Source organism: Leucopleurus acutus (assembly GCF_964270905.1).
Source record: "Leucopleurus acutus genome assembly, chromosome: 16".
In the NCBI taxonomy this organism is placed as follows: domain Eukaryota; kingdom Metazoa; phylum Chordata; class Mammalia; order Artiodactyla; family Delphinidae; genus Leucopleurus; species Leucopleurus acutus.
Window position 1 is genome coordinate 71,881,516 of NC_139158.1, and position 60,948 is coordinate 71,942,463.

Sequence of the window (60,948 nt, forward strand, 5' to 3'; positions counted from 1 at the left end):
ATGTGATGGATGGGTGAGTGGGTATGGTGGATGATGGATGGATGGGATGGATGGAGAGATATGTGAATGGATGTGGCAAGCGGATGAATAAATAACTGGAAAGATGCATGGATGGATGGATGGATGGATGGATGGATGGACGGACGGACAGACGGACAAGATGGGCTGGTCTTGGACATCAGTACATGCAAGTGAAGAGACAAGGGGTGACTTGGCCACTGGTCAACAATCCTCCTTCAGGACAGTATATCTAAGTGTCAGATGAGCTGGATTTTTCCTGAGGACATAGAACTAGTTCCTTTGACTAGGTCAGATCAGAAGTGGTCGTCAGAGGTGGTTTAGTTAAGTGGTTCTCCCACTTAAAGCTGTGAGAGGCTGGACACTTTGCCTAGCTCTCTGATCATCAATTTCTTCATCTACCAAATGAACCTTGGTTGTTGTGAAGATCCATGAGCTCATGAAGGCGAAAAGGTATCATAAACTATAAAGTGCTTTGTCTCCCTGAATGGTTGGTTGATGAGCCCAAAATTGGGCCCCAGATACTGGCCAGCGACGGGACTATGTCAGATAACAGGCATGGCTGTTCCCACCGTTCATTCTCAAAATACAGTCTCCTTCACCCTTCCTGCCTTTCTCCCCTGTCCTTATTATCTTCCTATCCCACCTCAATTTGATTTCAGCCTCTATGGTTCAATGGTTTACGAATCTTGCTGCATATGGGGAACTTTCTTAAGATGACATCTTTTGGGGGCTCCACTCCAGACCTGAATCAGAATCTTCTGGGATGAGTTCCAAGAATCTTTAAATTTTTATTAAGTTCCTTAAGTGATTTGGGGTGTTGGGTCAGCTGGAGTTTGGAAACCATTGCCTTATTTTGTCCCATTTTATAAAGGGAGGATGTGGATACCCAGAGTGCATCCTGTCCTCATCCGGAAAACTCCTGCATTCGTTAATTCATTGTTCACTCATTCATTTCTTCAACAAATGACCACTGGGGGCTTATGGTATGCAAAGCATTCTGCTAGGCTCTGGGGGAATGTAGGAGAATATAAAGTATGGCTTTAGATCTTGGAGAACGTCCAATCTGGTGGGGTAAACAGATGAACCAGCAGTAATCAAGACAGAGTGCCATAACAGGGGTGAACAGGACACAGTGGGAGGACAAAGGGGCTTAGGAAGAGGGGAAGGGGTCAGGGACCTCTTGACCCTGGAGGAGTGAACTGATATCTAAGCTGAAACCTGAAGGTTTAGCAGGAGTCAGCCAGGAGGAGAGAGGGAGGGGGACCAGCAGATGCAAAGGCACTGATTTTATTTAACATTTGACTGCAGTGAATTCCATCCTTAATTGAAAGTATCTTGGGACTTTTCTGATTGTTCCATAAAGGATTTATCTTGTCCCTAAAAAGATTATGAGATGCTTAAAGGCAGGAACTACGCCTTCCATTTTTTTTCTGACTCACATGCCTCTAGCATAAGGGTGGACCTCTGCAGAGGAAAGAAATTTATTTCCATATAAGCCCCTTCTATGTAATGGGCAGGATGCCGGCTACTTTATAGGTTTTTCTCCCTTTTAATCTTTGCAATACCTGTCAAGGTGGGAAATATTATTCCCACTTCATAAACAGGGAAACTGAGATTCAGTGTTGTTAAGTAAGTTTCCCTGTATCACCCAGTGACGGATTGAGATCTAGTCTGCCTGGTGCCAAACCTTCATTCTTTTGGCTGTGCTGTTTCCTCTTATAATAGCATCTGAGAGGCTGCATAACACCTTGGTTAGCGGCTCAGACTCTGGAGTCAGACTGCCTGGGTTCATATTGCCACCTACTAGCCATATGGCTTTGGGTAAACTACTTAATTTTCTGTGTCTCAGTTTCTTGATCTGTCAAATGGTGTGATAATAACAGCATCAACTTTGTAGGGTTGTGAGAATTAAATGAGGTTGATGCCTGTAAAGCGTTGAGTGTCTGGCAAGTAGAAAGTGCTACGTAAATTTTATGCATTGTTGTTGTTATTATTATACCTGCTATGTGAGAGGGACTGAATGCTTCTTACGTGCGAGACATCTTTTAGCTGCTGTGGAACAAACAGAGATGAATGAGGGCTATGTAACTGGTTCCGGGCTGCAGTTCCTTGGCTGGACAAAGCTTGGTCCTGAGCCTTCAGATGCCCTCTGAGGCCTGAGGTTGGCTCTCGGGGGCTTGGCTTGTGAGTATGGGCCTGTGTAGAGCAAATTGAAGGCATGGAAATGGGGGGAACAGACCTGGCCTGGCCACAGCCCTGAGAAATGGCTCTGGGCCCAGGCAGCTGTTTGTGACCTCACTCAAGTCCTTTTCCTACTGGTGCCCTGCCTCCTCTTCTGAGAAATGGAGCCCTGTGCCTGGCTCAGTGGTCATCACACAATATTCACTGGAGCCCTAGGAGTCAAGAAAGATGCCTCAGAGTTCACTTTGAGGCCAGTGGGGGCCTGGGGGTGGTGTTCAAACAGACCAGGCTCTTAGGTTCCCGCACGCCACAACCTCTGGTTTAACCAGAGACGCTGCATTTTGACTTTTGATGGAAGTGTTTAATGAAAGGATTCCATGGTTAAAAAATGCGTGGACCAGACCAGCGTGTTTCAAACCGCAATCTTGACCCATTAATGGGTCATGCAATGTATCGGGTGGTATTAGTTACGGCAATGCTCCCTGTTGGAACAAAAAAACAAACCTAAAATGTGAGTTAGAAGTTTACTTACTTCTGTCACATAGTCATTCACGGACCCCAGAAGTGACCCTGGCTCAGAGCGACATTTATCACTTCTATTCACATTCTATTGGTCAGAAATAGTCACCTGGCTTTGGCCAAATGCAAAGGAGTCTGGGATATGTGGTCCCTAGATGGGCAGCTTTTTTCCAGGAATAGCTCTAAACTACAGAAGGAGGAGTGAATTTGTTGGTACACAGCTGACCACCTCTGCCATGACCACCTCTGCCATGGGACCATGGTCACATTCACAAATACACACACAAACACACACAGTCAAATATGTATAACATATATGAATACACAATTTTTTACATTAAACATTCTAATAAAATAAGAGCATAGAGAGATATATAGATAGTGATAAAGCAAATGTGACAGTATGCTACCAATTGATGAATCTAGGTAAAGGATACATTAGTGCCCACTGTATTATTCTTTGAATCTTTTGTAGGTTTGAAATTGTTCAAAGTAAAGTGTTGGGGGACATGTAATTGTTAAAATTTGCTATACTTATGAACAGAATAAAATATAATACAAATAGCATAAGATTTAATTTAGGCTTAAAGGTTTTGAATTATAACTTTAATACAGGAGTTGGCAAACTTTTTCTGTAAAAGGCCAGAGAGTAAATATTTTAGACTTTGCAGGCCAGATGGGATCTGTAGCAACTACTCAGCTCTGCTCTTGTAGCACAAAAGCAGCCATCAACGATAAATACATGAATGAGTGTGGCATGTTCCAATAAAACTTTATTTATAAATATAGGCACTGGGCCAGATTTGGCTCAGAGGTTGTAATTTGCTGACTCTTGCAAACTGAAAAATATACTGAATATATTTTTTTAAAGCCTTTAAAGCACATATGTGATTCCTAGAGTACAATTCAACAGTTTTCATTAGAAATTACGGATCAGCAGTCTCCAAGCTGTTAGGGACCCCGAATCTGTTCATGTACCCTCACTGTGCTGGACAAAATAATAACAGCACACTGCTGTTCACATAACCAACTGATTTCTTTCATTTTCATTTCTTGTGTTTTCTTTGAATAAAAATGTACTGTTTTAAAAATACATTTATTGAGGTATGTTGTTCACACAGAAAAGAGTATGAATCATAACTCACAAATAGATTAATGAAATTTTATAAGGACGACCATTTTTTGAAACGGAAGTAAAATAGAACAGAAAACATCCTAGTGCATCTCATGTCGTCACGGTAAATTTCGTGTGTGAGAATTTTGTTCATTTCTATATGGTTATGGATGTGTGTGTGGGGTTGTGATAATACCAACAATTTATAGATCACATACTAGGGCTTTACAAATAGTAACTCCTTACCTTCACAATGACCCTGTGAGGTAGGGGCTATAATTGGCTTTACCCTTTTATAGATGAGGAAATGGAGCCACAGAGAAGTTGAGTCACTTAGTGAAAGTGACAGATGCCTTAAGAGGTGATGCTAAGATTCCAACCCAGGCAGTCAGGCTCCAGAGTCTGTGTTTTGACTGCCACCTTTATTGCCACTGTATATAAAGCATGGGATGTAAATGTGTTACTTACTGAGGGTCATAGTCAAAAGAGTTTAAACGTCACTGGACAGAATGTTCCCAAAGGTTCCTTATAGATCTAAAAATAGCATACTTTTCCTTAAGTGTACCCACAGGGAACAGGGGCTGATTTTCGGTAGTACATCGACAAACGCTTTTAAATCTTACTGAATTTATTTTACTCTGTGTTAGAAAAATTTATAACTAGCATATTGAAGCACTAATATAAAATATCCTTTAAAAGATTAATGTATGTCCTCAAAAGAAAGAAAATTATCAAGTAAATAATTACAGCTAAACAAAATACAGGTGCTGGGCAAATATGGTAAAAATCATTAAGAGGGATGCAAATGTCTGGGGCTTTGGGGTCAAATACTGAACTTGGCATCAGAAGGCCCACATCTGGGTCCTGGCCTATTCATTCTCTAGCTCTGGTTTATTTTATCTCTCTTTAAAAAATTTTTTATTTTATATTGGAATATAGTTGATTTATTTATTTTTTAATATTTTTGTTTATTTTTTTATATCTTTATTGGAGTATAATTGCTTCACAATGTTGTGTTAGTTTCTCCTGTACAACAAAGTGAATCAGCTACATGTATATAGTTGATTTACAATGTTGTGTTAGTTTCAGGTATACAGCAAAGTGATTCAGTTATACATATACATATATCTATTCTTTTTCAGATTCTTTTCCATTTTAGGTTATCACAGAGTATTGAGTAGAGTTCCCTGTGCTATACAGTAGGTCCTTGTTGATTATTTTATCTCTTTTTAAAAAAATAAAGTTATTTATTTATTTATTTTGTTTTTGGCTGCATTGGGTCTTCGTTGCTGCATGCGGGCTTTCTCTAGTTGTGGTGAGCGGGGGCTACTCTTCGTTGCAGTGCGCAGGCTTCTCATTGCAGTGGCTTCTCTTGTTGCAGAGCACAGGCTCTAGGCACGTGGGCTTCAGCAGTTGTGGTGCACAGGCTCAGTAGTTGTGGTTCATTGGTTCTAGAGCACAGGCTCAGTAGTTGTGGCACATGGGCTTAGTTGCTCCGTGGCATGTGTGATCTTCCTGGACCAGGGCTCAAACCCACGTCCCCTGCATTGGCAGGCAGTTTCTTAACCACTGTGCCACGAGGGAAGCCTATGTTATCTCTTATATAGTACTTACAATGGGCCAGGCACTGTTCTAAACACTTCATAAAAATTACCTCCTTTTAAAGTAACCTAAATGTCCATCAACAGATGAATGGATAAAGAAGATGTGGTATATATATATATACAATGAAATACTACTCAGCCATAAAAAAGAATGAAATAATGCTATTTGCAGCAACACGGATGGACCTAGAGATAACCATACTAAGTGAAGTCAGACAAATGCAAATATCATAATGATATCACTTATATGTGGAATCTAAACTATGATACAAATGAACATACAAAACAGAAGCAGTCTCAAAGACACAGAAAACAAACTTATGGTTACCAAATGGGAAAAGGGAGGAGGGATAAATTAGGCGTTTGGGATTAGTGGACATAAACTACTATATATAAAATAGATGAATGACAAGGTCCTACTGCATAGCACAGGGAACTGTATTCAATATCTTGTAATACCCTATAATGAAAAAGAATATATATATGTATATATTTCCGAACCACTTTGCTGCACACCAGAAACTAACACATTGTAAGTCAACTATACTTCAATTAAAAGAAATTACTTCTTTTAATCCTTACAACTGCCCATTGAGTAGGTACTGTCACCATACCCATTTCTCAGTAGAGGTAACAAGGCTCAGAGAGGTTAAATAACCTACCCACACAGACTACAAGAGGCAGAGCTAGGATTCAAACCCAGGCATTGTATTAGTAAGGACAAAGATGTTAACAAAAACAAAACAAAACAACAGACAGTAGAGTGGTGGTTGACAGGGCTAGGGGTGGGGGAAATGGGGAAATGTTGGTTAAAAGATACAAACTTTCAGTTATAAGATTAAATAAGTTCTGAGTATATAATGGACAGCATGGTGACTATGGTTCATAACACTTGTCTACTTCAAAGTCGTTAAGAGTAGATCGTAGGCATTCTCACCAAAAAAAAAAAAAGTAACTATGTGAGGCAATGGATGTGTTAATTAACTTGGTTGCAGGAATCATTTATATATATATATATATATATATATATATATATATATATATACACATATATACCTAATCACCACTTTAAGTGCATTACAATTTTATTTGTCCATTATACCACAATAAGGATGGTGGAAAAAAATAAAAGGACAATACTAGCTGGTATTGTAATGTACCACCAAAAAATATACCACCAAAAAATAAATTAATTTTAAAAAAAAAGAAAGAGTGGGTGGGCAACTACTGCAATTTATTTATTTATTTATTTAATTTATTTTGTATTTGTTTATTTTATTTATTTATTTTTGGCTGCGTTGGGTCTTCATTGCTGCGCACGGGCTTTCTCTAGTTGTGGCGAGCGGGGGCTACACTTCGTTGCGGTGCTCGGGCTTCTCGTGGTGGCTTCTCTTGCTGTGGAGCATGGGCTCTAGGCACGCAGGCTTCAGTAGTTGCAGCACGTGGGCTCAGTAGTTATGGCTCATGGGTTCTAGAGCACAGACTCAGTAGTCGTGGCACACCGGCTTAGTTGCTCCCCGGCATGTGGGATCTTCCCGGACCAGGGCTCGAACCAGTGTCTCATGCATTGGCAGGTGGATTCTCAACCACTGCGCCACCAGGCAAGCCCTACTGCAATTTATTATCAGCTTTGTAGAAGTATTTGATTTTTTCAAATTGTGTACCTATAGAGCTTTCATAAAATTTTTGAAACAATTTTTAAATTAAAAAGGAAAAGGGAATAAACACTACTTCAGACACCCTCAACAGTACTTAGAGTCCTGGGACAGAAAGCCACGAAGGGAAAGGGCAGAGTTAAAGTTAGAAATTTAAGATACAATTGCATTTAAAATCCCTGCTGAATACCTTCTAATTGCTTTGTGTCACACTGAAAAGAAAAGCTAAGCTCTTTTCCCTGACCTAAAAGGACCCCTGGGGTCTGATTCTTGTCTGCCCTTCTGTTGGCCTCTCCTGCCTTTCTCCCTTTTGCTCACTCCACTTCAGCCACTTGGGCCTTTCTACTGTCCTTCAATCACGCCAAGCACATTCCTGCCCTAGGGCCTTTGTACTTGGGGTTCCTTTTGCCAGGACCACCCTTTACCCAGATCTTCCCATAACGGATTTCTTCTCCTAGTTTGGTTCTTAGCTCAAATGTCCCCACTCAGAGCAGCCTTCCTTGACCACCCCATCTAAGACTGTCTCTCCTCCAGCCATCACTATCAATCCCTTTATCCTCTACAGCTCTGGAATTGTGAATTCGCTGATCTGTTTATCATCTGTTTCCTCCACTACAATGTCAGTTCCATGCGAGTGGGGAATCTGGCCGTCTTGCTATATCCTCAGCATGTAGAACAGCGCTTGGCACACAGTAGGCGCTCCACAAATATTTGTGGAATGAGCAAATGCCGAAGGGAACAGCTGAGTCAGTATGCTGAATGGCTGGATGGGCCGGTGACGTGAGGAGGAAGCTGCAGCCTCTGCCTGGGCCCTGCCCTGGGTAAATAGTCCTCCCTCTGCCCAGACAGCCACTATTTAACAACTGTCTGCCACGGGACTGGCCAAGCCTGGGCCGTCACACAGCCAAGGCCCCAGGATTCCCTGGGACAAGCAACGGAGGCAGCCACACCTCAGGGAGAGCTTGTGAAGGAACAGGTCAAAAAGTTATCCAAACAGGCATGAGGAAAGGTAGAGGAGGTGCTGAGACACAGAGAGAGCAGTTGGCCCTTCCCTGGGCAGAGCCCGGAGGAGCACACCCAGTGGGCAGCTTCCCGGACAGGGCCTGGCCTCCAGCGCCCAGTTCTGGTCCTGGCTCTGGTCCCGACTTGCAGAGGGACCTCAGACACTTGCCGCCTCTGGGCCTCAGTTTCCTCTTCTGTAAATCAAGAGACCGTGGGCTGATCAGTGGTTTCAAACTTAAAAAAAAAAAAAAATGGCAGTGGCATTCTTTCTTCAAACAAAATCTTACCGGAAACCAGTTTGCGGGAATGATACAAAAGAGGCACCTGGGTTAAAGGAAGTGTCGGGGTGCAGGATGCTGCCCACCCTGTAGCCCCTGGCCCTTCAAAGTAGCCCCAGGGTGAAAACCACCAGGCTCCTTGGTCTCCGAGGTTCTTCACCAAGAGTCCTGTAATTAAACCTAGACCCAGGTTCAAGCCTCACAGTGGGATCTTAGGTAATCGACTCCACCTTTCTGAGCCTTGGTTTCCCTCTCTAAATCTGGCATTGTAAACAGTACCTCCTTCACGGTGTCAAATGTTCAGCCCAGAACCTGGGACCTAGGAAATTCTCAATAAGAATCGTGAAAAATCAATGTTGGTTATTAGCGGAAGCAGCAGAAGTGACCCGAAGGGCCAGTTCTTTGCCTTTACTGGGAGTGGGGAAAATATTTAACCACTCTGAACCTCAGTTTCCTCCTCTGTAAAATATGGCCAAGGGTTCAAAGGAGATGAGAGGTTGAGATCCAGGCCATCCAGTTTTGTTTTTAAATAAAACTTCAATTGACTTCTAACCTTTCAAAACCCCAACTTCCAGCCTCTTTCAAAAAACTGGAAGCTCTAGCAACACTGATTCCCCATAACCATGAGACAAAAGCCCACTAGAGCTTATTTAGGCTGGGCGTGCTTTCTCTAATTTGCCACAGTCCCCACCATTCCTTAGTGTCTCTACACTAAAGTTATATTAATAAACATAAACCATTATATTTGCTGTGTTTTCTTATAGGAAAGTGTGAAACCTGCTTATACTCTATCTGCTCCATATATCTCTATTTGGGCACCGAGGGCACTTGAGTGTCGGATCCCTGATTGCTAAGACCAAGGGGAAGCTCATTATTTGTGAGCGCAATTTCCTATTTCATAGACTTACTATTTTTTTGATGTGACTACTAGAACGTTGTAAATTATATATGTGGTCCATGTTATATTTCTGTCGGACACAGCTGCTCTAGCACCTAGGATTCTATAGCAGCTAACTCATCCTGTCTCCATTTCCCATTCTGAATAGACCAGCTCTAGCCAAACGTCTTGGGCAGGTATCCCTGGCTGGGTCTTCTCCCCAGCCCACAGTTCTCTCTGGTGTCCTCACCCTTGTTGCTTGCCTGGTTTGGGGGGGTGGGGCAGGGTGACGACCCAGGCTCTAGAACTCAAGGCTTGTCTTCTAGAATTCTACACTTGGGAAATCTCACCTCCCAGCCCCCACGGCAGCCATTGTTTTCTCTTTATCAGACATTCACATAGAACAATAGTCAATCTGAATCTTAATTACACACCCATTCTTCTGTCTCCAGCCTGTGAATTTACCCCCAAATCCTGTGATTTGGGGGGTGGAGTTGGGGAGGGGAGAGGATTATTTTTTTTCCCCTTCTCCAGGGCAAGTCATAGTTTTTCTAGAGATAAGGTGGACGGAGTATGGGGGAGGGACACGGATCCTCCCACAGTGAAGGTGCTGACTTTGTTTTCGGAGGAGGTAGTAGTATCCACCCACAGCTCCTCTGAGATGAGAGAATCCTGAAGGACTTAGGGTGCTGGGAGGAAAAGGAATCTCACAGTGATGAAGACCCCCTTCAGATGGGGAGGCCTTATATGGTAGTGGCTGAGAATTTGTGGTGCAGAGTTAGGCAGACTTGGGTTAGAGCCTTGCAAGCTGTATAACCTTGGACAGGTGACTTTACCTCTCTGACCCTCAGTCTCCTCATCTATAAAATGAGGATAAAAATAGTTCTATTCTAGCACAGTGCTTGGGACATAAGTATTCTATAAATGCTAGCAATCATCATACCTTTCGAAAAAGGCATACACTGGCATGTGGAGTCAATTTAATTCTTTTTTATTTCACTTCTGTGCATTTTTGTAATTCTTTTACCATGAACCTGTTTCAGTTAAATCATAAAAAGTTAGTTGCGTGAAGAGGAATAAAATTGAGTGGAAATGGCATCCTAAGGCTGGGCTCCAACATGGGGTTTTAGAGCTGGAAACAGGTAAGAGAATCTTAGAGTCTAAACTTCACACACCCATTTAATATCTTAATAAGCTGAGGCCCCAAGAAGAAAGATGATTTGGCCAAAGTCATACAGCACGTTAGTGGCAGAGCCAAAACTAGAACGCTGATGGTGAGGATTGGAAGGAAACTTGGACGTGACTAGGTCAGCCTTTCCCAAGGCGAGACCGCTCAGACAAGGAGGATTCTATCCTGAGATGTCTGAAAAATGTTGGATTAAAGAAAGCTGTACAAATTTCATTATCAGAGAACTTCTCAGAGACCTTAACACAGGACAATGAATGCCTCGGGCACTCCAAGAGAAGCCTCCGGTGTGTTCACATTAGCTCATCACAGAGCCCCTTGAAAACATCAACACCCGTGAAAGCTCTCCCTGCTTCCCAACAGAAATTCTCTAGCTTAATACATTCCTAGATTTAAGAAAAAAAAATTGTAGAGATATTTTAAATAGTATGATTTAACAGTTACATTACAGATTGTTGCTGGTATGTAGAAAGACAGTTAATTTTTTTCACTATCTTTCACCTTTCTAAAAAATTTGTAATTATTCCCTAATATTGCAGAAAAGTAGAGAGAATAATATTGTGAACACTGATGTACCCATCACTCAGTTTTGTCGAGCCCTACATGCATGACCATATTTTCATTTGATTCATGTTTTGTTTGTTTTAATGACAAATGAAACATTCCACTTAGACTCGAAGCCCCACCTTGTACTCCTCCTCAATCCCTTGCTTTGCCACCCTTCTCAGAGGTGACCCCTGTCAATATTTGCTGTTCATCATTGCTAGACATGTTTTTATACTTTCACTCTACATGGCTACAGAAACTATATATAACATTGTTTTTCATATCTGGAAAACTTTTTCAAATGTTGTATGTATCCTTCAGCAACTTCCTTTTATTTTTGGAGCTTCCCATGCAGCTACAAGTAGCACTAGGGCACTCATTGAAAATGCTGTGGATGAACAGCCCAAAGTATATTTATTCCAGTTTTTGACAATGCAGTTGTTTCCAGCTTTTCACTATTTAAAACAACGCTACAAAGAACATTCTTATACCTGTGGGTGAGAGTTTCTCGAGGATAATGTGGAGGAGTGGAATTTCTGGATTTCAGGCAGTGGGCATCTTCACTTTGATGAGATGTTGGCAAGTTGATCAATCTTGTCCACCAACTGTCACTTTGGTCAGTAGCATCTAGGAGCTCTGGTTGCTGCACACCTTCCTCCACACTTGACTCTGAAGGATGATGAATGTAAAATGAGAATTTGCATTTCCCATATTTCTAGGGAGGGAAAGGTTCCTTTTGCCATTTGAATTTCCTCTGTGAGTGTGTGTGTTCATAACCTTTGCCCATTTTTCTATTGCCTTATTTATCTTTTCTTAACAATTTGAAGGAATTATTTATTCTCAGTACAGATCCTTTTTTCAGTTGTATTAGTGGAAAATACCTTTAATCAGTCTGTAGCTCGTCTTTTCGCTCTCTTTAGAGTATCTTCTGTTGTACAGAAGTTTACAATTGTAATGTAGTTAAGTTTTGGTTAAATTATAAATAAGATCATTAAATTTAATAATCTTTTCCTTTATAGTGTGTGCTTTTTGCTTTTTGCAGTGCCCTGAAATCATTAAGATATTATGCTAAACGTTTCCTAGATTTTAAAGTTTTATTTCTCATACATAGGTCTTTATTCCATAGGAACTGATTTTTGTGTGTGATGTGAAATAGAGATGCCATTATATTTTTCTTCATATGGATAACCAATTGACCCAGACAATTATTGACTAGGATGTCCTTTCTTGACTGATATTCAATGCCATTGCTTTTGTCCCTCATTTTCAGACATGTGTAGATCTGTTTCTAGGCTCTCTATACTGTTCCACTTATCTCTAGTAGCCACATTTAAACAATGAAATAAAAAAAAACCCAGGTAAGTGAATCCATTGATACAATTATACAAAAATAAAACATTTAATTTTTTTAAGTTCAAAAAAGAAATAGTTAAAATTATTTAATATTTTATTCAACCCAAAATAGCTAAAATATTATTTCAACATTTAATCAATCAAAAATAATTAATGAGATATTTTTCTTCTTTTATATACTAGGGCTTCAAAATACAACGTGTATTTTACACTTACAGCACATCTCAGTTCGAACTAGCCACATTTCAAATGCTCAATGGCCACATGTGGCTAGTGGTTACCATATTGGACAGTGAAACTATAGCTTTATGTATCATAGAGCATGTCCTCCTCATATTACAGTTGTTTTTTTTTTTTTTTTTTTTTTGCGGTACGCGGGCCTCTCACTGTTGTGGTCTCTCCCGTTGCGGAGCACAGGCTCCGGACGCGCAGGCTCGGCGGCCATGGCTCACGGGCCCAGCCGCTCCGCGGCATGTGGGATCTTCCCAGACTGGGACACGAACCCGTGTCCCCTGCATCGGCAGGCGGACTCTCAACCACTGCGCCACCAGGGAGGCCCCTACAGTTGTTTTTGTAAAAATTATCTTTATTCTCTTTGCTCATTCACGTAAATTTTAAGATGAGACTAAACAGGACAGAACAAAGTTTGGAGACCAACAGCCTATTTGTCTCCACTGGATTTCAATAAAGGCAACTAACATATTTTGAGTGCTTGCAATTTGGCAACTACCGTGCTAAGTAGCTCTGTCCTGTTGGGCTTCTAATTGAAATTACATTGAATTTATTGACTAATTTGGGAAGAATTGACATCTTTGCATAATGAAGCTGTTAACCTAAGACAATAAAAGAGCCAGCTATTTTACCAGCAAAATGGGTTTATTTGGGAGCAGCAAAGAAATGCAATTTGGGACGTGCAACTATGGTGAACTATATGCAAGTTTGGTAAACTAAGGGAGAGGAAACTCTTCTACAGAGGAAAAGACGAAGCTGGGATGGGCTGGTATAAACAAACAGTCCATTAGAGGAAACTGGGAGTTGGAAGTATAGTGGCTTTTCATTGGCTGAGTTGTGACAGTCTCTCATTGACTGAGCTGTTGCCAGGCCAAGAGAAAATCTTTCTTCCTCCTGCTGCCAGTAGTAAAGTAGTGTCACTTTCTTCCAGAGATGTAAGGTACATCTCTTCCTGTTGGGATCTGTATTGAGATTAAGTAGTATGTGCATGAGAGCTCCCCCTTCTGGCCTTCTGACTTCGTTTTAATGAGGTTTCCCTTTATAATTTTCAAAAATCCTTCTGACCATGATACATTTATATAGGTTTGCTTTTATGTTTTTTAAATAAAGTTCAATAATTTTAATACATAAAGGGCTTCTGTTATATTAATCCTAGCAATAATCGCTATTGCTATCATAAATAATCTTTTAAATTGAATCTTCTCATTTGTTGATATTAGTGTATAGAAACCAACTGCTTTTGACATACTGAAAATGTACCCAGCAATTTTGTTAAATTCTCTTACTAGATCTGTTTTTAATTTCCTATCTTATTGTATCGCTTGGGTCTCTAGTAAAATATCAAAGAGAAGCAGTAATAATGGGTATTTCAAATAGGGCTTTGTTTGTCTATGAGTAGCTGAGACACAAAATAGCAGTAGTTTATACAAAATAGAAGATAAGTCCTCAGAGTATAGAAGTCCAGAGGGAGGCAATCTAAGGTTAGTATGGTGGTTCTTCCCCATAACAGTCCTCAGGAACCCAGGTTCCTTTCATTCCCATGAGGTCTTCAACCTCATGGTCCAAGATGGCTGCCAGAGCTCCAACCATACAGCCATGTTACAGGCAGAAAGAAGGAGCAAGAGACAAAGAAGAAAAAGGAGTAAAAGTCATGTTCCAGCTGTCTTTTTTAAAAAGTTGCTGGAAGCTGCCACATTACATTTCTGATTATACTTCATTGGCCAGAACATATTCACATGGTCTCCCCTAGCTTTAAGGAATGCTTGAGATAAGTTTTTTGAGGGGGCATTCATGTGTTCAAATGAAAACTGGAGGTTCTATTACAAAGGAAGACAAGGAGACTATATAATACAGAACAGACAACTTGCAGCCTCTGCCACAGTGGGCAACCTTGTTTTATTCTTGACTTTAAAGGGACTTTGGCCTTTTTAAGTAAGATATCTGCTTTAGGTTTTTGGTAGGTAACTTTTACTGGGTTTTAAAAAGTTTCTTCTAAGGAAGCCAGAAGTTTTGCTTGTTTGCTTTTTAATCACAGTGTTGAATTGTCTTAATTGCTTTTTGTGCATCTACTAAGATAATCACATTTTTTTCTCTTTTAGTCTGCTAATTTAGTAATATTCTAATGTTAAACCAGCCTTGCATTCTTGGAATTAAACCTAAATTTGTCAGGATGAAATACATATATTTTATACATGGATGAAATTTTTTAAAATTGTGGTAAAATATACATAAAATTTACCATTTTAGCCATTTTAAAATGTATTATTCAGAGGCATCAAGTACATTCGCATTGTTATACAACCTCCACCACCTCCCAACTCCTGAAATTTTTTATCTGTTTCCATTAGAAAATAACTCTCCAAGCTTCTCTGCCCCCAGCCCCCAGCAACCGCCATTCTATTCTACGAATTTGACTACTCAAAGTACCACTATAAATGGGATTATACAGCATTTGTCCTTTTGTGATTGGCTTACTTCACTTAGCAAAGAGTGCTCGGGGTTCATTCACGTTGCAGCATGTATCAGAATTTCCTTCATCTTTAAGGCTGTTGTATGTATACATAACATTTTGTTTTTCGGTTCATCTCTTAATTGACACTTGCTTCTGCCTTTGGGCTATCGTGAATAATGTTGCTGTGAAATGGTGTAAAAATATCTCTTCCAGACTGCTTTCAATTATTTTGGGTATATACCCAGAAGTTGTATCGCTGCATCATATGGTAATTCTATTTTTAATTTTTTAAGGAAGTGTTATACTGCTTTCCATAGTGGCTGCATTATTTTACATTCTCACCAGCATTGAGAAAGTGTTCCAATTTCTCCACATCCTTACCGACGCTTATTATCTTTTTTTTTTAATTATCCATCCTAATACGGTGAAGTGGTTATCTCATTCTGGTCTTAACTTGCATTTCACTACTGATTACTGACGTTGAGCATATTTTCATGTGTTTCTCGGTTATTTCTATATCTTCTCTGGAGTAACGTCTATTCAAATCCATCGCCCATTTTAAAATCAGGTTTTTGTTGTTGCTTTGTAGGAATTCTTTATATATTCTGAATATTAACCCCATATCAGACATGATTTGCAAATATTTTCTCCCATTCCATGGGTTGCCTTTTCACTCTGTTAATAATGTCCTTTGGTGCACAAAATTTTTCATTTCAATGTAGTCCAATTTATCTATTTTTTCTTTTGTTACCTGTGCTTTGGGTGTCATCTCCAAGAAATCATTGCTAAATCCAGCATCATGAATATTTCCCTCATGTTTTCTTCTAAAAGTTTTATAGTTTTAACTCTTACACTTAGGTCTTTAACCCATTTTGTGCTAATTCTTTTCTATATGTCAGCTAAGAGTCCAGCTTCACTCTTTCACATGTGAATATCCAGTTTTTCCAACGTGAATTTGGTTTGGATCACATTTTATTTAAGACTTTTACAGCTGAGAAATGCTACTTTGATTCAATCTTTGATCCATTGCTAGAAACCTCTCACCGTCCTCCCTGACAGGTGGTCATTTAGCTTGAGTTTGATACTTCTAGTGACAGGACACTCACTACTTAATAAAGCAGCTGTTTCCCTGGTAGTATCATTGTATCCAGTAGAAAAATCTTCTTCATTTTCAGCACAAATCTTCCTCCCTATACGATCCATCTGTTGGTCCTAATTTGTCCTCTGGGGCTCTGAGAATAGGTGAACACCCTTTTCCAAAGGAAAGTACTTCGAATTCAGTAAATGACACAACTGCATGGTGGGCAACTATGTGCTGGGTTTATAAGGTTTATCACATTTATTCCACAAAGCAATCTGTGAAGAGGTCCTATTATTGATTCCTGTTTCTCAGATGAAACAAATAAGGCTTGAGGAACTTATCATTTTCACGAGGTTGAACAATTATGTAAATGGTACCACTGATATTTCAAAGGCAGTGGCCTTGACCGCTCTGCTACACTGTCCCTCTCCCCTTCCCCAACAGTCAGCCCAGAACCCTTTTGGATCTTCAATTATTCTCTAAAGGGTATGGTTTTCTCACCCTGTCCCATCCTAGGAAAATTTTAAGTGTTTCTATTAAAATTGAAGTCAAACACAGTTTTTTGTGTATGGTCCATGTATACAGAGGGCTCCTTAGCTCCTTTGACCTGAGCACTACATCTTTTTTGAAAAATAGATACATCTATTTATTTAGGTTGCACTGGGTCTTAGTTGTGGCATGCCTGCAGGATCTAGTTCCCTGACCAGGGATCGACTCCGGGCCCCCTGCACTGGGAGCGCCGAGCCTTACCGGCTGGACCACCAGGGAAGTGCCCGAGCACTACATCTTCACTAATGACACATGAGACCGGGGTTAGAGGTTTGGGTAGCCGCTGCCCAGTAAAACCTCTAGAACTTGTCACGTCGCCTGCTGCTAAGGCAGCTTCCCCCCCCTGCCCCCCATCCACAGTGTCCAGGTGATTTATTTTTGGCCAGTGTGGAGGATTTTTCTTTCCTCTTCCTTGAGTTCAAACATTTCTCCAAACCCACCTGACCTTGCTCCTGCCGTTATTTTATTGCTAACACCTGTGTAAGTACTGCGTGCCAGGCACAGTTCTAAGCCTTTTCTCTACATTAACACAAATAATCCCCACAGCAACCCAATGACACACACATCATTATCCCCCCTGTTTTGCAAATGAGAAAACAGTCACAGAACAGTTAAGGAGCTCAGTGAAGATCACACAGCTAGTCCCGGGCAGAACCAGAATTCAAGCCCAGAAAGTCAGGCTACAGAATTTGTGCTCTCAGCCTCCATACTGGGCTTCCTCCAAACATCTGACAATCTCAGCCAGTTGTTTTTTTTTTTTTAATTTTTTAATTTTATTCATTTTTGGCTGCGTTCAGTCCCCATTGCTGGGCGCGGGCCCTCTCTAGTTGCAGAGAGCCGGGGCCACTCCTCGTTGCTGTGCGCGGGCCCCTCACTGCGGTGGCCTCCCTTGCTGCAGAGCACAGGCTCAGTAGCTGTGGCACACGGGTTCAATTGCTCCGCGGCATGTGGGATCTTCCCAGACCAGGGCTCGAACCTGCGTCCCCTGCACCGGCAGGCGGATTCCCAACCACTGCGCCACCAGGGAAGTCCCTCTCAGCCAGCTTTTTAAGGCCAAAAGATTGACACACAGTGACTGTCCTTTTTTTTTTTTTTTTAACAAAGAGAGAACAGACCCAGGGCCCAGAGGCTTTGAAAGGCAACAGTATTAATTCAGGACGTAATATAATGGTTTATTTTATTCTGCTTATTTTCCCATTGCTTTCTACTTACGATATTGGTGTTTGATTTGGAAGTAACAACGTTTCCTTCTAAAATAAATCTAAGTAAAAATAAGTGAGTTGATGTAAGCCAAATGTTAAGTAATAGCATAGGTGGTTTTCAGATATGATAAACATCATAATGGTCATAGGAAAATCAGTGAAGCTTTGAAAAGACCGCACTCAGTTACGTTAGATGAGGTTACGCTGCGATAATGAAAGAAAGAAAGCCTCAGGTCTCACTGGCTTAACTCTACGGATAGTTACCGCTCGCTTACTGCACTGTCTGCCATGAGTCGGCGGATCGCTCTCCTCGTCCTGGTGACTCCATATGTACCCTCGCTTCTGAACAACCACAGCACTGACTCCTTAAAGCTCCCGCCCAGGTGTGATGAAGCTTGTTTCTGCTCACATTTCATTGGCTAAGACCAGTCACGTGGGCACGTCTAACTTTAAAGGCAGCAAGAAAGTGTGATTTTGCCACGTGCCTCAGAAGAGGGACATGCAATAGTCAACCCACAGGTAGGCTATGAGTAAAGGAGCCTCAAAGATGGCTCTGGAAAGGCAGACTGAGTTATGACCAGTCTTAGACCACTAAGACCAGCCCCACCAAGTGGTCTTCAACACCTGTTCTCAGAGAAGGGACAGTGGTCCACCAGGGAGAAGACAGTCTGACAGTACCATTCTGTTACACTGATACTTCTCCCAAGCAGCGACCCACGATTCCTTTGGTTGGGGGTGCCTTCATTTCGTAAGCGGTTTTCGCTGAACCCTGTGGTCAGCTTTTGTTTATTCTCTGAAGTTAGATGTGGCAGTTTGGGCTTTGCCTGAGCTAGGATTTGGTTCTGTCACTACTTCGAAAATATATCCAGGGAAGTGTAATCAGAAAGGAAAGGAATTCAAGGACAGGGTCCAAGTGGATAGGGAGCCTCACACAGTGTTTGGTTATCAGGTTATCAGGGAGGCTTCCTGGAGGAGTTTTCCTGCAGGGTCCCTGAATCAGAAGCACCTGGAAACTCATTAAGCATGTGATGCCTGGGCCAGCTGTTGACCCTGGAACCTGGAGGTGGGACCTGAGTCATCTGAATTTTTGTTAATGACCCCAGATGATTCTTATGGACACTGAGATTTGAGAAACACTGAATTATAGGGAGAAAATTTCCTATAAGTCTAGAGGCCTAACACAGTGGTTCTCAATTGGGGGTGATTTGAGACCCCCAAAGGGGCATTTGGCAATGTCTGGAGATATTTTTCACTGTCATAGGTTGGGAGGGGGGCATGTGCTACTGGTATCTGGTGGGTAGAGGTCAGAGTTGCTGTCAAGCATCCTACAGTACATAGAACAGCCACCCATTACAATTATCCAGCCCAAAATGTCAGCAGCGCTGAGGTCAAGAAATTCTGGTAAACAAGAGTTTAAACCCTTCCAAACATAGGAGCACATATGATTTTTCATCTCTTTTTAAAATTTTACTTCCCTGAAAACATGGAATCCTTTTCATTGAATACATACTAAGTACTAAGCACTTCATGTACATTGTATCAGTTTCTCCCCCCCAAGTCTTTTCAGTCATTTATCCAACAAATATCTATTAAGTGCTTATTATGTGTTTAATTTTAAACTGTACAAGATGTGGGGTGTACCCTGGGGAACACATCAGACAAGGTTCATCTCCTTCATGGGGGTGGAAGAGATACAAATAGATATACAAGTAACACAACATATGTGTAATTCCAAATTGTGATAGGCGGTATGAAGAAAAATCAGGTACAGGGACAGAGAATAAAGGGTGAAGGATGGGAAGAACCTACATAAATATGTAGGAGAGCCCTCGCAGACAAGGCGACAATTAAATCAGGATCTGAAAGACCTTTTTTTTTTTTCAGGCCGGTGTGGCTGCAGCCACTGGGATGGGATTGAATGGCATATAAATGCAGGGCTTTAGAAGCAAGGTCATGCAGGCCTCACAGTTCATGGGAGTTTTGAATTCTATGAGTTTTAGTATAAATGCATAAAAAGTTTTAACTGTTTAAGGGAGGGACCTGTTCCAATCAGCTTGTAGAAAATCATCCCTGGCCCCTGGGTATAGAGTGGGTGGTAGAAGACCCAGAGCGGATAAACAAGAGACGCGAAAAGAGCTTTTGCAGACCTGGAGAGATGGCGGGGGATGGGGACACGGTTGGCTGTGGTGGAGATGAAAAGATGATGAAAATTTGAGATACTGTTGGCGGTAGCAAGAACTAGATTATATGAAGAGCTGGCAGGGGTGGGAGGAAGGACACAAAGATGACTCCCAGGATTTTGGCCTGAATAACTGAGTTGGGGGTGGGGTGATGGACTGTGACAATTAACGTTATTGTTATTGTTCTTTTTTAAAACTGAGGAAGGGGAAGTGAATTGTCCTACTTCACAAAGTTAGTAAATGGACTCCAATTCAGCTGTGTTTAACTCCAAAGGTCATGCTTTACCCACTCTCCTGGACCCACACATTAACTTTTATAATGAGGGAGGATATTTAATGATATATCATTAAATATTGATATATGAATGCCCCTGAATGCAACCATGGGCGTCCACATAGAACCCGCACAAAACCTGGGACCCTCATTAAAGGCGATTGTACATTGGGACCGAAAGTTCGGAATATAAATTCCCTAGATGGTGTAATGGCAGCGCGGCGCCCCCCCTTAGGAAACCAGTTTTAAAACATTGCGTTCTGATTGGTGCAGTGACCACGTGGTGATGTGTGATAGGAGGAAAGTTAGCATGCCCCGTAACTAAACCCAGAAGACATTTCGAGCTGTCTTCTGCTGAGTTTGGAGAGTTGTAGTCCGTCTGGGCCTGTGATTGGTGGGATTGTAATACGACCTCCGCTGTGATTGGTGAAGCCCGCTCGGTTGTTTAAAGGTTTCTGTACGCCAGTTCCTGCTTTGGCCACTAGGCGGAGCCCAGGACACGCAAAACACGTCGCTGGGGCGCATCTGGGCCGCTTCCACCCCCTGCGTCCTAAGGCCACCGAGGGACGGTTGGGCGTGGGGGGGACGGCGTCAGAGCTCACAGCTCCGGCCCAGGTGGCCACGCTTCTCTGCACAGCCCTTTTGGCCCCTTCCTCTGGCTCTCAGCCCCCGCAGAGGGCATTGGCTGACCGACGGCTGCGGGTTCGCGAAGGTTTGTGAAGGCCCAGATCCAAATTGCAAAATTGTGGAGTCTGTCAGGTGAGACTCAGCAGCGACCCCCGGCTGCGCCCTCTGCTCGCCTCGTAGCCCTCCTCTCAACTAACAGCCGCCAGTGTTTACAGCCTACACTCCCTTTAAGATCTTCAAAGAACTCTTACCAAGCAGCATCTCACTGGAGCTTAGAATTGTCTCATGAAGGTCAAGATCACTAGCTCGGAGTGATATCACCATATCCACAGTTACCCCCTACCATCCCAAGGCGCTATCACGTTGTACTGGTTCATTGTCTTCCCTGCACTTAACCACTATTTGAAATTCTCTTCTTTTTTATTTATTTACTTCCTCCTGTCTGTTACCACCGCACCTCTCCACCAGGATGTAAGCTCTGTGAGGGAGAGAAGAGTGTGGCCAGATCCAATACAGAATGCCCAGTTACATTTGAATTTGAGATAAACAACAGAAGTTCTAAAAGATATAAGTGATGTCCCATGTGTTATTTGGTACATACTTGTACTAAAAGAATTATTCATTGTTTATCTGAAATTCAGATGTAATTGGGCATCCTGTGTTTTTATTTGCTAAAACAGCAACCCTGTTGGGGAGGGATCTTACCTATTCACTGCTTCATCTCCAGCACCCAGAGTAGTGCGCATGGCATGTGCTGAATAAATGTCGAATGACTGGCTGGGCAAATTCCTTCATTCCTTCGCTCATTTATTCATCCAACCCATTATATTACCTGCCAGCCTGGGTCGTGGGGCTATAAGGGTAAAATGAGACATAGTCCAATGGAAGAGGCAGACAACCAGTAACCACCATGTGATTAAACTTTGATGATATAAAGTATTAGGGGCTGTGGGAGCATTGAGGGGGAGCCCTGACCTGTCCAAGCCAGCAGGACTGCCTGGAGGAAGATGAAGATGAGACTTGGAGGATGAGGAGGCAAAGAGAGAGGTGTGACAGCTGCTCTGGGCAGAAGGTATGGCATGTGCAAAGGCCAGAGACAAGGCAGGGGCTACGGGATCCTGAAAGCTGCAAGGGGTTGGGGTGGAAGGCAGATGTACAGTGTGGATGGGGCAGTCAGAAAGAGGTGAGAAGGAGACTCCATCGCTGAGCATCAGTACCCACCAGTCAGGTGCCATAGTGATTGTGCCCATTGTATAGATGAGGAAACTGAGGCTGGGAGAAGTGAAATGCCTGGCCTGGGTTGACAGTCTGAGTGGAAAAGGCCTAGCTGAAGCAGATTCTGAACGTGAACTCTTCTGAAAAGGCTCTGGGTTAAGGATTATAACCCCCAACTGGAGAATGAAGAAACTGAGGCCCAGAAAGGTGACAGGGCTCTCCCTGTGAAGGAGGCTCCGTCCAGTTTAACAGGAGAACACTGAGGCAGTACGTGGGGTATGGGTTGTCTCGGGCCCTCCAGAGAGACAGCAGGAGGCCTGGAGCAGGACACAGGAGTTCAGGCTGTTGTGTCTCCTGTTCCTGTTTGGGTTGGGTCTCTAGGAGTCCCTTACTGAGCCCTGAGGCTAATTCCTTGCATGGGTCTTGGGCTGGTCTGCAGTTTCCATGGAGACCGCCTCCCTCCATCCCTGAAATCTCATTGTGACTAGTATTAAGAGATTAACTCTGCCCGGCAGCCCTCGCAGGGTCTTGGGTGCCAGAGTGGCTGTGGGAGCTCCCTTAAGGATGAAGAGGTTGCCCACTGTGTGAGACCCCATAACACCAGGAGGAGGATGTCAGACTGGGGCCAGGGCTTCCCCCGGGACACCCCAGGTATGATCCTGACTCCACATCTACCTGGAAAGGAGGACGAGGTGGTGGGAGAGAGACACAGGACCTAGGGGAGGAGTCCAGATTTTGGATCAGTATAGAGATGTTGTCACCCCAGCCCCCAACCCAGGAAGGCCCAGGGTCTTGATGGCGGGACCCCATTCTGATCAAGGCAAGATTCAGATTCTGTCAACAAGGCGAGGGGAGCCTCACAGAGTCTTTTAGGGGTGTTTCAAAGCTACCTAAAGACCAGCTTCCTAATCTGCTTCATTTTGCTTTGGGGAAACTGAGGCACAGAACAGGAAAGTGACTTGTCCCCAGTCAGTGAGTCAGTGAACTGAAGCAGGTCAGGAATCCAGAGGGAGCCCTGGGGTTGCCTGAGCAGAAAATGTTTGGTTAAAATGTCATTGCCCCCTCTGCCATGAATCCCACATCCTCCTTCCTGACCTCCAAGAATGGGGTCCCCTCAGCCTTCTCTCCCCTGGGCCTGTCCCATCAGCCATGCTTCCCTTCCCTCCCCGCCTCTCCCCCTCCTCCTGCCCTCCCCTGCTACCTGCATAGTCTGAGCCTGCCAGAATGTCCCTGGCAGGCTCCAGTCCACTGGAGGGCATGGCCACCGGGCCCTAACTGTCCCATCCAGGGGACATCCCCTCACTGGGTCACTATCAGGATGACTTTGGACATTTTTTGTTCCACGCTTCAGCCCCTCTGTGACTTCAGGGCCTGGATATGGTGGGGGCCCTGAGAACCCATCCCCACCCCACCTCTTCCTGCCAGGCCTGCATTGGAGAGATTTAGGCCCAGTTCCAAAGCACTCCTGGGTCAGGCTTCCTGGAAGGCCACACTGGGGCAGGGGAGCAAACACTGGCTCTGGAGCCAAGTAGCGATAGTTCAAATGCTCTTGACTCAGCAGTGTGAGCCTCAGTTTCCTCACCTGTGAAGGGGGGCAATAACCCTTCCTTCCTCAAAGCTTGTTCTCATTTTCTATGGAAAAATCTCCAGGTTAGGCTATTAAATGAACAAAGTGAGATGCAGAACAGTTTAAGAGATGGGGGATGATATCGTACAATCTCATACGCTGCCTGGTCTGTACAGGGAAAGTTAAGGGAGGTGATTAGCTACAGTGAAGAGGGCAGTGGACGGGTGGACAGGAATTGGGGGTGGAAGCCAGACTTCTCAAAGTGCACCTTTTATATTGTTTTGACTTTTGAATCATGTGCACGTAGTACCGATTCCAAAGGAAATTTAAGTGTTTTAATAGATTGGGTAAGATATCAAACCATCAGAATAATCACTCAGACCTCAATATGTGACAGGTGAGCAGCCTAGATGGAGACCCACGTACTAGGACTTGACTCAGGAACCGAGAAAGCCTGACCCCGAGTCTCTGCATCCTTGACCTGGAAGGGCCCTTTATTTTAAGCCGATTTCATTTTGCCAATAGCAAAATGATAGTCATCGGTACCAAGAATCAGGAGCTCCCTACATGCCCACCACAGTGCCCAGCACTGTCTGAGTAGCATCCCGTTGAATTAGCATTCTGACTTTATGAGGAAGCTATTATGTTCCCATTCTACAGATGGGGAAATGGAGCCTCATTGAAGTTGCAACTAGGAAGTTGGAGAACTTGGATGCACATCTAGGCCTTTCCAGCTCCAAAATTTTAAGCCCTCCTGTGGTCGGTCTCAATCTTAGTTGCATATCAGGATCACCAGAGAACTTTAAAAAATACTCACAGCCAGCACCCACTCACCCCCACCCCAAGATTTGATCATTGTACTGTGGTGGGGCCTGGGCATCGGTAGTTTTTAAAGGTCCCAGGTGATTCTAATTCACCATCAGGGTTGAATTTCTGCTTTATGCTAGACAACTTTTCAGATGGGAAACCAAGGCCCAGGAGGGAAATGACCTTGCCCAAGGTCACACAGTGGCTGGAAGCAGAGCTGGAACAGGGCTCACATGGAGCCTTTGTGAAAATAAGTGAGTGGTGCCCCCCTCTGAGTGGGCAAATCTCCATGGACAGTTGGCTTGGTAAGTGGAACAAGGGCTGGATTTCCACCTCCACTTGCCCCCTTAGCCAGAGAACCTTTGTGCAGTGAGCAACCTGTACAACTGTACGAGGTGGCCGTGGCCTGAGTCTCGGGATCCCAAACACTTCATCTCAGTGACCTCCAGGCAGATCCCTAGAACCCTTCAGAACAAGGATGTGGGGAGCCCCAGGGTGGTTCCTGGGTTGTGGGTTCATTCCTCACCTGAAGACCAGGGCCTGCACTCTTCAGACCCGAGAGGGTCTGGGCAAGGACCCATCTAACTCCCAAAGTCACATCCAGCAGATAAAGTCAGGAACATACCAGGAGGGAGGAACATACACACAGGAGGACAGCAACAGCCTCAGCCCAGAAGTCACAAGCCACCTGGCAGAAGGCAGCCTATGGGGAGGCCCCGCCCACACAGACCCAAGTCCTCCTGGCTTCCTTCCTGATCATTCTTTCGACCACACTCTCTACACTACCTATTGAGCCTTGCAGTCAGCATATCCCATAATACCCTGCTTTCCAGCCAGAGTAGCTTCCATGCCCTTTCACCCTCACCCACCATGTTCTCCACTTCTGGATGTTCCCTCTGCCCAGGATGCCACCTCCTCCAGTAAACCCTCCCTGACCACTCCAGCCCAGAGATATGTCTTCTTTCTGCCACCTTCCAGCCCTCACAGTCCATACACACAGCCCAATTGTGCCTTGGGGTAGAGCTTATTTTATCATCATACTGGCCACTTTTCATTGACTACTTACTATGTGCCAGCCCTGGAAGGGCAGGGTGGCCTGGAGGTTAGGAGCACAGACTCTGGAGCACAGATTCTGCTCAGGTTGGAATCCCAGCTTCTTATATGCTGTGTGAGCTGCAGCATATGATTCAACCTCTCTGTGCTCCAGGTTTATAAGATAGTGATAAAAACATTGCCTTACTTCACAGAGTGGTTGTGAGGATTAATGAGTTAACACATGGAAAACCCTCAAAAGAGCCTTATTAACATTGGCCATGGTTGTCACTGCATATATCCCACTCCATTAACATTGGCCATGGTTGTCACTGCATATATCCCACTCCATCAACATTGCCATGGTTGTCACTGCATATATCCCACTCCATTAACATTGGCCATGGTTGTCACTGCATATATCCCACTCCATTAACATTGGCCATGGTTGTCACTGCATATATCCCACTCCATTAACATTGGCCATGGTTGTCACTGCATATATCCCACTCCATTAACATTGGCCATGGTTGTCATCGCATATATCCCACTCCATTAACATTGGCCATGGTTGTCACTGCATATATCCCACTCCATCAACATTGGCCATGGTTGTCACTGCATATATCCCACTCCATTAACATTGGCCATGGTTGTCATCGCATATATCCCACTCCATTAACATTGGCCATGGTTGTCACTGCATATATCCCACTCCATTAACATTGGCCATGGTTGTCACTGCATATATCCCACTCCATTAACATTGGCCATGGTTGTCACTGCATATATCCCACTCCCTTTCATCCTCGCAGCAACCCTATGAGTTAGGTATTATTATTCCCAATTTACAGGTGAGAAAACTGAGACTCAGAGAGGTCTTGAGAGTCAGGGCAGGGCTCTGCATCCTTTTCTGTGGCCTGATGCCTCCAGAGAGAGGACGTGGCTGGGATGGGTTATAACTTTGAGCCTCTGATTTGCAGCTCATGGCTGCTTCTCAGAGGGCTCGCAGGACACAGGGCCAGGTGAGATCCCCCTGACTTGGGCCTTCCGGTGGCTCTCAGGCACCACTCTGCTTCCAGCCAGCCCCAGGAGGGAGGGTAAAAAGCAAAGAAGGGCCTTTCAGTGCCGTCTTGTTCACTACCATCCAGAATACATCACTGAGTACCAGAGAGAGCTCCTGTCTGCCCCAGCCTAGCTGGAGACTCAGGACACCCGGGTGACCTTCTGGCCCTGGACGAGTCACTTCCCCCCCTCTGGCCTCCGTCTCCCCATCTGTACGATGAGTGAGGGGATGAGGCTGGACCAGTAGTTTTCTGGTTCTCATTAACAACAGCTGGCTCCACTCTCAAATGAAATATTGAGGGACAGTGTCCCTAAGAGGCAGGCACTGGGTGAAGTGGGGCCTCTGCCTACTCTCCCTTGGCTCCTGGGACCTGAGAACCCAGTTTGAAAGGCCTTAGGCCGCATCCTCCTAAGGGTTCCCTTGGCTCTGACACCGCAGGATTCTAGAATCCCCAGCTCAAAGCGGCCGCTTCGCATCCCTGTTTGGAAAGCTCTCCCCGCCCCCCCACCCCCCAGCTGCTTTTATCTCTCTTTGGTAACACAGCAAATTTGCTCAGGACCCAGAGCAGGGGAAACAAGCAGACTGTTGACTCTTGAGCAAAACCTACCCTTTGGAGAGCAGCAGAGGAGGCGCTCGCTGTGCGTGGGGTGGCTGAAGGCCTCTTGCATAACCCGGCGGCCTCCTGCCCACCCAGGCCTTTGCTTTGCAGGGTTAGGGGTGAGGCAAACCGCAAACTCATGCCCAGTTAATTTTTTAAGGCAAAATCAACAGGCTCAGCAATGATTAGCAGGCAGGTAAGTTCGTCTTAATCATGCTGCGGAGAGGGAGGAAGGAGGCTTCCAGGGGCCCAAGGATGGGGCTGAGTTATCAGTTAACCACATAAATGTTTCCTACCAAACCCACTGGCCTTCAGCCCTGAGCTTCCTCCTCTTCCTCTCGGAAGTACTTCCGTGGCACCCCAGCGAATGGCCATCAGTCACTGAGTGAACAGACACTCCACCCTCTGGGGTCTGTCTGTAGGAGGCACTGCCAGGGCCCTCGAGGGCTGGGATGAAGCAAAGGGGGCCTCACCAAGCTCCTGGTCTTCTTGTTAAGGCCAAACTCCCCCTGCTGCCTCTGCATGGCCTGGAGCATGTGTCCTCTCTCCTCAGGGCTCCGTGAGGGGCCCTGGGTCTATGTCCCAGGTTCAGCCTACAGCCGGCTGCCACTCTCCTGGGGGCCTCGGTGTCTCCATCTGCCAAATGGGTGGATTGGCTGGGACACCCTGTCCAGTCTTGAAGTTCTATGATTGGATTAAGCCAACAGGGCCTGTACCCAGGACGAGGAGGGTGGGATGAGCCATGTTTTAGGAGTGCTAGGAGGGAGAAGAGATGCCCGGAGGAGGGAGGGGGCCTACCTGGTACGTGCTGTCGGCACCAGCCAGTGTCAGATCCCAGCTCCAGGAAGAGGGCTGTCCTCTCTGGTGGAAGGCAGGGGTCCCTGTGGGGTGGGCTGTGGCTGCAGGGATGACCTGACAGACCCCAGCTGGTCCAGGACCCCTCCCCCTAGACCTCGAGAGCTGCCAAAGGAAGCAGCAAGGCCACACCAGCCCTAGGCCTGCCGGCTGCCTGGACTGGAGTTTGGTCAGTTGTTGGGGACCTATATTGTGAGAAAGTTAGGACTTTGTCCACAAACTGGAATTTGAAATTTCAAAGGGGCAAAACTGAAGGGCCCTACCCAGGAGTGGAGATGGCTCTTGGCTTCTTTCCCCCACGACTTTTGTTCTCTGTCTTGATAAGTCCCGGGTTCCCTGCACCACTCCCTGGGTTGTGGGCGGGGGAGGGGAGACAGGAGATAGTGGGGACTTGAGCGCCCAGGGGACATGAAGACGCCAGGCGGCCCATGGTGGCTGGTGTCTGGAGGATGCCTCTGCACTTGCACGTGCCCCGGGACAAGCTCCTTCACTTCTCAGATCCCCGAGCTCCCTGGCAGTAACGTGACAATGGAACCACTAGCCACCAGCGCTCCAGAATTCCAGGGCTCTTTCCAGGAATCCAGGAGGGAGGCAGCGTGGAGGGGGTAAAGCCCTCAAGCTCTGGAGTCAGACTCGGGTTCCAATCACAGCCCCTCCTGTTACATCATTATGGCCTTAGGCAAGTGACTTCCCCTCTTTGAGCCTCAGTTTTGTCACCTACAAAGTGGGACAGATAAACAGAGAAGAGTGGAAGGTTCTTAGCACTGGGCCTAGCACAGATTCTCTCCAGAAACATTAGCCATTATTGTCATTTAAAAGAAAAATATTGTGGTCCAGAGCGGCGGCTCCCTTAACCACTATCCGCGCCAGAGGCCTCAGCACCCTGCCCACTGCCGCCCCTCCCCGACCCCCGGCTGCCCAGGACAGTGGTCTCAAAACACCCCTCCTTCCCTTCCTGAGGCCCCTGTTTCTCCATCTACAACGAAAAGGAGTGGGACCTCCAGCTGAGCTCTGAGACCTCTCTGTTGTCCCCTGGGAACTGGGGCATGTTGAGCTGGGGTCTGACTGCCCCAGGGGCCGGACCAGAGATGAAGAAGGACTGCTGAGTTGATGGCGTAGAGGCCAGGGTTTGTTCAGGCCTGGGCAAGCCGTCCCTGGAGTTCTCCTGTGCGGGGGGTCCCGATTCCAACTGATTATGTGGCCAAGGTCAAGGAGTCAGCCACTGATGACAGTAATCACTGCTGTTGCACTCTGTGCTTACGCTCGGTCATTTAATGCTCGTACTGTCCCCGCGGAAAAGGTATCAAGCTGTCTGATGCCAAAATGAGGGCTGAGAAAGCTGGAACCTGAGGTCACAGCGTTTGGGAAGTTGGCAGTGCCTGACTTTTGACCCAGGTCTTTCTGATTTCAAGGTCCATGGTTTATCCTTTAAGGGTGGGGTGGGGGTAGGTGTGGGGGCAGATGTGTGTCATCTTCACAACAAACTTCAAGTTAGGCCCATTTTACAGAAGGGGAAACTGAGGCTTTGAAATAATAACGTGCCTGAGACCACAGAGCCAGTAGGTCTTAGAGGTGGCCAGTCATTTATATGAGGGACGTGTATCTAGAAGGTATTGTTTGGGGTCAGCTAACGGTGGGGTGATTTGTGTATGTAACAGATTATGCAAGTCCTAGTTCATGGGTGGGTAGATTTACTTATGGGGTGGGTTGTGATTGGTGGGACATGGGATATGAAATAGGTTTCTGGAATGTGCCTCACGGGCAGTGGGTCACCCGTGTTGTGCGTTTGGTAAAGCACGTATGCCACTGTTTGTGTACAGAGTAGCTTGTCGTGTGCAGGCTGCCCACCTGATAGTTCTTGCATGTAACAGGCATGTGTGTGGCATGGTTGACCTTAGTTGATCATAGACCTTATTCAATTCAATCTAAGATGCCATCTGTAGAGGTTGAAAATTGTTATTTTTGTTACCGTTACACTTCGACATGCCAGCGATCCCAGCCCACTTTTAGAAATAGGGAACTGCGCCTCTTAGACTCGATGAGATGCCATACGTTTAGGCTTGTGAGAGGACTAGCGGTGTGTGGCCTGTCACAGGTGCCAGACAGGTGGCAGGACCCGGAGTCAGCCCTTGAAAGCCCCTCCCAGAGCTGCCCCTCCTTCTCCTCTGTGTTTATGCCTCAGTTGGGTCTCCTGCCCCGCTCAGCCTTGGCCCCAAGGCTGTTGGAGCCAGACTCAGATGTTCCTGGCAGAGCACGGGAGGAACCCACCAGGAGTTGAAGTCTTCTCCATCAGCCCTTATGGAATTTCTCTTCCTCCCTCCCTCCCTTGCTGTCTTGTCCTGATCAATAAACAACTGGGCCAGTATCTTCACCCCATTTTACAGATGGGAAAGTGAGGTCCTTAGAGAGATGTGATTTAAGGAAAGTTATCCAAATAGTGACAGAGCTAGTTCCTAAACCCAGGTCTCCTGACACCAAATCCAGCTTCTCTTCTCCTCCAGAACAATTGCCCGCCCCTCCAACTCCCACCCCAGTTATCTCAGCTCCAGGGGGAAGATGGAGGGAGGAGAACACAGCTACACGGGGCAGAGAAAGGGCTTCTAATGGTTGGAAGAATATGAGCAGGGTGCCTCCACACACCCCTCAGGCACCTGCTGCTTCTCCCACTGATTCACCCACTCATTCATTCACCCATTCACTCACTTATTCATTCACTCTTTCAGTAATTCACCCACTCACATTAATTCACGCTGTCTCTAATTCACCCACTGTCTAATTCACTCATTCATTAATTCACCCACCCACTCACTCATTCATGCACTCTCTCACTAGTTCACCCACTCTCGCTCTTGTTACCAAATCCCTGTGCTCGGCCCTTCCCGCCAGCAAAGGAGGACAGGTTCCCATGCCTCCAGAGTCCCAGATCTTTCTACGTCGGCCTGCACTTTCCAGCTCCACCACCCCAGGTAGTCTGGGAGCTCATGAAAGTGTCTGCGCGATGGGCAATGAGGGCTGGAGGGTGCAGAAGAAAAGAGTAAGCCATGAGTTGAAGGCAGGCGGGCCCAGTCCCAAACGAAAATGGGGGGCCCCTTGTTCAGAACAGCCGAGCATTAAACCAAACACGGGAGCCTGAGAGTGGAGCTCTGTGCACGGCTCAGGTGGCTCACCCGTGAAGCCCACTCTAGAGGGAGGAGGTGGGTGGAGAGAAACAAAGGAGATACGAAAGGGAGGCCAAGGGGGGCAGGAGGAGAGGGGATGGACGCTTGCTGGGCACCACTTGGTGTTTTCCTAATGCCATCTCTTTTAATACTCAGACCACCCTTTGAAGTTGATTGTGTATTTTCTAGAAGAGGAAACTGAGGCTCAGAGAGGAGAATCATTTACCCAAAGTCACGATTAGGAGGTGGTAGGCGCCTGAATGTTAATCCAGGTCTGTGGGGCTGTAAGCCTTGTCTCCGCCTGTTCCCCAAGGGGAGGGGGAGGCACGGGGGAGGGCGACAGGACGAGGTGACGGGGACCTGGGAGATGGAGTCTGTCTGGGCCTGAGCAGCTGTGACAGACTGAGCAGCCCCCTATGAGGACTGGTGGTGGCCAGGGCGGGGTCCTGGGGAGCAGGGCGGGGGACCCAGACAGCAGTGTGGGCCTCTCAGTCCTTCCTGCTCCCAGGAGAGGCAGGAACCTGGAAGGGTGCTCCCAGAACGAGGATCTAGAAGATTGGTATCTGGGGCCTGGGATTTATGTTTCTGATTCGTGAGCCATTGAGGCGGCTTTATCTCTGCGAGAGCATTGAGGGTCGAAGTCAATGACTGGGGAAGTTACTGCATTAGGGCATCTTGGAGGTGGGCTGTCAGTGTCCCAGGGTATATGTGAGCGTATCAGCCTGACTCGGGGTGACAGTGACTTGGAGGGTGGCTGAGTCAGGGTCAGATGGAGGCTGGTGAATTAGTGTGCCCATCTTACAGAATTGCTAACACAATACTGGGGAGTTGGGGCCCCATCCGTTGTAACAGCACTCCGGGGGGTCAGCCAGAAACCAGCAAACAGCCAAATCCCTGTGGCCCCGCCCAGCCGGTCCACCAGTGGGGGAGCCGATTAACCATTAACCCCCAGCCCTCCCTGGCAGAGCCTCCACCCCTTCGCAGGGGCTAGGCCAAGACTCCCGGCAGATCCTACCAGAGGACGGTTTGAAACGCAGGAAGGCAGAGAGGGCACCTGGGAGGAGGCGGTGGGAGGGCGGAGGGCGGGGGCTGGGGCTCGGCCCAGAGCCTTCGGGGTGGGCATCCTGGGCAGGGCAGGTGGCCGAGGTGTGAAGAGGGGAGGATGCGCCTCTCCAAAACCCTTGTCGACATGGACATGGCCGACTACAGTGCTGCGCTGGACCCAGCCTACACCACCCTGGAGTTTGAGAATGTGCAGGTGTTGACGATGGGCAATGGTAGGTGGGGGCAGGTGTGCCCAGGTGTGCCAGTTGGGGGCAGGTGTGCCCAGGTACGGGAGCGAGTCTTCAGCACTCAGTTTGGGACTGGGAGAATGATAGATTAGCACGTTGGTCCCATAGGTGAGAGCACAGATGTTACCAGGTGAAGCAGATGTGCCCAGGTACAGTGACCAGAGGTATTCTGGGTTGGGGGGGTGCTGCAAGGGCAAATCTTCAGCAAAAGGAGGTCCCAGGTATTCCTGCCAGGCCCCTGTGGTCCCCGTTACCAAAGCTGTCCCCGCTCAGCGTGTCACTGGGAGCGGGGACTTCATGGGAGCTTCCTCTTGGTGTCCAGCTCCAGTAACTGGTCCACGTGGTCCCTTCTAGGTCCAGAGAGAGGGAAAGGTACGTCCTGTCCCTGGGGATGGTGGATGGAGGTACAGCTGTGTTTCAGGGCATCTTTGGGACTTTCCTGGGGTGAACACCCCACTCAGAGAAAATGGAGTTCTCAGGGAGGTTTTGCTAAATGAGACGCGGATCAGTAGTGCGTGTGCCGTGTGCGTGCGCGCTGGTGTGCGATCGTGACCTCCTCTTGGCGTGCATGCATGAGTTTCCGTGTACGCGTGTGGGCAGGTGGCAGTGTGTTGCAAACGTGTTTCCGGGAATCCACTTGCATGTTTGTGTTCGCCTGTCTGTGTGTGCGTGTTCTGTGTCTTATTTCTAGTTGCATTTGTTCACTGAGTGGGTCTGTGTTTGTTGGTGTCCCTAGGGAATGCCTGCGTTTGTCTTGCTTATGTCCGTGAGCGGTGATGAGTGTGTGTACGTGTGTCTGTGGATGTTTGCACACGTGGTCTGTGGATGTGGATTGGTTTGTGTGCCCCGAGCTTCCTGGGTGTATGTCCCGTTTGGGCATCCTGTTTATACCTGCTTGTGTGTGTGCGTGCATCCCTGCCCTCGGGGGTCCAGAGCACATGTGATTGTGTACACGTGATGTGATTGTGTACACGTGATGTGCAGGGTTGCCATTCAACAAATGCGATTCACATCAGCAACAGGTCCGTTTGTCTTAGAGCAGATCGTGTTGCCTGTGTGTCTCTCCCCGGGTTTATACATACGCTCCCATATCACCTAGAGCACATTTGAAGGTGGGGGGGGTCTCCTGTACAAAGAGATGGGGGAAGGGAGGAGGCCTGGGACCTGACTGGTCGAAGGCCAGCCTCACAGGAGAGAGGGCAGCTGGCCGAGGTTGGCCTTCCACCTGCCTTCCTTCCATGGCGCCGCGGCTTCAGCTGAGGTCTGTAGAACTTGGGTCAGCTCAGCTCAGCCAGAGAGAGGTGTCTGCCCTGCCCGTGGTCAGTGGGCACTGCCCGTGGTCAGTCTTACCAGCTGCTCGCCTCCCCCTGCCATTCACTCACTGTGTGACCTTGGGCATGTCACCTCCCCTCTCCTGGCCTCTGTATATTCTACAAAATGGGCTTAGTCACCTGAGGCCTGCTGGCCGGCCGGCTTTTAGGAGTGTCCGGGTATCACGTGAGGGAACTGAGGGGAAAACACACAGGAAATGGTAAACAAGAAGCTGCTGCACTAGGCAGGGTCTGTGTGACCCCAGAGGGATAGCGTGTGCTGCCACACCTGGTCACCGCCCAGCCCTGGGCTGCCCCCATCACCCCTTCAAAGCGCATATCTCCAGCTCCCGAGAACTGTGTGTTCCTGAGACAGAGGCCAGGCTCCTTACCGGCTGTTCTGAAGACAGGACAGCCTCCAGCTCTGGAGCCAGAAAGATCGGGGCTCAAATTCTGGCATAAATCCTTCCTACCTGTGTGAACTTGCCAAGCCATTTTCCTCTCTGAGCCTCAGTTTTCTCATCTGTAAAGTGGGAGTAAATCATAGCGCCTGCCTCCCAGGGCTAACCAGAAGATCCAATAAGATAAGGCACTTGGGGCTTCCGTGGTGGCACAGTGGTTGAGAGTCCGCCTGCCGATGCAGGGGACGTGGGTTCGTGCCCCGGTCCAGGAAGATCCCACATGCCGCGGAGCGGTTGGGCCCGTGAGCCATGGCCGCTGAGCCTGTGCGTCCGGAGCCTGTGCTCCGCAACGGGAGAGGCCCGCGTAACGCAAAAAAAAAAAAAAAACGATAAGGCACCTGAGTGTTTAGCGCTGGTAACTGGTCCTGGCCCCGCATGAGTCGTCTCAGGAACTCTGAGCATCTCTAAGAAGAGTCTACGTTCTCCCTTGGAGTTTGAAGTGGGTTGAGAGTTGGGGTTATCTTTTGCATACATCCTGGGCTGGAGGCTTGAAGTCTCCAAAGATAGCTCCCTACCTGCCTGCCACTCTTGATTCAGGAGTGGCAGAAGTCCTTGTTTATCAGAGGACCCAGCAGACACCCCAATAAGGACAGCACTGGCCCTCACACCTGGACCATAAATCTCGTTCCTCTACTTAACAGCAATGTGACGACCCTGGGCAAGTCCTGTCCTCTCCGAGCCTTGATGTTCTCACCTGGAGAATGGGAGCTGACCCAGCATCAGCTGACCCCGGGAGTGGGGTGATACACTTGGCATCGCCCAGCCTATCCTGCCCAGGATATGGGAGCCCCTTCCCCCAGCCTCCGCCTGAGTTGTGGGGTCAGCTCTCCTGGGGGTTGGAGGAGGCAAGGCTGAGGGAGAAAGGGCACCAACGCAGTTTAACAATTATCCCCATCTCCAGGAATAATTCACCAAGTGGAGGGGGCCGCACTCCTGGGCACCCTCGGGAGTCTAGGTGATGTTCAGCTAGGCCACAGCAGCAATGAGATGTCCACTTGTGCTTGGAGGCTGGAAGTCATCTGCTCCCAGAGTTTTCTTCTGCAGAAAAGTTTTCATTTCACAAACACTGATATGGTGCTTGTTATGTGCCAAGCACTTCACATATATTGATTCACTGAATCTTCATAACAGACCTGGGGATTATCATGTTCCCCATTTTACACGTGAGGAAATGAAGGCACAGAGAAGTAAATTAATGCAACCAAGGTCACACAGCTAAGAGGTGGGCAAGCTACGATTTAAACTTGGCAGAAGGGCTATAGAGGTTGTGCTCTTAACTACAGCACTATATCCCTCTCCAGTTCTTAGCTAGATGTTCCCTAGGAATTCAAGATTGGATTCAGGGTTTCTATGAAAACACGTGTGTGTGTGACTTTGTGAGATGTGCGTATGTAGGCATTTTTCTGGGGAGACGGTCGATAGTGCTTGTCAGCTTCTCTAAGAGGTCTATCCTTGGTGGAAGATTTGCTTACAAGAAAGAGGGTTCAGCTGCTGAAACTTAAAAAAAATGGAAAACAACTGGACCAGTCAAACTGCCCCTCTCTGCAGTTAGGGAAACTGAGGCCCAGGGGAAATTGAAGCAAGGAAAAGGAGCTTGTCCCAAGGCCACAAGCAAGTTGGTAGCAGTACTAGTACCCAGGACCCCAGCCACCTGCCTCTTATTCCCCTCTTCACATTTACATAGATGCAGTAGCTTTTGCTATGAGGTGCCCAGATCCTTGCCACGATCCTTCCAGGAGGGCAAACGAGCCACTGTCCTTGGTGTATGTCTTCCTGTTCCCTGGGAGAGTTTCAGGGCCCCTGGGTACCAAGCTGAGAGCCACCCAGACTTGTTTACTCAGTGAGGAGTGAGGAACAGGACCTGGTTCTGGGCAGATGCTGGGGGAATATTTGCCCCTCCCACGGTCCCCTCCACCCAGCCAATCAGGGTCTACAAGGGTCCGATGCATCCTAGGAGACAGCCAGGTTTTCGTTCCTTCCCAGAGAAAAGCTGGGGCTAGCGGTCTCCACGATGGGGAGGAACAGACCTTTGCAAACAACTCTGTGAAGTCAGTGCCACAACCATCCCTAAGTTACAGATGCAAAATGGGGGTTCCAAAATGGCGAGGAACTTGCCCGAGTTCTTGGAGGGAGCATAACAGCACCTAGGTGTAGCTGAGGCTGAAGCCCTGGGGAGGTCCCCACCCACAATGCTCATATCAGTTTCTGAATCTAAACCACCAGGAGAGCAGGGCCTCCAGGAGGTGACTTTCTGCCCCCGCTGTGTCCTCACTTTTCTTTTGTGGTGCAGACACGTCCCCATCAGAAGGTACCAACCTCAACGCACCCAACAGCCTGGGTGTCAGCGCCCTGTGTGCCATCTGTGGGGACCGGGCCACAGGCAAACACTATGGTGCCTCAAGCTGTGACGGCTGCAAGGGCTTCTTCCGGAGGAGTGTGAGGAAGAACCACATGTACTCCTGCAGGTGAGGAACGTTGATTTCTCCAGCTGGGAAATGGGTGCACGTGGGCTAATGTCCCCCCGGGTCTGTCCTCTCTCTGAATAGGTCCCAGAGGCATCTGCCCTTCAAGCCCTTCAAGCCTCCTCTGATTTCTTAGTCCTTGCAGATCCAGATGGGAACATCTATTCTAGAAACTTCATTTATTGATCATAAAGCCATAGACTGACATTTATTGAGTACTTACCATGTGCCAGGCACCATACTAAGTCTTTGCCTGTATTAACTGTTCCCAGAAGCTCATTGTTATTTTTCTCATTTAGCAAATGGGGACCCATGTGGTTTAGGATCAAGGCAATTCTGAAGCCTCAGAGGATGAGGACCATCCCCCAACCTGGTGCTTTTTCTGGGGCAAATAGGGGATTGGCCCCGGCCTTTCCACCTCTCTCAAGGCATCTCACATTCTGGGTAACAGCAATAATAAAATAATGGTAGCTGTCCATTATGAGCCCTTACTATGAACAGATTGTGTGCTGAGCCCCATTAAGGTACTTATCTCATTGTCACCTGTCAACACCCCGCTGTGGTCGTTACTATGATTATTCTCATTTTATAGATGAGGAAGCTGTGGCTTGGAGAGGACTAGGAATTTGCCCAAGGTCACCCAGCTTGAATCAATGTCAGAGCCCAGATTGACACTCAGGGTCCCCCCCATAACCACTGTGGGTACTGCCTCTATTCCATATCCCACCCCCCCAAGAATGTGGCTTATGTGGACCAAGTATTGACACTGATCCACAATCAGGAACCCACTCTGGGCTCTGGGATTTTATAGGATATGCTGGAAATAGCAGTGCCTTGTACTTGCAGCTGAGTGGTCTGAGGCCACGTGTCGCCTCTCTGAGCCTCAGTTTCCCCATGTTTAGCGGGACATGGTTGGGCTCTCAGAGAGTCCATAGGGGCCTCTCCAGCTCCTGGTTGGTTAGCAGAAGAACTCCTGGGATGAAAGGTTTGAACAAAGAGGCTGGAGGTCAACCAGGTGGCCAGGATCCTGGTTCAGACCTGGGAGGGGGAAGGCTGTCTCTTCTCTACCCAACCATCCAAAGCCCTCCCCAGATTTAGCCGGCAGTGCGTGGTGGACAAGGACAAGAGGAACCAGTGCCGCTACTGCAGGCTCAAGAAGTGCTTCCGGGCTGGCATGAAGAAGGAAGGTGAGCCTCGACCCTCCCCCTGCCACCCCACTGTCCCACCTGCACCCGCAAGCTCCCGGCAGCCATTTACAACTGCGGCCACAACTTTATGACTTGGTGACAGGCCCCAGGGTGACTGGCTAACGGCTGAGAGGAGGGAGGGCCTGAAAATCTGACCATAGGGAGGGGCTGGGCTTGGTCTTGAGAAAGATTCCAAGAGATAAGCTCCCACTTTCAGCTACTCAGGTTCCCAGCGCCACCACCCCTGCCTGCCTTTACCAACACAAGGCAGCCGAGTTGGGTGCTTTTTCTTAATATACTATTTCAAACATTAGGAAAAGTGTAGAGAACGGCACTACGAACATCCGTGGACCCACCACCCAGACTCAGCAAATGGGAATGGGGGCGGGGGTGCAAGAGTTCTATAGCTGAGCTTCCTCCCCAAGCAGTTTCTTTTCTTTTTTCCCCGCCGCGGTACGCGGGCCTCTCACTGCTGTGCCCTCTCCCGTTGCGGAGCACAGGCTCCAGATGCACAGGCTCAGCGGCCATGGCTCACGGGCCCAGCTGCTCCGCGGCATGTGGGATCTTCCCGGACCAGGACACGAACCCGTGTCCCCTGCATCGGCAGGCGGACTCTCAACCACTGCACCACCAGGGAAGCCCCCCGCAAGCAGTTTCTTAATCTTCCTTCTTGGGCATCGGGTGACCCAGCGTTCTCCCATACTAGGAAAAGGGAACAAGGCCCCAGACTCATCCTGGGTGGAGGAGGGTGGGAACGCTGGGGCACAATGTTTATTCGGGTCTCCCTGGCCTCCTGCCACCAGCAGATACCAATCCCCTGGCTGGGCGTTTCCACAGTTGATAGTTCCTTTCATTCTCATGACAGCCCTGTGTGGCACTATTATCCTTCCTGCTTTTCATGGACGAGGGAACTGAGGCCCAGGATGGTTCAGCAACTTGCCCAAGGCCCCGCAGCTGGTCAGACAAGCTGCGAGGTTTGAACCCAGAGCTTTGGACCCGAGTTCATTGCTGTTTAGACGATACCTCAGTGCTGCCTACTGTGCCCTCCAGACCCCAGGAATGTTTAAAAGTTTTTCAGCCTAAGCTCAGGAGGCAAACATCTTTTTTTTTTTTTTTTTTTTTTTTGGCAAACATCTTTTAACCGCTTCTCTGGGTAACTTGAGCTCATTTTCAAATCTCTGTCTCCTTCTCTGCTCAACTCACTTTTCCCAGCCCTGGGACTGGCTCCCAGACCTTCGCTTCCAGCCCGCAGCTGTGGCACAGCAGCCAAAACCCTTGGTCTAGTTCTGTACAAACACACACACCCCACCCCACCCTACACCGCAGCAGGATCCTGGGACCCAGCCTTCCCCGGGCAGACTGAGAAGGACGGGAACTTGGCTTTGCTTGTCTCCCCCTCCCCGACTCTACCTCTGAGCCCCTGTTTTCTCTTCTCCCTCCCTCGGAAACAGCTTCTGGGTCTCATCCCTACAGAGCCCTTAGAGTTCACTAGCCCTGCTGGGAAACCTGGGCCTGTGATCCTCACGAAGGAGTGCGTGGTCTCCAAGGCCCCTTCTGGCTCGCAGCAACACAATTCTCTCATCCAGACCTCAGTTATCCTCAAAGTCGGGGAGGGCCTTTTTCAAAAGGCAGATGCCCCCCTGCTCTCCCCTACCCAGTTATCAATGGGATTGAGCCAGTCTCACCTTGAACTTGAGAACGACTTTGTGGAATGAGAAATGTTATGAATGGGGGACTGCCCTGGTGGTCTAGTGGTTAAGACTCCATGCTTCCAGTGCAGGGGCGCAGGTTCGATCCCTGGTCGGGGAACTAAGATCCCACATGCTGCGCAGCGTGACCAAAAAAAAAGAAAAAAAGAAAGAAAGAAAGAAATGTTATGAATGGGAATATGAGGCATGCATGAACGGCTGGAGGCAAGAGAAAGATTGAGAGCTATAGTCTAAGAGCCAGTGATTCTATCAATCACCCCGACAGCCTAAGATTTTAGGTTTGAGAGAAGGAATCTCTCATGTTAAAATTCCAGGCCTTGTGACAGGCAGGTGGGAGAAAGGTTGGCAGCTCACCTGAGCAGATGGCTACCTTCCTAGGCTGTAGGTAGCCTGGTCCTGCATCTGGATGGTCTTTATAGACGTCTCTTGTTAAATATTCAGAGTCACTTTCACGTGTCACTTCGAGGAAGTTTCTGCCCCATCTGGGCTCCAGTGTTCACATCTATAAAAGGACAGGGGTGGATAATGAACCCTTCCAGCTCTGTGAGTCCACCTTTACGCCCACTGATCTACCCGTACAAGTGCATACTGCCCACCAGGACATGTGTATTTGTTCCCTGATCCTCCCACTGGGCTGCCACAGAGGCAGCAGGCCCGGATCCTGGCTCCTGGAAGGGGAGGGAGAGCCCCCGGCCATTCTGCCTTAGCTTAGGCTTGAGAATAGCCAATGGCTTCTTGTCTTGGAGAAGGTGGCATTACTCCAGGAGGATAGGAGAATTGACTGATGGCAAGTGAGTGTGGGCTAGTAAAGGTTGGTGCTTATTTACATGCTTGGGTTAACCAGGAGATCATGACACATGCAGTTGCTTGGTTGCTTTGAGAACAGGCCAGGGTAACAACGTGTTCCATTGCCACTGTGGTCAAGTTCTGGGAGTCAGGACATTACTAGCTCTACCTAAGTCTTACAGTCCCAACACCCCTCCTCGGCCTGGTGGGAGGTCAAGAGAGATTCTCGGTGCAAGCCCCAGTGATCAGGAGAGTTGGGACCAGTTTTTATTTCCCGTCCTCGATGGCCTTAGGAAGATCCAGGGATTAAAACTCAAAAGTTGCCCCTGAGAACAGGAAGGTATGGGCCGCAAACATAGCATTTATAGACCAGTCAGTTGTATACGAGGTCATCAGATCTACCCCCTCCCCATTTTACAGATGCAGAAGTTGAGGCCAGAGAGGTGATGTGATTGGGTCGGGGTGGGGGAAGGCAGGACTAGAGCTCAGCCTCCCCAGGGCTGAGCAGACACCAAGGTCCCTGGATGAAATCTAGTAGTGATGGCCTTGGGAGGCACCTTCTCGGTCGAGATTCCTGAAACTTCCTCTCGACCTCAAAGTCTTCTAAGTTTGGCCAGAGGCTATTCCACGGTGGTCAGAAGTGGGTTCCCTGAAAGAACGAAGACTCTGGGAAGAAATCTGGGGAATCAGTGGGCTCAACAGCCGGTCTCAAATTTCTTCCTCTAAACCTACACCTTCCTGGGCCCCTGCTGGTAGACCCAGGACAAATGTCTGACTCCTGGCGTCGGAAATCCAGCCCAGGACGCAGAGCCAGGGGTGCAGGAGGTGCAAGCTGGCGGTAGGCCAGGGGCCGTCTGAGAGGCCCTTCCTGGGAACCCCGGCCCAGCACTCCCCTACGCCCCGACTCAGGGGTTCTCTCGGAAGACAGGCTGGTCCTCCTCTCCGCCTCTGCCCGGGCCAGTTAATATTCAATAGAAGTTACCTTAGGTCCCCGACCCTGCTAATACTGAGCAAACATGTGGAAAACATCATTCCGTGACTGAGCTCGCGCCGGGCACTGATAACACCGGCCTAACCTTGAGGAGCCCAATCCCCAGCTGCTGACAGCAGCCCTTTTCTTAGGCCGCCACTTGGCGCCCTGGTGGGTGCGGGCTGGTAGCCATGGGAGGGGTGTTGCGGGCGGGGCGGGACTCAGGCAGGGGAGCGGTGCTGGGAGCTGGCATCCGTCCAGGATGGTGGGTCTGGGGAGAGGAGATTTCTTACCTTGGGACCTCTATCATATCCCACTAAATTCCCGGGCTCCCTGTACACTATCTGACTTTCATTCTCTGATTTCAACAATGTGTGAAATCAGGAGAGAGTTGAATAGCGGGAATGTCAACGTTCCATTGAGAAACGGGGCATAGGATGTGCCCAAGAATCAGAGCTTGTCTCATCCTGCGCCTTTTTTCAGCCACTCAACAGATATTTATTGAGCACCTACTGTGCGCCAGGCTCCGTTCTACTTGTTGGGGCTACAGCAGCGGACAATAGGGATGATGTTCTGGCTTTCTGGAGCTTTTCTTCTCTTAGAGAGACAGAGAGTGAAGAAAGAAACAGAGAGTAAGTACCAAGAAGAAAAATAAGGCTGGAGAAGGGGCTTCCCTGGTGGCGCAGTGGTTGAGAGTCCGCCTGCCGATGCAGGGGACACGGGTTCGTGCCCCGGTCCGGGAAGATCCCACATGCCGTGGAGCGGCTGGGCCCGTGAGCTATGGCTGCTGAGCCTGCGCGTCCGGAGCCTGTGCTCCGCAACGGGAGAGGCCACGACAGTGAGAGGCCCGCGTACAGCAAAAAAATAAAAATAAGGCTGGAGAAAGGGCAGAGCCTGTGGGAGGGATACCACATCAGACAGGATGGTCAGAGCAGGTGTCTCTGAGACGGTGATGTTTGCACAAAGACGTGAGTAAATGAAGAAGAAGCAGCTTAGCTGCAGGGGGAAGAGAATTCCAGGCAGTGGGAACAGCCGCGGGAAGGCTTTGAGGGAGAGTGGCCGAGTGAGTCCCAGAACAGCGGGGAGGCAGGTTTGACAGGCAGAGAGAATAAAAGCGAGATGGGAGAGACAGGACCATCGCGAGGAATTGTCTCTTTACTCCGGGTATGATGGGGAGGTCCTGGTTTTGAGCAGTGGAGGGATATGACCTGAGTTGGGTTTTAGGGGATCCCTTTGTCTTTCGAGAGGTGCACAGATGGCAGGGGCAAGGCCAGAAGCACAGTGACCGGTGAGGAGGGTCTGAACTGCCCCAGGGCCCAGCCTGGAGTGGGAGCCGCAGATGGAGCTTGCAAAGCTTTCTGATGGAATTTGGAGTGTGAGAAAAAAGGCACATAGTGAGACTCCCAGGCTGGGAGGAAGAAAGAACCTGCCTGTTCCTGGGATGGGAAAGACCCCGAGGAGCACGTTTGGAGGGAAAAGCTTATAGATGGGGAGACCGAGGCCCAGAGAGAGGATGTGACCCCCACCAGCACATGGAGAGTGAGGGATGAATCCCGACAGGAACCCAGGTCTCCTGCCGCCTCGTCCTCCCTCCTTCCAGCTTCAAAAACATTCCACCATGAGGCCTCCCGGACTCCGAGGGCCAGGCCAGGGCAGCAGAAGGACCACCTTACATCTTAGGCCAGGATGGGGATGCCCGGGGTGGGGGTGAGGCCCTGGGTCTCTGAGTTCCTGACAGGGGGCCCCCGCAGTCAGTCAGGAGGGAGCCAGAGCTTTCCTGAGCTGCTCCTGAGAGGTTTGTCTAGAGCACATGCACTTCCTGCTGATGACTGAGGGCAGGTGGGGCCTTTTGCCTCCACAAAGGCCTCCAGGCCTTTTGCCTCCACATTCAGGAATCCCTGACCATCTCCGTCACCCAGAGCAATTCATTTTGCTTGTTTTATACACTTTCATCTGGAAAGAAAGGGACCCTTTTTCAAAACAGAGCTTGAAAACCTGTCATCTAGACAGATCCCCTCTTCAAAGTTCAAGACCCACCTTCAGCCCTCTGTCAAGTCATCACGACCTTACATGCCTCCAGTGATGGCTGGGTCACTCCTACAGCCACCCAGCTGTGTGCGGGGCAGTTGTGGTGCTTGGCAAGTTCTCCCACGTCTGGGCCAGGACCCATCTCCCCCCATTCCCACATGCTGATCTGGGCTCTGCCCTCTGGACGCTCCCCGGCGCCCCCCAACTCCCACCTCCAACCCTGTTTCCTTTGTTCCAGGCCAGCCTTGCAGTCCTTCCCTCTGGGTTCAGCCACCTCCCCTTGCTCCTCAGCCACCCCTCATGTCACGGGAGCCCCCCACCCCCACCTCTCTCTGCCTCCTCACAGCCGTCCAGAACGAACGGGACCGGATCAGCACTCGCAGGTCGAGCTACGAAGACAGCAGCCTGCCCTCCATCAACGCGCTCTTGCAGGCCGAGGTCCTGTCCCAGCAGGTACTGGGGATCCACCAGGATCCACCCACCTGGGGGATCCCTCACCCCAAAGAGGAATCTCAACTCCACCCCTGACCTCCCCAGCCAGGCCCTGGCGCAGCAGATGGGAGGGCCCTCAGCTATCACAGAAGGGAAACTGAGACCAGGGTCGCTCAGCCGGTTTAGTAGCAAAGACCCACAGCCGGCACTCAGGGGCCCTGTGGGGCCTGCATTCTGCAAGCCAAGCAGTTTTCTCTCTCGCTGAGGGCCTGAGATCAGCTTAGCCCCGAGAGAAAAGAGGAGTGGACAAGTGGACAGAGTAGCACATGGGGCTCAGCCAACCCCTTGCTGTGTGACCTTGGGCAAGTCACAGCACTTCTCTGGGCAGTGGTTTCTCCACTTATCCGATGAGGACGAGGATTTTTGCTCTGCTTCTCCTCTAGGGCTGAGGGGTTCCTTGGGGTTCAAAGGAGCTGGTGGAGGAGGGCACAAGGGGCAGGCAGCAGATAAAGGCCCAGAGAGAGCTTCTTCCCCCATAACTGCCTCCTCAGTATCCTCCCTTTCCGGTTTTCCCTGAGCTTCCTTCAGAGCTGAGAAGGCACCCACAGTCCAGCTGCCCTTTTCCAGACAGGAGAACTCTCCGGGGCGGGGGCTCTGTGCAGGGGACAGAGGATATAAGGAGGGCCCGGCCATCCCCAGCATTTTCCTTCATCTCCCCCAGATCACCTCCCCTGTCTCTGGAATCAATGGTGACATTCGGGCAAAGAAGATCGCCAGCATCGCGGATGTGTGTGAGTCCATGAAAGAGCAGCTGCTGGTGCTCGTCGAGTGGGCCAAGTACATCCCAGCTTTCTGCGAGCTCCCCCTGGACGACCAGGTGAGGGTGAACACGGTCTGCGGGCAGTGCGGGCCCTGGGCAGGTGGGTCCTGCTGGCCCACCTGGGATATAGCCTTGGACTGGTTTGATTTTATTTAACAAACATACACAGTGCTCATGTGTGCCTGGAGCTGTTTAAATCACTTTATAAATATTAGCTCATTTAATCCTTCCAACAACCCTAGGGGATCAGTGCTATTACGACCATCTTATAGGTGAGGAAACTGGGGCACAGAGAGGTTAAGTAACTTACTCAAGATCACACAGCTAGTATCCAACACAGCTGGTATTAGAACAGGCAGACAAGCTTCAAAGTCCAGGCTAGTAGCCACTGCACCGCTGCCCCAGGCAGCTCTCCTGGGGAGGATGTTGGTAGGGGGTCAGGGGCAGGGATCAGGAGGTTTGGGCTTGAGCCCTTGCTCTAAGATAGGTTCTCTGTGTGATCCTGGACAAATTACTTTCTCTCTCTGAGCCTCCATTTTCTTATCTGTAAAGTAGGAATTGTAATATCCACTTCAGAAAGCTGTTGGGAGGATTGAGGGACATTGCCATTTTTAAAAAGTTTTTATTGGAGCATCGTTGATTTACAATGTCGTGTTAGTTCGGTGTACAGCAAAGTGAATCAGTTATACATATACATATATGCACTTTTTTTTTAGATTCTTTTCCCATATAGACCATTACAGAGTACTGAGTAGAGTTCCCTGTGCTATACAGCAGGTCCTTGTTAGTTATCTATTTTATATATAGTAGTGTGTACACGTCCGTCCCAATCTCCCACTTACCATTTGAGAAGCGTGAATCATGTAATAGGGCACCTACACAGTCCCAGGCCACAGCGGACCTCCCTAACTGTCAGTTTCTTCCTTGTATCCCACCAAGATGGCTTAACTCAGGATTTTATTTCCCAAAGCACCTCCTTTGGAATACCAAAAAATGTCCCAGGGGAAAAAGGGGGCTGAAGGGGCGGGGGCTGAGGACAGTTGAGTTTCTGAGATACTGTAAATGGTAGTGCCTGCCCAGGGCACCCCCGAGGCCTCTGCAGACACTTTCCCTGTTTGGGAAAGAGAAGTTGGGCTGGGTCACCTTCTCAGCTCCAAGGGAAGCTGAGGGACACCAATGGGTAGTGTTCCAGGTACCGGCTCCTGGTGCATTTGCTTCTCTGTTTTGCACATTTGCACAAAAGATTGGCAACACGTGTCGGTCTATTAAAGTTTCTGAGAAGTCCTCAGGCAAGGCAGCTATGGAACTTTGGGAAGCCTAGGGCTTCTCGAAGTCTTCTGATGCCCAGGCTCTCCTGGAGTACGTTAGTATCACCTGGTGGGACACGCTGTGAAAACCCTGGTTTGGCTGGCCCTCACCCTCATGGGGGGGCTAGATCAGACGCCCTCTCGCCTGGATTCCTCTCTGCTTTGGAAGGGATGACAAGGCAGGGATCTCGGCCGAGCGGCCCCTGCCTTTCCCCTGCTCCTCATGTTCTGGCCCTGGTCCCCTCTGCTGGAGAGTCTGCATTAATGTTTAATCCCTCCTGTTCCTTCCCAGGGGCTCAACAGGGCAACAAGATCCCCCCCAAGCTAAGCAATTGTTAACCTCGATTTCCCACCCAAACCTTCCTGGCTGGGGCTCAGAGCATTCTCAGAGAGCAGTGATGGGTGGCCAGTAACACAGAATAATCATTAACATCACCACCCCCCTGCCTGCCCGCCCCCAGAACAGCCACCATGTTAGGGGGCTAGACCCAGGGCCAGGAGGGTTCCCAGCTCCCCATTCATGGTGTATAAGGAGCTCATCTTGCCCAAGATGAGTGAGGCACACCTGGGAGAATTGGGGGCACTGTCTGTCGACATTGCCCCAGGAACCACCTTCCAAGTTTGTTTGCTTCTTGGTTTGTCTTGGACATCAACCCATTGAAACCTAGAAGGCTGGGTAGCATTGGATAAGGGGACTAAGGCTTGGAGAGAAAGAGCCATGTTCCCAAGGTCACAGAACAAGGCAGCCACAGGATGTGAATCCAGGTCTTCTGCCTCTTGATGGCAGAGGCACTGGGGTAAGTGACCAAAGTCCTGCATGGCGCCTGGCGTATAGGACGTGCTCAGTAATCAGCATCCTTTGGCTTCCTTTTGCCCTGGTCGTGGAGAGGGAGCTCTCGCCTCCAAGGCTGTTTGCCGTTTCTCCTCTTTTCCTGTCACCCTCACCAGGCTTAACCATGGGGGAACAGAGGAGGTAAAGGCATGGCGGTAGGAGGGGCTCGATCTGGAGAGGATGTTAAGTAGTTGGCTCATCCATTCACCTGTTCCTTCCTGCTTCATTCAAACAAATACTTATCGAATGCTTACTATGTGCCAGGTATCCTCCGTGCCTTAGAACAACTTCACCTCCTTGGAGAGGCCTTTTATGATCTCCTCATCGAATGTAGTTGCTCTTGCCTCATTGCTCTTTATCACATGACCCTCAAGTTCCTTTCTTCTTCCCTCCCTCCCTCCATCAATCTATTTTTTCCTTCTCTCTCCCTCCCTCCCTCCCTTCCTTCCTTCCTTCCTTCCTTCCTTCCTCCCTCCCTCCCTCCCTCCCTTCCTTCCTTCCTTCCTTCCTTCCTTCCTTCCTTCCTTCTTTCTTTCTCCTCCTCCCTCACTCCTTTGCTTTCCTTCCACCATTGTGTCCCCAAACAAGTGTCTGGCACTTAGTAGATACTCAACATTTGACGACTACAAGAATGAGCAATCCAATGAATTAATGAATAAAAGCATCTTTGCTTCCTAGCTTAGCCTGCTAAAAAACTTCGAAACTCCCCAACCCAACCTTGCAGATAAGATCCTTGACGCTACCAGCCTGCTACTGTTTGACCAGCCCCATCCTTTGGTCCTCATGCAAGCACTGAAGCAGGTGGTTCTGAAAGGGCAAGCGATGTCCTCCTGTGCGCTGGCAGGGCTCCCACCTCAGACTTCAGTCTTCTTCCAAGGCCTCCCTGTCCTCTCTGTAGGGAAGGGGTCGGTCAAGCAGATCTCCTGCCAAGGACCAGTGCTTACACCTTTGCCTCGGGAAGCAACATCCATGTCCAGATTCTTATAACGCTTTCTCAGAATCTAGAATCTTCTGGCGTCAAGTGGGTGGATGCCCTGGAGATCTCCTGGAGTAATGATTTCCCAAACACAACGGTGCATCAGAATCAACCAAGGAGCTTGTTAACTTCAGATTCTTGGGCCCACCCCAGACATACAGAATCAGCGTTTCTGGCAGTAGGGCCTGAGAATCTGCATTTTTACAAAACAGTCTTCATAATCTTTCATAGCTTATCCATGGGTAGGAATTCAGGAAAAAGCTCTAAAAGTTTTAGAACTTATTGGGTTTGTAGACCCTCTTGAGAGTCTGATGAAAGCCTTTAAGTCTCTGCTAAAAAAAAAACCACATACCCAGTTGTTAGTTTTACCAGCCATGCAGATGAGGCCCAGAGGGGAGCAGCAGCTACCCTGGACACAGCAATTCAAGGACAGGCTCAGCATTTGGTCTCCCGGCTCTGAGCACAAGTTCTTTACCCTTCCAGGCAGTTTTATCCGTTATGGGAGGAAGGCAGCAGTTTTCTTTTCTTTTTCTTTCTTTTCTTCTTTTGTTTTTTTTTTTTTTTTGGCCGCACTGCACAGCATGTGGGATCTTAGTTCCCTGACCAGGGATTGAACCCATACCCCCTGCAGTGGAAGTGCAGAGTCTTAACCACTGGACCACCAGGGAAGTTCCAAGGCAGCAGTTTTCTGATACCCATTTTATAATTCAGGCAGGTAAAGGCAAGGAGAGCATTAAGCTGACTTGCCCAGGGTCATTGACTTGGCCGGGAGCAGCCTTCCCAGGGGTGTGGACACCTTCCCGGGGGTGTGGACACCGGACGCCATCCCTTCTCTCTTCCAGGTGGCCCTGCTCAGAGCCCATGCTGGCGAGCACCTGCTGCTCGGAGCCACCAAGCGCTCCATGGTGTTCAAGGACGTTCTGCTTCTAGGTGAGGATGCTGCCTGCACAGCCAGGGCTCTGCAGAGGGTGTGCCCAGCATGGAGCACACCCGGGCACGGGAGATTTCCATGGTAGTATGCAGGAGTGAGGGAGAAAGATCAGGAATGGTCCTGTCCTCAGTATTCTCAACCGGATACCCCACTCAGATGCAAAGAAATGTGGACTCGAAGAACTCAATTCCCCAGCATGGAAGTTAGAGCACAGTCAGGGTTAGCCCTGGAGTAACCTGTGCATTCTCATGTACTTAGGGAGTAGGAGCAAAAGACATCCAGGAATGGCACAAACCCCCAGCCTATGTCACCTATGCCTTCATAGCATGTTTGTTTATTATTTTAAATACTTATATAGGGCGCACCGTGAGCCCTAGTCTGAGTACTTTACAAATACTAACTCCTTTAATATGACGACCATATGAGGTAAGCTCTGTACTTTATTCCCATTTTATAGATGGAAAAACTGAGGCACAGAAAATGACTTACCCAAATATATCTGGCTAGTCAGTGGTAGAAGCAGGACTCAACCCAGGCAGTCTAGTTCCAGAAACTGAGCCCTTATCCTTGGTGCTTTTATGCCTCCCAAGTGGCCCTTTAATGTCATCAGTGTTGTGGGTCTGTTGTCATGTTGAAGAATGGAGCTTGGGTGATGTGAAAGGGGTCCTAGGAAGTCAGGCTCCAGGCCCAGTCCAGTGACTGCAAGCAACTCATTCCTTTAATCTGGGCCTCAGCTTCCTCATCTGTAAAATGGGCGTGACAATTCCCACAGGCCCCTCCTTCCATGGGCACCAGCTGCATTATAACTGCCAGTGGCAGGGCTTGTCCAAAGCTAGGGGAGAGAGGTACACCCAGGTGGCTTCCCCATCCCCTCTCCTTCCCAACCCATCCAGGCAATGACTACATCGTCCCTCGGCACTGCCCAGAGCTGGCAGAGATGAGCCGTGTGTCCATCCGCATCCTGGATGAGCTGGTGCTGCCCTTTCAGGAGCTGCAGATCGATGACAATGAGTATGCCTGCCTCAAAGCCATCATCTTCTTTGACCCAGGTACAGCCCAGACCTCCCACCCTCCCCTGATGCTCTGGACCCTCTGCCGAACTTCTCCTACTGGGTTATGTACCCTGAGTTTACCACCTCCTCTCTTTAGTACATCAACCAGGAGAGGCCATTTCTATTAGCTCCATTTAACAGATGAGGAAAATTAAGGCTCAAAGGGCTGAAATGGCTTGATAGGGTGCACTGACTCCAGAGGCTTGGTTTTTTTCTTTCCCACTTTACCCTTCTTTCCCTTCCTCCCTGCTTTCTGCTCTTTACCTTCTACCATCCTTCTTTTCTTTCCCTCAAAAAAATTTTTTATCGAAATAATATTTACACACACTTAAAATGGAAGTAGTCTTCCCCACCACACTTTTCCTGCCCAAAGCCTACTCCCCATGGGGGAACCATTTCCAATTCTTTTTACTGTTTCTTCTGGCAGTTACCTCTCCAGCTATAAATAAAATGCTAACCCTTCTATTCCTTGGTTTATCCATTTTAGAACATATTTTCCCTCTTGTGATAGCTGAGGATTGCACTTTTCTTTATCACCACTCCCATCTTTTCTCCCCCATCCTCCTAATCTATTTTTCTTGCTATTTCAGTGTCTCTACTGTTCGCCTTTATAATGTCCTGCGCTTATGCTATTATTTCTTGTCCCATTACCTGTAGGCAGTATCTCCTAACCTTTCATTAGCAGGATAAAGATAATGCGCCCCACTCTCCCCATTCCATCTACTGACTTTCAACCTGTACTTTTTTTTTTTTTTTTTTTTTTTTGCGGTACGCGGGCCTCTCACTGTCGTGGTCTCTCCCGTTGCGGAGCACAGGCTCCGGACGCGCAGGCTCAGTGGCCATGGCTCACGGGCCCAGCCGCTCCGCGGCACGTGGGATCTTCCCGGACCGGGGCACGAACCCGTGTCCCCTGAATCGGCAGACGGACTCTCAACCACTGCGCCACCAGGGAAGCCCCCACCTGCACTTTTATACAACGTTGTTGTAGTTGTGTCTTTGTGCAAAGTGTGATTTCATTTCACAATGTCACGATGGTTGCCTGGGCTGCAAAAGCCTGCTGACTTCCTTCCCTCCTTCCATGTGAGACAGGACCTACTGTGTGCCAGACGCTGTTCTTAGCGCCAGGCCCTCCTTGCATGGAGATCGCCTCTAGTAAAATTAGTGACACAGAGGAAATGAGCACTGTTTATGGAGCGCTCGCTAAGGCTCCGTTCTAAGCGCTTCCTGTGGATGTTCTCGCTTTCTTACTTGTGAGGTAGGAATTGTCATGATCACTAGTTTGCAGATAAGAAAATTGAGGCACAGGGAGATCGATTAACTTGCCCAAGGTCACACAACCAGGAAATGGCAGAGCTTGGATTTGAACTTCAGACTATCCAGCTCTTAAGCCCATGTTCCTACCTACCACACACTATTCCCCGTTTCTTGAGGGGGTAAGATTTCTAGTTCTAGTTTCTTCGAGAGCCTGGCCCAGGCTGCATCCCCTGTGGTGCTTGGCACGGAGCTAGATGGATAGTAACTGCTCAGTAAAATGTGCAGGATTACTGATGCTGAGTCAGGGTCAGCAACCTGGCTTGGACGGGCAGGTGAACTAGGACAGGGCCGGGCACGTGGGTGGTGCTCAATAAATATTTATTGACTGAATGAAAGAATGCACAAACGTGGCCCAGAAGAGAAAGCCCTGGACTGGAAATGTGGGTGAAGTTCTCTTTCTGCTGCTTACTTTATCCATAAAAGAGGAAATAAAAGAGGAAATAAATGTATTACCTCCATGACGGCTGAGATTAACTATTGGATGACCACTTGAATCACCTTCTTAGTTAAGGATCTAGAATGTATCCATTGATTTTTTTTTCATTCATTCATTCATCCTTCCATCCATGTACCCATCCTCTCATCTAATTATCTATTCAACAAATATTGACAACACATGGTGCTAAGTAGTGGGTTTAAAAAGACAAAAGAGGGCTTCCCTGGTGGCGCAGTGGTTGAGAGTCCGCCTGCCGATGCAGGGGACGCGGGTTCGTGCCCCGGTCCGGGAGGATCCCACATGCCGCGGAGCGGCTGGGCCCGTGAGCCATGGCCGCTGAGCCTGCGCGTCTGGAGCCTGCGCTAGTGGAAGAGACAATTACATCCTGTGTGCTCAGTAGTGATGGAAGAGCCACAGAAATTTGGGGACACCATGGACACTGAGAGTGCAGACTTTGGAGGGCAGAATGGAGACAGCTTCCTGAAGGAAGTGGAAACTAAGCTGAGACCCCAAGATGACACAGGCAAGGGAGCAGAGAAGAGGGGAGGCTATTGTAAGGCAGCAGAAGAAGTGTGTGCTGAGGTCTGGATGGTGGGACGTTACCTGGGAGTCAGGAGCCCTAATTCACATCATGGATCTGCCAACAAATGGCTGTGTGGCTTGGGCCAAGTCCTTTCCTTGTTCCGTGCCTCGATTTCCCCATCTTTAAGATGAGACGGTTGCAAGGTACCCTCTTGGGTGTGTTCCTGAAGTCCTTACCCCCATCTTCCACTTCTTTCTCCCAGTTCTGCATCTTAGGAAATGTGACAGAAACCTTTTTCTGCCTGAGTCCGGGAAGCTACAGCTTGCATTAGCGCACTCTGATTCTTGAGGACCGTGAATCCTTGCCCCAGCGCTGCTGGGGACTCCCTATGTGAACCTGGGCCACGAGGTCCCCCTATTAGGGCCTCAGGAGTAAGGGGACATCTGGGTCCCACCTCCCCAGATGCTCCAGGTGGCCCCCACTGCCTCCCTTGCACAAGCTCTCCCATTGCAGATGCCAAGGGGCTGAGCGACCCAGGCAAGATCAAGAGGCTGCGTTCCCAGGTGCAGGTGAGCCTGGAGGACTACATCAACGACCGCCAGTACGACTCACGTGGCCGCTTCGGCGAGCTGCTGCTGCTGCTGCCCACCCTACAGAGCATCACCTGGCAGATGATCGAGCAGATCCAGTTCATCAAGCTCTTTGGCATGGCCAAGATCGACAACCTGCTGCAGGAGATGCTGCTGGGAGGTCCGTGTCCGGCCCAGGAAGGGATGAGAGGTGGGCGGGGCTGGGGTGGGCGGCCTCCCCAAGACACAGCCTCAGGCAGACCTGAGTTCATCTCTCAGCTCCAGCACTTCCTCACTCTGTAGCTTTCGGCAAATCCTTTTACCTACCTGAGCCTCAGTTTCCTCGTCAGGAAAATGGGGATAATGGTCTGTTAATTCGGGTGCTGAGAAGCTAGCATGTTCCAGTCACTGTTCTAAGTGCTGGAGTTTCAACAGAGAACAAGATTCTGTCCTCCTGGAGGTTGTGTATGAGTGTGTGTGTGTGAGTGTGAGTGTGCGTGTGCCTGCCACTGTGTATAAAGGCTCGTGGAAACAGATGATTATCAAGTATATAATAAAGAAGGCAACTACAGATTTTGAAATAACCAGGTAATATGATAGAGTATAACTGAAAAGGGGCCTCTTTAGATAGGTTGGCCAAGGGAGACTTCACTGAAGTGGTGACTTTTATGCCACGGACCTGATGGAAGGAAAGAGAACATTTAAAAGCCAAGAGAGAAACGTTCCAAGAGATGTAGGTGCAAAAGGCCCTGCAGCAGGGGAGGCTCGTGTCTTCAAGAAAGATAAGGCTGTGAGACGGGAGGAGTTACATGAGATAAAGGTAGAGATCGAGCAGAAACCAACTCATAAACATTGTCTTAGAGGCTATGGTCAGAAATTTGCACTGTATTCTCATCACTACTCTTATAAAAAGACTGAAAAATCAGACTAATGTTTTAAACAAACTATCCTGATTGTTGGGTAGAAAGTGAATTTCAGGGGAGCAAAGTGGAGACAGGAGACCCCTGAGACGTGTCACTGTCTCCAATCAGGGGAAGGACAAGGAGGCTAGGACTAAGGCATGACTGGAAATTGATCAGCATAGATGAACTTGAACATCTATTTGGAGGAAGAACCCACAGGATCTGCTGATTGATCAGATGGGGGCGGTGAGGGGAATGCGAAGCGTCAGGGATGAAACCTACATGTTTGCTTTGAGGAAGGGGAATGGTGGTGGAGTAATTTACTGAGATGGGAAAGACTGAGAAAAAACAGCTGGAGGCTGGGGATGGTGGTGGTGGTGAGGAATCCATGTTAGACTTTAGTTAAGCTTGAGATGACTGTTAGATATCTGGGTTGAGTTATCCAGGAGGCAGATGCATGTTTGACTCTGTTGCTCAAACAAGCCCAAAGGTGAGGATGAGAGGCAGCTTCATGGTGTCCCAGAAACTAGGTGCCAAAGAAGGAGATAGAGGAAGACTAGCCGGGGGGATAGGAGAAAAGCCAGGGAGAGTCCCAGAATCCAAGAGGAGAGTGTGTTTGAGTGGGGACAGACATTTAATTGTGTTAAATGCCACAGGAGGGAGAAGGAGGCTCTTGGCGATTGTGTTGAGAGCAGTGTCAGAAGACCGTGGGAAAGGAAACCAGATTTGAGGCAGGGGAGCGGGTATTACAGAGTGAGTGAGTTGGAACGTGGAGAAGTGGAGATAGCAAGAGTATACCGCCCTTTGAAAGTGTTTTGCTAAGAAGGGGACCTGGGAGAGAGCTGAGGATGATTGCAAGGGGGTGATCATAACGATGTACCACGGAATCTTGGCTGAACTAAGAGGAATACGGATGGGTGACAACAGTGAAAAGTGGGGGTCAGTGAAATGACAGTGTCAATAGGGCTGAAGAAGTTTTGCAGTGGTGGTACTAGAGGAAGTGAGCTGGAAAGGTAAGAGGCAGGGTCTAAGTGAAGATGATTGAACTTAAGATTTTGGAGGCGACACAGTTACTGGTGATGGCCAAGGACAAGGTTTCTCCACCTCAGCGGATACTTGGGACTGGACAATTCTTTGCTGAGGGGGCTCTTCTGTACCTTGTTTAACCACATGCTTGTCCTCTACCCCAGATATGCCAGTATCACTCCAGTGGTGACAAATATTCACATATTTTCAAAGGTCCCTTGCGGGACCAAAATCACCCCCAGCTGAGAACCACTGTCATATGGTAACTCATTTCGTTCTCACTTTGACCCTGTGAATATGGGGTCATAATGAATCAGGTGTCACTGAGATCAGGGTCAGGAAGGAACTTGTGTTCTGTTGCCAGATAAACATGAGTAAGATAATTAATCTCTTCGGGTCCTATAATCTCATCTGTAGAATGGGTTCATAATGATACCCACTGTACAGGATTGTTGTGGGGATTAAATTATGTCAAACATGAAAAGTGCTATAAAGCAGTACCTGGCACATAACAGGTGCTCAATAATTGATAGCTATCACTGAAACAGGTACACTTTAGAGTCCCCTTGCAAGCCCTAAAATTCCATCATTGTCATATTAGTGAACATAGCCTATTACCAGACCTTATATATATGGTACTGTCATTCTCTGACACATTTTTTGAAGCAGTTACTGTGTTCCAGACACTCTGCTAGGACCTCAAAGAGAGAAGAAAAATACACCTGTAATTGTAATGCTCACAGACAGAAGTGATTGTTCCTAAAAGATGGGTTACAGATAAATGACGATGGGAATTCCAAGGAAGGAGAGGTTTACTTACTACTGGACTGGGGAGAATCAGGAGAGGCTTCCCAAAGGAGGAAATCTGTGAGCTGGAATTTGGACTTAGGGATATTGGGGGAGCGGGAGAAGGGGAGGTAGAAGGCTTCTTTAGTGGAAGTGACACAGGAGCAAAAGCACAGAGCTAGGACAGTACAGGGGACACATCGATGCTATAAGTAGGTCATTTGGGCTTCAGATATAGGGGATGAGGCTTAATGGTGAGTTGGGACCAAATGGTTGAAGGACTTGCACACCAAGGAGCTTTGAGAGCCATTGATTGAATCCATTATATTAACATGTAATCAATACAGTGCTTGCTGCAATATTTAAATGATCTCACAGCTTCTTTAGATGCTCCTTGTTTCTTTCAAATCACTTTATTCTCTTGGTTTTTGTGTCCTCTCCATACCTTCATGAAGCCTGTGGATAGGAATGGAAGCCCCAGTTTACTAACCTGGAAATAGGAACCCAATAGGCACTGTCAGTATTGGATGGGCAGGTTGATCGGCCACACTGGAGGAAGATGGTGCCTCAAGGCCCATGGACTTTATCCCAGACTCTTTCATCCTCACCGAGTACCCCTTCTACCTGCAGGGTCCTCCAGTGATGCACCTCATGCCCATCACCCCCTGCACCCTCACCTGATGCAGGAACACATGGGCACCAACGTCATTGTTGCCAACACGATGCCTGCTCACCTCAGCAACGGACAGATGTGTGAGTGGCCCCGACCCAGGGGGCAGGCAGGTGGGCAATTGGGCTTTACCCAGGAAGGGGTGAGGTTGGGGCCTAAGAGGGAATCTGGAGAAGGTCGGGTCTAGAAGATGGGAAATGGGATAAAACAGTTCTCTGTGCTCCAGGGTAGGGAATGAGAGGTGAGACATCCATTGTGAAGGCTGTTTATTCAGTGAGGTGATGGACGGTCTCCACTGAATGAAGCGGCCCTTGGGATAAGGCAATCCACTGGGTGAGGCTGCCCATTGGGTGAGAATTCCATTAGGTGATGTTGTCCACTAGGTAAAATTGTTCATTGAAGTAAGACTGCCCAATTGGGTAAGGCTATCCATTAGGCAGTTGGGTGAGACCATTCATTGGATGAGAACCTCCACTGGGCTAGATTGTCCTCTGAGGTGATATCTCCCAAGAGTGAGTTTGTCATCGGGCAAAGTTCTTCAAAGAGTAAGATTATCATTGGGATGAGGTGGCCCACTAAGATGAGGTTGCATTTCACTGAGATTGTTCTTTGGGAAAGCCGGCATTGAATAAAGTTGGCCAAGTGGGTCATAGTCAAAATTATTTTCTGAACTGGTAATGGCGCTGGGGCTGTTAGTTTCTGTTACTCAGCTGCCTCAAGGTCAAAGAAATGGTATTTTTTGAACCAGTTAGCCAGACCCTTGGGTCGCATCTACTGCTGTTCCTTTTCTCCAAGAAAGGATATTCCTGTCACATGTCCCATTGTCCATAGGGAGAGTCAACTTGGGCTCTGGTTTGAGAGCAGCAGCTGAAGTCTCCATATCAAATGGTGGAAGAGATGGGGGCTATGGGGACTTGGGCAAAAGGTTCTGACCACAGAACCTGACCCAGCCACAGCCTTCCAGACCTCATGGAACTTAGACTTGGTGATCTGGGACTCAGAAGGTTTGGGCCGTAGGAGACCTTAGAGAGAATCTAGTCTAATTCTCTCATTTTGTGGTAGAGGAAACTAAGTCTCAGAGAGGGGGACGAACTTTCCCAGGACTCTTCGTTTACTCCCCAAAGGGCTGGCATTCTGAGCAGCCCCTGTCTGTCTCTCTATCCCTCCAGCCACCCCTGAGACTCCACAGCCCTCGCCGCCAGGTGGCTCGGGGTCTGAGCCCTACAAGCTCCTGCCAGGAGCCATCGCCACAATCGTCAAGCCCCCCTCTGCAATCCCACAGCCGACCATCACCAAGCAGGAAGTCATCTAGCAAGTCACTAGGGGGAGGGGGCTCTGCCAGCCCCCCGGCCCCCTCAGAGAGCCCCTGATGGTCACTTGGTCACAGCGAAGAAAGCTGTGACAACAGGGCCAGTCCCAGAGCAGTAATGGAAAGGGCGAGGGCCCTAGAACTTGGGCTAGGGGCCACGTCCCACTGCCACCCTTCACTACCCGCTCTGGTGACGGGGCTGTGACTTGGGGAGACCCCCGTTGAAACATCCTCCGCTGCCTCGGACAACTTTTCTCCTGCCGACGCCACTGCCTTCCCTTCATCCTTCACCCCAACTTCTTCACCCCTAGAGGATCGCTGCCTGGAGACGACACAAGACCTTGCTTAAACATGGCTCCCTCCCCACTCAGATTGGTACTTCGTCCCTAGTACTGCCACATTGTCAGACACAGAGCCCTTCTAGGCTGGGTCAGACGGGGGCACCTTACCCATCCCTCTTCTGCTGTCCTAACCGCCACTGTCACCTTCCTCAGCCATCCTAATATCTCCAAAGCCACCTCTCCAGAGGCTGAGGAAGACTTGCAAACAACTCCCCCAGTCATCCCGGGAGCATTTTAAAAGCACTGACTGGAGCTAGGAGCAGTGTAGGAGGTTGTCGAGAAGGGAGACTCCATTTCTCCTCTAACCCCTGGCTCTTTCCTTCTTCAGGGATTTGAGTGGAGCCCTTGAGTCAGAGTGATGATCCCTACAGGCGGCCAAAAATGAGAGAACAGTCCAGGGTGGACACTGCAGCCAGGAGCTGGGGGGAGGGCTGGAGTGGTCAGAGAAGGTAGCAGGGGGTAGACTGTGTGCCAGGCCTTTAAGGAAGGGCTGGATTCCAGCTGGTGGAGCAGATGAGACAGGACGTTCCAAAGAAGAGCAAACAGCCCGGGCAAGGCGGGGAGGTAAGAAGGAGGGTGTGGAGGGAGATGATGAAAGACGGGGCGGTCTGGAGCAGAGGGGGCACGCTGGACAGCCTGGGGACCGTGAATGCCAGACCGAGACTTGACGACTTGGGTCCACAGGCTGTGAGTAGCCGGGGAGTGATGTGCAGTGAGCTGAGCTTTCAGGCGCTGAAGACCGCAGTCCTACAGAGGTGGGAAGTTTGGGAGGGAGCGGAGACATCACATGGGGCCTGATGATGTCATCCAGGTGAGAGAGATGAAGCTGGGGATGGAGAAGACAGATAGATGGGTGAACCTCAGGTCAGAGTGGCAGCAAGGAGGAATTATTCCACAGGGTCTGTCTCAAGTGCTTCCTCCCGGCACTGTCTTAAGGCACTTGACCTGCACCATCTCCTGTCATCCTCTCTCCTACCCAGAGATCGTTAGTGAAGATGAAATTGAGATCTAAGAGGTTAAGCCATGTTTCTGAAACTCAGACAGCTAGTATGTGACCAAGACTTGATCCCAGGTCTGCCCGGATCAGGAGCTCTTAACCTCGGTGGCTGAAAATCTTCTGTGAAAAGGCCCTTCTGTCCTCACTGGGATTGAGTGGAGGGACTTCCTGCCCCCTTCAGCAGCCTCAGAAGCCGAAGCGTCATTCTTCCCAGGAGGCCTGCCCACCCCCAGGACTAAGATTGGCCTGAGGCTGCCCTAAAGTCCACTTCGGGTCCAGAATCCTGTGTGCTGATAAACAAGGAGAATTCATGGCTCCTGGATCCCTTTTGTCTTCACTCCCCAAGTCTGGGGAAGGGGCATTCAGCGGTGCATTGGGAGATAGACCAATGTGAGCTGGCATTCTAGAGGTGGGATGGTTTGGGTGGGAGCAAGGGAGAGGTAAGAAGGATTAGATTTGAGACCTGTTCTGTGGAGCATCACTCAGGGTACCTTCTGGAGCCATTAAACCCCGGGATGGAAGAGCCAGCACCTCATCCATGCAGAATTATGGAGGCTTTGGGAAAATTCTGAAAAGTGCCGCTGGCCAGTAGGAATTAAAGAGATGTGTCCTGGGATTGGAGCTGTGCTTAGGGAGGAGAGTGAACAGTCAGACTGACGACCTACCCTCCACCCAGGGCTGACCCTTCTGAGTGGATGCGGGCAGCACCCCAGTGCCCCCAGATTTCACCATTAGTCATTGTTCCTTTTTGTGAAAGAGGCATGACGGGTATTGGGGCAGGTGTCCAAGGGCAATTGCTGCGTCTCCAGTGCTATCAGGGTTGGCTTTCCCGCTCCACCAAGACGAGTCCCCAGTCCCAGGAGAGGTTGTCTCCTGCTTGGGGAGCTCCATGCTTCCTCAGCCACCCCTTATTCCTGGGGCGCTTCCCCAGAAACCCCAGCCAGGGCGCTCAGACTAGTCTGGGGCAAGGTAGGGAAACTGGAATCATTTTTGGTAATTGTCATTCCCCCTCTTTGCCCCTCCACCCCACCCCCACCCCAGTGTTGCCCAGGCCTCTATCCGTCATGGGAGCAAAGCTGAGATAAGAATTTCCCATGGGTGGGGTTGGGTAGCATTGGCTTTTAACAGTAACACTCTTCTGGGCCAGGGGGCTAGTTCTCGGTCCCAAATCAACCTCCCTGGAGGAGAAATCCATTCTACTTTAATAATGTTATTGCAACGCAGGAAACACAAAACAAAGAGAATTTAGTTTTCTGACTCTAAGCTGAGGACACGACACCACATTGGAAGATCTCTTTTTTTTTCTTCACTACCTGAGTCGTGGTCCTAAAACATAAGATCTAATGGACTAAAAGAGGGTTGGGAGGGCAGGCACAGACCCTGTAATTCCTCCACTGAGCCAATCCCTTCTCTAGGCAGCTCTCAGCAGCTTCGAGAACCCACATGGCTCTCCTGAGGGTGGACAAAGGGGAGCAGACCGTCGGAAATGGACGCTCCTCGATTTCTTGTGATGACCAAGCCAATTACTTTTGCCAAGTCACTCTGTGATTTGCCTTGATTGTGACGAATTTTGAAATTTACATCGAGCATTTCTGGAAGTGGGCTGTGTCCCGCCAGACTGATGAGCATCTTCCAGTGGGTGTGGATGCCATTGGGTCCTGTGCTGTCCCCTGAGCCCCTGTCACTGCCACCCAATGGGGCAAAGAAGCAAAAAAGATTTCTTACTCTTGTGTGTTTTAACAAAAGTTTATAAAAAATAATAAATGGCGCATATGTTTTCTAAGTCCTTGGATGGGTGTCTTTTCTTCCTTTCAGGTGTTAGAAATAAGAATGAGAATAGTCGGGTAGTTCTTTTATTTTTAATTAATTAATTTATTTACTGGCTGCGTTGGGTCTTTGTTGCTGCACGCGGGCTTTCTCTAGCTGCGGCGAGCAGGGGCTACTCTTTGTTGCGGTGCGCGGGCTTCTCGTTGCGGTGGCTTCTCTTGTTGCAGAGCACGGGCTCTAGGCGTGCAGGCTTCAGTAGTTGTGGCACAGGGGCTCAGTAGTTGTGGCTCACAGGCCTAGTTGCTCTGTGGCATGTGGGATCTCCCCGGACCAGGGCTCGAACCCGTGTCCCCTGCATTGGCAGGTGGATTCTTAACCACTGCGCCACCAGGGAAGCCCCCGCTCCCTCCCTCCAGGGGTGTTGTCAGGATGGACTTGAATGAGATCATAGCAGCTACAAGAGCTGCCGTGTATATGAGGTGCACAGAGAGTGCCCACCCCAGGGGACTTTGTGAGTGTGGAC

General features: G+C 48.7%; 1 protein-coding gene across 5 annotated transcripts; it reads left to right on the forward strand.

Moving 5' to 3' along the window:
* The first annotated feature begins 27,191 nt into the window (after nt 1–27,191).
* On the forward strand, nt 27,192–60,441 carry HNF4A (hepatocyte nuclear factor 4 alpha). 5 transcript variants are annotated; one of them, XM_082858249.1, is made up of 10 exons: nt 27,192–27,413; nt 36,584–36,758; nt 37,848–37,942; nt 43,782–43,888; nt 44,589–44,744; nt 48,645–48,732; nt 49,627–49,782; nt 52,572–52,838; nt 55,972–56,124; nt 57,181–60,441. In XM_082858249.1, exons 2-10 carry the CDS (start codon nt 36,745–36,747, stop codon nt 57,321–57,323), a joined length of 1,179 nt encoding a protein of 392 aa, XP_082714375.1. In that variant the 5' UTR covers nt 27,192–27,413; nt 36,584–36,744; the 3' UTR covers nt 57,324–60,441. The 5 variants fall into 5 exon arrangements, with proteins under 5 accessions (XP_082714375.1, XP_082714371.1, XP_082714373.1 ...); XM_082858245.1 differs by lacking the exon at nt 27,192–27,413 and adding an exon at nt 32,323–32,507; XM_082858247.1 differs by lacking the exon at nt 27,192–27,413 and adding an exon at nt 32,323–32,507 and having other exon boundaries at nt 55,972–56,094.
* Nucleotides 60,442–60,948: the final 507 nt, after the last annotated feature.

Excerpts from the sequence above, each read along its gene's own strand:
- HNF4A (XM_082858245.1), top strand. The coding sequence starts at position 32,393 with ATGCGCCTCTCCAAAACCCTTGTCGACATGGACATGGCCGACTACAGT. Across the intron at positions 37,943-43,781 it reads GGCTGGCATGAAGAAGGAAG|CCGTCCAGAACGAACGGGAC; the intron begins GTGAGCCTCGAC and ends GCCTCCTCACAG. Across the intron at positions 49,783-52,571 it reads CATCATCTTCTTTGACCCAG|ATGCCAAGGGGCTGAGCGAC; the intron begins GTACAGCCCAGA and ends CTCCCATTGCAG.